The sequence below is a fragment of the Lagenorhynchus albirostris genome, chromosome 3 (assembly GCF_949774975.1).
Source record: "Lagenorhynchus albirostris chromosome 3, mLagAlb1.1, whole genome shotgun sequence".
Lineage (NCBI taxonomy): Eukaryota > Metazoa > Chordata > Mammalia > Artiodactyla > Delphinidae > Lagenorhynchus > Lagenorhynchus albirostris.
In genome coordinates this window covers 126547588-126619676 of record NC_083097.1, presented here as the reverse complement: position 1 = coordinate 126619676, position 72089 = coordinate 126547588, and the positions used below count along the sequence as shown (strand labels likewise).

General features: G+C 40.6%; 1 protein-coding gene and 1 long non-coding RNA gene across 4 annotated transcripts; one reads left to right on the top strand and one right to left on the bottom strand.

The window, feature by feature from the left end:
• Positions 1-42991: 42991 nt before the first annotated feature.
• Positions 42992-50325, top strand: LOC132517227 (uncharacterized). 3 transcript variants are annotated; one of them, XR_009539644.1, is made up of 4 exons: positions 42992-43691; positions 47242-47420; positions 48259-48447; positions 48882-50325. It is a non-coding gene; the product is annotated as an uncharacterized LOC132517227 (long non-coding RNA). The 3 variants fall into 3 exon arrangements; XR_009539642.1 differs by lacking the exon at positions 47242-47420 and having other exon boundaries at positions 43019-43691; XR_009539643.1 differs by lacking the exon at positions 42992-43691 and having other exon boundaries at positions 45867-47420.
• On the bottom strand, positions 50084-71776 carry SMIM3 (small integral membrane protein 3). The gene is made up of 2 exons (XM_060144041.1): positions 71479-71776; positions 50084-51398 (listed from the first exon to the last, which is right to left on the bottom strand). The coding sequence occupies exon 2, from the start codon at positions 51385-51387 to the stop codon at positions 51205-51207; it is 183 nt and encodes a 60-aa protein (XP_060000024.1). The 5' UTR covers positions 51388-51398; positions 71479-71776; the 3' UTR covers positions 50084-51204.
• Between the last annotated feature and the right edge of the window lie 313 nt (positions 71777-72089).

Here is a 72089-nt window from a genome sequence, read left to right as displayed (position 1 = left end):
GCTGTGTCATATGGTAGCTCTATTTTTAGTTTTTTAAGGAACCTTCATACTGTTTTCCACAATGGCTGCACCAATGTACATTCCTACCAACAGTGCACAACAGTTTTCTTTTCTCCACATAGTCGCCAACATTTATTATTTGTGGTCTTTTTAACAATAGCCATTCTGATAGGTGTGAGGCGATTTTTTTTGTGGTTTTGATCTGCATTTCTCTGATGATAAGTGATGTTGGGCATCTTTTCATATGCCTGTTGGCCATCTGAAAGTCTTGTTTGGAAAAATGTCTATCAGCTCCTCTGCCCATTTTTTAATAGGATTGTTTGTTCTCTGTTGTTGAGTTGTATGAGTTCTCTATATATTTTGGATATTAACCTTTTATTAGATGTATGATTTGCAAATATTTTCTCCCATTTGGTATGTTGTCTTTTCATTTTGTCGATGGCTTTCTTTGCTGTGCAAAAACTCTTAAGTTTAATTAGATCCCATTTGTTTATTTTTGCTTTCATTTCCTTTGCCTTAGGAGACAGATTTTAAAAAATATTGGTACAATTTATGTCAAAGTGTGTTCTGCCTATGCTTCTTCCTGGAGTCTTATGGTTTCCAGTCTTACAGTTAGGTCTTTAATCCATTTTGAGTTTGTTTTTGTATATGGTCGCAGAAAATGTTCTAATTTCATTCTTTTACATGTAACTGTCCAACTTTCCAACCACCACTTATTGGACAGTCTGTCTTTTCCCGCATTGTCTATTCTTGCCTCCTTTGTCATAGATTAATTGACCATAAGTGTGTGGGTTTATTTCTGGCTTTCTATTCTGTTTCATTGATCTTTCTGTCTGTTTTTGTGCCAGTACCATATTCTTTTGATTACTGTAGCTTTGTAGTATAGTCTGAAGTCAGGACGTATGATTCCCCCAGCTCTATTCTTCTTTCTCAAGATTGTTTTGGTTACGCAGGGTCTTTTGTGCTCCTATAAAAATTTTAAAATTATTTGCTCTAGTTCTGTGAAAAATGCCATTGGTATTTTGATAGGGATTGTGTTGAATCTGTAGATTGCCTTGGGTGAAAGTTTAGTATCTTTAAATAACAAACATTTATTATCTCACAGTTTCCGTGGGACAGGAATTTGGGCATGGCTTTGCTGAGTCCTCTGGCTCACAGTTTCTCACAGGACTTCAGTCAAGGTTTCAGGTGCTGAGGACTCGTGTGAAGATTTGATTAGGGAAGGATCTGCTCCCAAGTTCACTTAAGTGATTATTTCATTCAGTTACTCAAGAGCTGTTGGACTGTAGACCTCAGTCCATGGATGAGTAGCAGGCAGGTGATTTGAGACAGTGGACCAAGGAACTAGGAAGTATCCTCTGAGGGTTGAAAGGACTGAGCTGATGCTGAGGAAAAATTTATTCCAAACCTGGAAAAAGGCAAAATGCTCATTGCTTGATTCCTTCATATCATGCTAAAGCTTCATCAGAGAAATCAATTAGGCTTTCATCTGACTCTGGAATATAACTAACAATTAACAGTTGGCAAGGGTACAGACAGCTCTGTAAAGTTAGCGGTTAGTTTATTGAAAATTATAGGGTTTGATATTTTGCTGCATTGTGGAGAAGATAACCCTAAAGTTTATAGGCTTGTTCTCTTGAAGAATATTTATAGATTTTCATCTGACTGAGCAATTTTTGATTCTTTTCCCTTTGCATAGTACAGAACTATGTTCTTCAAATGCTTTTGCCACCAACCCCATTGTCTTCTAATTGGTTTTTTCATTAATAAGTTAAAATTTGGCACGTGATTATTACCTGTTGTTTTTAACAGTGAGTGCCGATTAGACTGTGGAAAACAGACTTGACCAAAGATACTGCTCTGAGTATTGCAAGCCATAGAAATGATAAAAACAGATGACATTCTGCCATCTGCAGAGGGAGAGACGTGGGGATGTTTTGTCTCTGTACAATCTTAGAGCAAAACTAAAACAGCTGAAGTGAGGCTTGTACCTACAAGTTCTGATTATGTTATCTTATATGATGAAATTCTAGTTGTTGCAGGAAAGGATCAGAGAAATAAGCAATACGTTTTTCCTAAGCAAGCCAATGAGTCCTAGGGAATTTTATAAAAAGAAGCTGAAACTGGCTAGACAATGTGACTGTCTTTGGAAACTGGTTTTGTTTTTCAAGGAGAGGGAGTAAGAGAACAGTGTTTACCTCATGATCTCAGTTACTGAGTCAGTGGATAAAAGTCCAGTAAGTTCATACACAGCAAACACAGCAGAGAGTACAGTAACTGCTTCAAAGTATTTTCAGAGAAACACCAGAAGGCAGAATGATTCAAAAAAAGAAATAAGTGACCGGAAGCATATGGACTAGCTAATTTAGGGAATCAGATGTAAAATATATAACTCTGCCACTCTGAAAAGTTTTGGTAAATGCTGTTCATGCCAGGGAGCTTCCTAGCCTACAGAACAAAATAGATTGAACAGGAAGAACCAAGGTAGCATGAAGAATTTCAGGAGTATTTTAAGTAATCCTACTATCTAGAGATCAGGGAACCTAATTTCTATGACTTGTAGAGCTTTCTCCTTAATTCATGATGACATTAATAAACTGAGCTCAGGGAATGGGATAGTTTTAGATATAGAGAAGGAGTCTGAGGCTTTCATGAGATGGTTTTGATCATTAGTTTTAGATAATGAAGGTAATTCTATTTTAAACTGGAGAATTTTCAAGAAAAAATATTTGCAGTAGTATAATTATGTTGTACTCAAATGATATAAATGTTTTTTGAAAATTACATGTTCCTTCTGCTCTCTTAATAGATATAAGAATCTTTCAAACAATAGTTTGATATAAGAATCTTTCAAACAATAGTTAAAATTTAGGCACAGTTAGAAGTTAATTTACTCCAGTGGAAATTTGCTCAAATTTGTGTCTTATATATACTCACCTCTGTGACCACAGAATTCTAATTTGTCAATGTGTATAAACACAGGGTTTGGCAACATAATCAAAAATATCATATTTCTTACAATTTTCTCTCTTCCTCAAGGCCCTTATGTCTTGCAAACTTCTCTCCATACATTGGCTGGTTCTGATGGTGCTGACCACAGCACGAGGCCTCTGGGAGCTGAGGGAATTCCCCCGTTGTGCTGGGTTCTGGCTCGCCTGCATTCCTTGCCGTCCGCTGGTGCTGCCCTGGCTCAGGTAAGTGCAATATTGTGCAGTGTGGTCCTCTCCCACTGATGAATCATCAGTGTTCCTAACAAGCCTGGCAGGTGACTTGTTGCTTCCTGTACTCAGACCCATCTACACAACTGAGGAAAACGGCTCAGGTTAAGTTCCAGGATCTAATGTCAATTAGAATTTAAATAATGAGTCAGTAAGGAAGATAGAGGTGAATACATCTAACGTCCTAACCTCCACTGTCTTCTGCAGTGACTTTCATCCAATAATTTGTATTTGTATTATTATAGGAGAATTCATTCTTCTTTGAAAATTTTAAGACTTATGTAGAGTTCCCAATAATCCATGTGGCTATTTTTTCCTTGAATTTTATTTCTTTATTCTACATGGAATTATTTTACTTAGTACAAATACTTTTACTTCTAAATGTAAATATCTTCAGATTTTAGATCGCAAAAGTGAGATAGAACATTCTCTAGGATAGCTCACATACTAGGATGCAAAACAAGCCTCAACAGATTTAAAGAGTAAGAATTATTTGAAGCATCTTTTCTGACCACAATGGCATGAAACTAGAAATCAACCACAGGAGGAGAAACAAAGAAAAAGGCAATTACATGGAGACTAAGAAACATGCTACTAAAAAAACCAATGGGTTAATGATGAAATCAAAGAGGAAATAAAAAAACAAATACCTCGAGACAAACAACAATGAAAACAAAACACAACCATACAAAATCTATGCATGCAGCAAAAATAGTCCTAAGAGGGAAGTTTGTAGTGATGCAGGTCTTCCTCAAAAAACAAAAATAATCCTAAATAGGGACTTCCCTGGGACACAGTGATTAAGAATCTGCCTGCCAATGCAGGGGACACAGGTTCGATCCCTGGTCTGGGAAGATTCCACATGCCACGGAGCAACTAAGCCTGTGTGCCGCAACTACTGAGCCTGCATGCCACAACCACTGAAGCCCACGTCTAGAGTCTGTGCTCTGCAACAAGAGAAGCCACTGCAATGAGAAACCAGAGCACCACAATGAAGAGTAGTCCCCACTCACCACAACTAGAGAAAGCCCGTGCGCAACAATGAAGACTCAACATAGCCAAAAATAAATAAATTTTTAAAAAAGAATTTTTACTTATTAAAAAAAGACATAAAAGAGGAGAAATAGCAACTGATACCGCAGAAATACAAAAAATCATAAGAAAATGTTAAGAACAGTTGTATGCCAAAATGGATGACCTAGAAGAAATGGACAAGTGTCTAGAAACATACAGCCTGCCAAAACTGAATCAAAAAGAAACAGATAATTTGAACAGACTGATTACTAGAAGTGAAATAGAATCTGTAATTTTAAAAACTCCCTGAAAAAAAAGTCCAGGATAGGATGACTTCACTGGGGAATTCTACCAAACACACAAAGAATAACTTATACCAAAAAGACTCTTCCAAAAGACTGAAGAGGAGGGAACACTCCCAAAGTCATTCTATGAAGCCACCATCACCATGATACCAAATCCAGATAAAGACCCTACCAAAAAAGAAAATTACAGGCCAATAATCTTTGATAAATATAGGTGCAAAATTCCTCAACAAAATAGTAGCAGACTGAATCCCACAACACATAAAAAGGATCATATATTGTGATCAAGTTGGATTCATCCCAGAGTCACAAGGATGGTTCAGCATATGCAAATCAATCAATGTGATACACCACATCAACAAAAGAAAAGACAAAAACCACATGATCATCTCAGTAGATGCAGAAAAATCATTTGATGAAATTCAGCATTCATTCATGATAAAAACTCTTGCAAAAGTGGATATAGAGGGAACATATCTCAAAATAATAAAAACCATTTATGACAAAACCACAGCCAACATAACATTCAATGGTGAAAAGCTGAAAGCCTTCCTGCTAAAATCTGGAACAAGCCAAGGATGCCAACTCTCACCAATTCTATTCGACATAGTATTGGATGTCCTAGTGATAGCAATCAGACAAGAAAAATAAATAAAAGGTATCAAATGGGAAGGGAAGAGGTAAAATTATCACTATGTGCAAATGACAAGATACTCTATATAGAAAACCCTAAAGACTCCACACAAAAACGGTTAGAACTGATAAATGAATTCAGAAATGTAGCAGGGTACAAGATTATTATACAGAAATCTTTTGGCATTTCTTTACACTAACAATGAAATATCAGAAAGAGAAAGTTAAAAACAATCCCATTTAAAACCACATCAAAAATATAAAATAAAATGCCTAGGAATAAACCTAACCAAGGACATTAAAGACTTATACACTGAGAACTATAAAACATTGATAAAGGAAACTGAAGATGATTCAAGGAAACAGAAAGACATCCCATGCTCTTGGATTGGAAGAATTAATATTGATAAAAGGGCCATACTACGGAAAGCAATCTACAAATTTAATGCAATCCCTATCAAATTACCCATGACATTTTCCACAGAACTAAAGCAAGTAATCCTAAAATTTATATGAAATCATAAAAGACCCAGAATTGCCAAAGCAATCCTGAAAATAAAACAAAAGAACAACAACAATGAAAAAACAAGAACAAAGTTGGAGGCATAAGCCTCCCAGACTTCAGACAATAGTACAAAGCTACGGTAATCAAAACAGTATGATACTGGCACAGAAACATACACATAGATCAATGGAATAGAATAGAGAGCCTAGAAATAAACCCATACACCTACGGTCAATTAATCTTTGACAAAGGAGGCAAGAATTTACAAGTGGTGCTTGGAAAGCTGGACAGCTGCATGTAAATCAATGAAGTTAGAACACTGCTTCACACCATATACAAAAATATACTCAAAATGACTTAAAGACTTAAATGTAAGATGACTCCAGCCTCCTGATTGCAACAGTGCCCTAGGCCATAGGTAAGCAGGCAGCAGCAGCAGCAGCAGGACCTAGGACCCTGTCCCTGCAGCTGCAGAGACACCCATGACTCTGACCCTATGTTCCCTCCCTTACAGTGGTGGCACCAGCAAACCGAACAACCCCAGAGGCACAATCAGTGATAAGGCTGGCATGGGGCGACACCTCTGTCTGAGGCAGTGGAGGGTGAAAGTGCGGACTCCCAAATAGAATCAGAGGCAGCTCAGGTAAGAGAAACCAAAAAGGTGTGCTATAGCGCCACTTACTGGAAATGAAAAGAAAGTCCTCTAATTTCTAAACAACTGAATCATTAAAATCAAGTAGCAAGTTGGCTACTTCAACGCACTGGCAGAGGAACAACTCATCAAGCAGTACAGTAACAACAGTAATAATAACACTATACCACAAAAAGGTAATGACACTTCTACAGAAACCAAACTTAAGGTCATGAAATATTATGATCGAACAGAGGATTCAAAATAGGTGTCATAAAGAAACTCAACAAGCTACAAGAAAACTCAGAAAGGCAGTTCAGTAAGCTCAGGAATAAAGTTAATGAGCATAAGAAATACTTTACCAAAGAGATTGAAATTCTAAAAAGAACCAAATAGAAATCCTGGAGCTGAAGAACTCAATAAATGAGACAAAGAGTGCATTAGAAAGCATTGGAAATAGAGCAGACCATATGGAAGAGAGAATTAGAGAGCTTGAAGATAGAAATATAGAAATGATATAAGTGGAAGAGAAAAGAGAATATTTTGTAAAGTGAGGAAAGTCTACAAGAGCTATCCACCTTTTTTAGGAATAGCAACGTTAGGGTAATAGGTATCCCAGAAGGAAAAGAGAGGAGAAGGGAGCACATAGTTTATTTAAAGAAATAATAGCTGAGGTGGCCAATATGGGGGAGTAGGAAGACCCTGAGCTCACCCCCTATGCGCATACCAAAATTACAACTACTTACAGAACAACTGTCGATGAAAATGACCTGAAGACTATCAGAAAAGATTTTCTGCAGCTAAAGATATAAAGAAGGAATCACAGTGAAGTGATAGGTAAGAGGGGCAAAGATACAGTATAGTCGAAACCCACACTCTCAAGTTGGGGGACCCACAAACAGGGGGAGAATCACAATTGCTGAGGTTCTCCTCAAGGAGCAAAGGGTCTGAGCCCTACATCATGTTCCTTGGTCCAGGGGTCTTGCATGGGAAGGAAGGCCCCCAGAATATCTGGCTTTGAAAACCAGTGGGGCTTGTGTATGGGAGAGCCAGAGGACTGTAGGAAACAGAGACTCCAATCTTATGGGGTTCACACAAAATCTTACATGCTCCAAGACTCAATGCAGGGCCAGTAATTTGAAAGGACCTCAGGTCAGACCCACTTGCTGATCTTGGAGTGCCTCCCTTACTTCAGCATGGTCGTACACATTTTCAGTTGGATCCTAAAAATGTTTGAGCTTGAAAGAACTAATTTGAAAGTGAATCTAAGTGTTTTGCAACATTTTTTGCTAGGTATAGAATTTTAGGTAGAAATTTTTCCATTTTAACCCTTTAAAACTGTCTCTCTATTGACCTTCATTGTGACCGTAAGTTTGCAGTGATTCTTATCTTACTTCTCTATGTAATTTCTCTTTTTCCTTTGGATGCTTTAGAATTTCTTTTTATCTCTTGTATAGAATTTTATTATGGTTTTCAACTTGTTTTAAATATTTTCAACAATTATTTTTTCTTTTTTGTCCTCTCCTGAGACTCCAGTTACATGTATGTTAGACTGCTTGATATATCCCACAGGTCCTGAGACTGATCATTCTGTAAATTTGTTTTAAAATCTTTTATTTTGCCAAATGTCTGTTATTACATTTCATTATGTTATTACATTACATAAAATTTCACTGATTTTTTTTCCTCCTTAGAGTTAGATCTGCTTTTAGTTCCATTCAGTGACATAATTTCCGATATTGTGATTTTCACTTCTAGAAGTTCCATTTCATTCTTCTTTATACTGTCCATTTATCTCATTATGTTTATTTTTTAAATGCTTGAACATATGTGTGAAGTCCTTTTCTACTCATTCCGTCATTGCTTTTTCTTCTTTGTTTGTCTCTCCTGGTTACCAGTCACATTTTCCTACTCCTTCCCATGTCTACTTAATTTAATTGGATGCTGGATGTGTGATTTTTACATTATTGGGTGACAGGTTTTGTTTTATTCCCTTAAAGAGTTTTGGACTCAATTCAGTAAGAATGGCAGGGTATCTATTGATTCCCACTTTTTGTGCGGGTGCCTGGAAATCGCCAGGTATCAGTATAAGAAAATTGGCCCAATCTGTTCAGTAAGTCAGAAACAGAAGAAAGGGACTATGCTAGATTAAGAGTATGATTAAAGTATGATCCTGGAATAGGAAGGGACATAAGTGTAAAGACATTTCAAGATCACGAGAGAAATTTTTCAAATTACTGAAACACAGAGGCGATATTATCGACCAGGATACAATTTACAAAACAGCAGAGACACTATGTTCTCACTTTGGTTAAAAACCAACACTTACAGGTATACGTACATGTGTAGAAGAAGATCCACCAAGACATATAATAAGGTGTCAACCTTTGTGGTGATCCCTGAGTGTAAGATTATGGTGTTTTCATTTGCATAAAAATAATGGATGGCGAGGAGATAGAAAGCTGGGGTGATTTTAGGGCTCAGCTTATGTTTCCCTTCCTCAAAGATCCCAGTCCTCTATTACCTGTTGTCCATTGTCTGAAAGTAGCTGTCTCATAAATTTTATTCAGTTTACTCATTTATGATGAGAGAACTTTCTGTGTAGCTGTTACCTTTTCATGGATGGAAGTAAAAGTACATTAAATGACCTTCCTTTTCAAAATGTGGTGACTTTGGATCCCTACTTTGTTATACTTAGTTATAGGAAACTGGTTTTCTCCGGTTTCAAAAAGCATCATCCTTCAGAGAACAGGAAACACTTTGAAACTCTGATATGTACATTGGGTGAAGAGATGTTTACTGATGGTGGTCACTACTGGGAGGTGAGGGTCCCAAGAAAGTCTGTTGAATTTTTGTTTGGACTCAGGTCACTGGGAAGGAAGGGATGTAGATACTCAGTTGACCATGGTTTCCTATTCACTGAGCCTCAAGGACAATCCGTTTGAAGTTCTTTCTCAGCATTCCCTCCTTTCCTTCAGACAGTCCTATCACTATGGAGAGGATCTAGTCTATAATGTGACAGAGTGGACCCATATTTATAGTTTTAATTACACCTTCCTCCAATCTCTTATATTTCTCCCTTAAGATCCTAGACAATGGAATGGATCTTCTTTCACTGACCACCCTGCAACTGCAACTGATTTCGGCCTTGGACAACCAGAAAGTTACACTGATGTATATCATAACCCAGGCTAACTGGAGCTTCCTTGGCTGACTACGGGATCGTGCGGTCTCTTAGTGTTGCTTATAGTTTGATAAAAATTCACTCAAGCAAAACAAAACTGAATTTCCTACCATTCACACTGAGAGGGGAATGACAACAGTGCAAATTTTTCATAGTTATTTGAAAAGCCTGTGGTATTTGGCGTAGAAAAGATATTCAGAAAGTAAAATTGTGTTTTGGAACACTTTATATAGACACAGATACAAATCCCTATTGTTGCTGGTAAGCCATATCTCACCTAGTCATGACTTTAATCATCTATTTTGAAAATATTTAAAATAGTGTAAGTACGGATACCACCACAGCTTTATTAAAATCAGCATCCCTCTTCTGTTATTTGTATCACAAAACTTCTTGGAGACACCAATTTTTCAATGTTGAAACAATTATTTTCTCTTATCCATGCTGTCCTGCCATCTCCATCTCCCTATCTATCTCTCATTTGTCTAACCCTCAGGCTGCCTGCATGGATCATTCCCAGCATGTCACACCCAGCAACAACTTTGCAGCTGCCTGGTGGTTCAGTTTGGCTCTGGGGGGGTCTTCCCAAGAGTATTCCCTTGTCTAGCTTTTGTTCTTTATCTTCTCAGAGAATCTGGTTGTGGGCAGGGGAGTTAGTACCAAATGAGCAATGTGTATTTAGGTAGATAACCTCTATGAATAATTTGTAAAGTAGTTTGTAAATTAGGAAACTTTAATTTTGATTTCCAGTGGATGATGTTTCAAGCTACTAAAATGAAATCATTTCCTATAGAAATCCAAGTACTTTCTCCACTGAAGCACAGTCAATTATAAAACATTTTAGTGAGGTTTCACTCTATAAGACAAAAATTTAGACCAGGTTCCAGCTAATGAAGTGTCTTGTCCTTTCATTACAAACTCTGTAAAGTATTATTATTACTTTATTACCTCACTTGCTTCAAAAAAAGGCACTATTTAAGCAATACTGAAACTTGAGGAAACAGGGAGGGACAGCTGCTCTTGGACACATTTTTTTTTGTTTTCGTTTGTTTTTATAATTTCTCAATTCCTTACAGTCTACTTGTAATGGATTTTCTGTTACATTATTGCATTATTGCATTACTGACTTGGTGAATTAATTAGATAACCAAAGTGGAAATGTGAACATATGGTTTCATTAAACGTAAAAAATGAAGTCACTGACAAGTTTGTGCAAATAATTCTTCTTCAAAAATTATTTCCCTAAGGACTTCATGGTAAATTGAAAACTTTTGTTATTGACACTCAGTGTTCTCTGTGAACTGACACATCTAATTACCTTTGTGATGCAAGTGTCCTACAACACTCCCCAGTTGTTTTGTGCCCTGACCTCAAAACATCTACACGTATCCACTTCTGGGCATTTGCTTGTATCATGTTCCTCTGGCTGCAATACTTCATCTCTCTCACTTTGTTTCTAAATTCCCTTTATTTATTATTTTGCTTTCTTTATTCTTGTTTTTATTTCCCTTTTTTCTACAATGAATGTTTATTATTTGTATTTAAATACATTTTTCACATTACATTTGAATCATTGGTTGGACCTCGATATCCATTTGAAGGCCTGATTTTAGTACTGGGTAGAAGGTGAAATGTTGGCTAAAATGTGCCTTTAAAGTATGGAAAAGCATCTGATGGGCTGAGAGGAACCAAACAGTCCCTCCCCATATTGTTTACACTTACACCCTTTGCTGGTGTCTCTCAGCTTAGAGACAAAAAGCAAACAGCAACAGAGTTGCTCCATTCCATCTCCAAAACTCTGAACATTTTTGGAATATTATTTAAGCACTATTTATCTATATCCAAGAAAATCCAAGCTCAACAGAAGAGAAATATATTGAGTTTGTTCAACTTCTTTCTTCTATCTATGCAAAATAAGTGTTTACCGTGTGTGTGTGTGTGTGTGTGTGTGTGTGTGTGTGTGTGTGTGTGTTAGATGGAAGTTCTACTACTTAGGATGAAAATGACACAATATTCTGAAGTGGCATCCAGGAGGAGGCAGGGTAAGTGAGTGATAGTGAGTGACATGGTTGGCTCCACCCAACTCATGATGGAAGCCACATTGTCTCTACTCAATAACCCCAGAATCAGTTATTTTCATTTAATGGTGATGAAATATTAGAATTCTAGGTGCTTTTGTTTGTTGGTTTGGCTTGGTTGGTTAGTTTGGTTTGGTTGTTTTTCCTATACAGTTATTGATTTAGTTAAATCTGTATGCTGAGAGCTAGGGTCAGAATTCTTGTTCTTCCACTCTTTGCCAAGAAGACACTAAGCAAATCTGTTAGCCTCCCTCTGTCTCAGTTTTGTCAACTATAAATGAGGATGATAGTACTCACCTTTCTCATAGCATTAGCCAGAAAAAATGTCTGGCAAATAAAAGGGACTAAGATAAAAGTTTCAAACTGGCAGTATGTTCGCTATCCTGGGGCTACCACTGGGGGCGCACACCACAAATATAGGGATCTCTTGTTATCTGGACTTTCATTATAAAAATATTTGCTATAATGACTTTCAGATACTGAAGATTGTGAAGGAGTGAGCCCTGCATGGAGAAAAGTGGTACAGACAGAGGGAACTTAATTTTAAAAGTCCTTGAGTTGGCATCAAGTCTCAGTTTCGAAAGGGAAAATCTGTTATAGTGAGTCCACAGACTTCTAGTGAAAACACTTAAATTGTACAGGAGTCCAGGCAAGAGGACTGAGAGTGTGCTGGAGTCACAGTTCAGCTGTACTTGAAGGAATATTAACAGTGACTTGCATTATTTGAAGGGAAAGAAACAGGAATATAGACATGATTAACCACATTTGCTCCCAGTGCTCCAGCCACACTGGCCTCCTTACTGTTCGTGGCAATGCACGCTCTGTCCCTAAGGCTTGGAACATGATTGCCACATAGTAGAGGTCTTAGTCTGTTTGGGCTGCTGTAACAAAAATACCACAGACTGACTGACTTAAAAACAAATTTATCCTCACTGTTCTAGAGGTTGGGAAGTCCAGGATCAACACACTGGCAGATTCAATTTCTGGTGAGAGCCCTCTTCTTAAGAGTTTCACAGGTGGTGGTCTTCTCACTGTGTCCTCACAAGGCAGAAAATGTGAAGGAGCTCTCTGGGGTATCTTTTATAAGGGCACTAATTCCATTCATGAGGACACCACCCTTATGACTAGTCACCTCCCAACAGCCCCACCTCTAAATACCATCATATTAGGGGCTAGTTTTCAATATAAGAATTTTGAGGGGACACAAACTTTAGTCTATAGCTGTACGTCCAATAAATAATAATTTGCCAAATAATTTGAATAAATAATGTCTCTTGCATCTGAGCATGAGAACATGGAGATTTTGGTAGCTGAGGCTCTTCAGGTTATTAAGTGTGATTTAACATATATTTTGTCAGAGCAGAGAACTTGACCTGGGATTCCATATAGCTAAGGAGGCAGCACTTGGGAGAAAGGGTGATCTGAGAGCTCAGAGACAGTGATCTAAGAGTCTGTGAGCATCTGTTGATATTGGGAGGACAGAGATGGATTCTATAATAAACCAGCAGCAACTGTGAAGGGACTGAATCACCCACTAATTATGGCAGGTTAATTCACCTGTATAATTACTTATTTATGTTCATGGTATCTGCCCTCTTTGTTGACTAGAAAGCTCCATGAATCAGACCTGCTATTGTTGGCCTGAGAGGGTGGCTCTTGAGACATTGATGCCCATACTGTCAGAGAGGGGATTATAAGAGAATTAGTTTGGCATCTGATTCAAATTGCAAAGTCTGTAGAGAAAGTCCAGATAAATCCTTAAGCTGCAAGTGTCTCCAGAGTAAGATAAGTTCTTTGGGATTCTGAAAGTAGAATTCCAGAATATGTGGGTTTTTCTTAAGCTAAGTATCATGACTCCATCAATAAAATATCTTATTCATAGATAAGAGCTAAATGAATCATAATACAGAGTAATTTCTGTTTTTAAATTATTGTCAAATTTTGATTATCATCTAGAAATATGGTTCTGAAACTTTAGTGTTTCTTGTAGTTATAACTAGGGTTCACTCCAGCCTGACTGAATGTTTGGAGTTATGTAGGTGTGGATTCAAAATCCACAAAGGTTTTCTAAGCTCTAGCTAATACAAAAGGAGCTTGAAAAATGGTTAACATGGGGCAGTTTTCTGGAAATAGCAAGTGATATCCTTGCCAATTATAATGAGTCCAAAAAGTTCTGAGAGTTCTGACTCCTCCTTTCTTTGGCTCAGTTAGGATTCACTTAGACAGTTTTTGTTTGTTTGTGTTTTTTTGCAAAGCTCCTTTTTCCCAGGGAAGTTCTCAGTGCTGGAGCCAACGAGCCAATCATTGCCCTGATGGGGCACAAGGCTGTGCTCCCCTGTCACCTCAGACCCTCCCCCCAAGTGGATGCCCAATACATGGAGTGAGTGGACTCAAGATCACCCCTTAGCTAAGACAGTTTTTTTAAATGTCTGATCATCAGGGAACACCATGGGGAGTGTTGCTCTGAGGCTGCAAGATACACCCTTCTGATGAAGAGCAGTACAGATGCAACTTTGAGCATTTATCCTGTCACAGTAATGGTACTTTAAGTGTATGTGGCAGATGAGTCTCTGGGATAGGAGTCTGTGTGGCTGAGTTCTAGGATAAGACCTGTCATTTCTCACATGACCACTCTGCTCACATACAAGGAGAACTGGCAAGAGAAAATGGAATTCCACCTCCTCCTGGTGATTTTGTGCAGTATATCTCCATTCTATGCAATTTTCTTGTAGCACATCCCTCCTCCCCTTGAATCATGGTAAGAACCCCATAAACTCATTGTATGAGACCAGTGAAATGTTATATTCATCTCTCTGTCTCAAGTTTACTATTCTCAGATGTCTATAATTTAATCTCTCCACAAATATTTTCATAAATTCAGTATCAAATATTTATATCAAAGTGACTTACTGGTACATTTCTTAAATTTTATTAACTGACGATTGCAATCAATAAATGTTATCCCAACAACACTGCAGAAGGCCTGAGAGAATGTAGGAGGAAGTAACACATCATCTCTTTCCTGTCAGCACAGAGGATTTTAGTAGGGTTGAACAACTGGACACTGGCCTAAAATGTATAATTCCAGGGATGAAATCCTCTAAGATTATGTTATTTATCATTTCAAGGTGAGATTTTATACCTTACTGATGGAGCACAAATAAACTCACAGGAAGTCACCTCTGAGAAGATAATATTCATTCCTTATTTTGTAACAAAGAATAAAAAAGAAATTGGGAAGAAGTTCATGCTCTACTATATTTTAGAAATACACTTTTATGCAAGTTACTTGACCTTTAACATTTTTCCATTATTTAAACAAATGTGAGAAAAATACAGCTGACCCTTGAATAACGTGAGGGTTGAGGCACCAACCCCTCACTCCCCAACACTGCCATTGAAAATTGGGTACTGCTGTCTCTCAAAGGAATTGATAAATGACTCACCCAAGGGCAGAAAGCTGAACCAGTGTGAACAGAATCAGAACTCAAACCCTGGTTCTCTTGATTTCACATATTATGATCTCTAATCGAATATACTTTTCCCCACACTTAGTATGAAGATCTGTAAAATGAAAATACAAAAATCATTGGAAAAAATCTGCATGTAGGTGGACCCACAGAGTTCAAACCTGTGTTGTTCAAGGGTCAACTCTGCTACCTACTTCATTGAGATATTATGTAATTTAAATAAGAATGCATGCAAAGAAATTAGTACATTTCATAGTACATAGGAAGTGCACAATAAATGCTGCTGCTGCTGATCTACCCTTGGTATATCAGCAGCAATCATCTTGACATTGACAATAAACAATGCCCTGAACCTCTAGTCCAAAAAATCATATCAAAGTCTAACAGCCGCCTCCAAATATTTCCATGTTTACAGTCTAAAGCTCAAATTTGCTACTAGCATCTGGATTCTAATAGTAGCTAAGTATAGTGGTCAATTTGTTTTCCCTCAGTTGCTTTTATTAGTTTCCAAAATATCACTCCAGACACAGAATACAGCATTGTTCCCTGATTTCGCCAAATATATCAACCATGAATGGTGCTTCTGTGTGTTGTGTGCTTTAAAAATTGTGTTGAGATCCAGAAATGTCTATTACCTTGTAGTCTCCCAAACCACCGGGCACTGTCTAGTGGGCAGCCCTACTACATTTCCAGGAGCATCCCAAGGACCAGTTTAGTGTCTCCAGTGTATTCATTCCTTTTTCACACTCTCTTCTGTTGCCTGTAGCCTTGCTTTTTTCTTAGTATTATATGTTTAGCATTATAGGCCTCAGTGTGAGTCAGAGATGGAGACCTGGAAGATGTATAAAAAGAAGTGCTATCTTGAATAATTCTGAGCCCAGGAGAAAGGTAAGAGAGTAGAGGGCCAGAGGCACTTTCATTGGAGCTCAAGGCCCATCTCATGGATGCTCAGAAATCTGTCAATGTCTTCCATCAGGAGTCCTGAGAGGGCCCAGGGTCCACAATGTACAATAGGGTGTCTAGGGAGTAGAGAATCGTCCTCCATATGCAGATTCAATCTCCTGCCACTCCCAGGACTGCAACTCATGCACATCCCGAAAAAGGAAGGCTACAGCATTGATTCACCCACTCATAACTGGGAAAGGAGGAGTTAACAGCCTCTCTGGATACTTGATCTTTCTACATTGCTTATTGTACATAAAACTGGAATTTATAGTTTATAGGGCACAACTAGAGAGCGAAAGTCAGTCATGTAGGTTCCCTACCTGTGTGATTGATGGAATGTAAAAGCTAAGAATCTAAAGTGGCTTCCTCAGGCTCTAACTTTTAAATCACATGTGTTACACATATTGTTAGCACTCATCTCTTAACGTAAAACCAAAATACATCCCAGGGTGGAAAAATGACTTTTTTGAGAAGTACGTCAGATGGTTTTAGACCATTTCAGAGGTGGATGTCGCTGTCTCTGTTCTTGCTTTTTGTGTCTATCACTAATCATAGTAAAGTTTGGTGCTAGGTACAGCATGTGATTGCTGTGAATCTGTTTTGACGGTTGAACATTTGTGGTAGTGTAATGACTTAATCAGAACTGTGTCCTTTAACAAGCCTCTGAGATTACCATAAATCCTAACACTCGACTTCTCATTATTACCTTCTTTTCTTGACTATTTGTTAATATCTCATTCCTTCAAGATTTCTTGTTCTTCCCTTTTTCTGCTACCTTTGATCTCGTAGGATAATCATTCATTCTGAGGAAATTGTTCACAGAATATTCTTACTACCTAAGTTACACAAGAGATGAGCAATCATTCTGTTTGGTTAAATGTACTAAAACCTAGGATCAAAACAATTTTTGGTTGTTGCTCTCTTAATTGAGCTCCTTGTCCCCTTCACAGTTCACAGGATTAGGAAGTTCCCCACACCCTCTCATCAAGAACAGTGATGCCAGAGTGGTCCATCTGGTGTGTCAGGCTGCAGGCTGGTACCCAGAGCCTGAGGCAAGCTGGGGAGATCCCTAAGGACAGAATTTAAAGCCGCACTCTGAAAACAACAGAGCAGGTGGAAACAGCCTGTTCTCCACTGAGTCTTCAGTCCTGGTAGCCATGACCTCTTTGGTCCTCAACCCCAGGCTCAACGAGAAGAAGGAAATAACTATTTCTGTTGTCAGGTTAGTTTCTATATTATTACATCTCATTGCCTTGAGTAGTGTTTTAAAAGCTGTGTTTCTTGTGTATTGTTGAATTTCTAATAGCAAGGAAAATGATTTTGAGTCCCTGAACTGTACTTTTTTAGGCAACCTTCCAATACCAAATTGAACTATTCTATTCAAAGTCTCCTACTTGGACTAGAGTTGCTAGCATATCTTTGCTAAGTGAGGTGTGATATGAAATTCAAAATTCACAATATTCTTTCTTGAGCTTGGGTTTCTTACCAGAGTCTCATTTTTTTTAACATCTTTATTGGAGTTTAATTGCTTTACAATGGTGTGTTAGTTTCTGCTTTATAACAAAGTGAATCAGTTATACATATACATATGTTCCCATATCTCTTCCCTCTTGCGTCTCCCTCCCTCCCACCCTCCCTATCCCACCCCTCTAGGTGGTCACAGAGCACTGAGCTGATCTCCCTGTGCCATGCGGCTGCTTCCCACTAGCTATCTGTTTTACGTTTGGTAGTGTATATATGTCCATGCCACTCTCTCACTTTGTCACAGCTTACCCTTCCCCCTCCCCATAAATTGACAGGAAGCACAGTGAAGTTGAAGCTTTCCTTTATCCTTACATAAGCACTTCTTTTATTCATAATATTTATGCAATGGCACAGTAAATAGTTGAATTATATTAAAATCATTGAAATGATTGTTTTGTCTGTAAGACACCAGGGAAGTTATTTGTATTATTTTACTGGTCGATTTGAAAATGGTGGAGGCAAAAAAAATTGTGGAGGCATGTGTGTGTGGAGTGATCAGATTAGGACTGACCCATCCCGTCTAGTGTAGACAGGGGCTACAGTAGAGAAGAATTTAAATGTTATAAAAAAAAAAAAGACAGAAAATGTAAGATGCTTTAAGGTCAGCATGAACTAGATAGCTGGCTCTTTTGAGAAATTAAGTATGTACTGACACACATTGCCACTTGTCGTAATTGATGTCTATATTTTCCTTCATGACAGAAATAATATATGGATAACTTTGAGTATTATTTTAGCTGTGGTCTGCATTTCCGTGGTTGTTTTCTTCATTGCAGTGCAAAGAAGATCTAAAAGTAAGTGGGCTGGGGAAATGTGATGACTGTCATTTGAGTTTGTCCATTGTTGGGACTGGGTGGAGTAAGATGGTGACTTGGAAGAGTAAAACGGTTATCTAAAAGAGTTAAATGATAGGTAGGTGACAGAGACTGAAGGCTTGGAAAGCAGGAATATGAAGGGTCATTTTTTGGTAGCACTTCTTCAGTTGGGAATCTTGGTTTTATCTTGGTACTGAATGACATGTTATTCTCAGTCTTGCTATTGTGGAAAAAATGCTATTTGCCCAACAGAGTAGATTACCACATGGACCCTAGTCCTTCAGCCTCCCTTAGTTTGGTTTCAGTTAGGATTTATATAGGGGCCCTGAGTAACCTGGTTCCCATAATGGAGCAGATGAGATGTCCAGCAGTGAAGTGTGGGACACCACTGTGTACACAGCAGCAAAAGAAAAACAAACTATCAACATAAGTTAATTAAAAAGAAGCCAAAAGTATAGATATAACCCATATTTGAATAAGGGGATAACTTAGAGATAATTTAAACTTTCTCAAACATTCTCCTGGAGAACACTTTCCCCAGATGTTAATTAGGGGAGATTTGGGGAAATATCTGATTAAATAAAGTTGAAATTTCTTACTTTAAAAATGATCAGAGGGCTTCCCTGGTGGCGCAGTGGTAGAGAATCTGCCTGCTAATGCAGGGGACATGGGTTCGAGCCCTGGTCAGGGAAGATCCCACATGCCGTGGAGCAACTAGGCTTGTGAGCCACAACTACTGAGCCTGCGCGTCTGGAGCCTGTGCTCCGCAACAAGAGAGGCCACGACAGTGAGAGGCCCACGCAACGCGATGAAGAGTGGCCCCCGCTTGCCACAACTAGAGAAAGCCCTCGCACAGAAACGAAGACCCAACACAGCAAAAATAAAAATAAATAAATTAAAAGAAGGCTCAACGTTAAAAAAAAAAGTGTATGGCAGAATTAATGAATCAATAAAAAAAAAATAAATAAAGGTGATAGAAGTCCTTAAAAAAAAAAAGATCAGAGATATTAAATGATAATATGAATTATGAATCTCTAAAAGCATTGAATTTCATGAAAGAATACTTAAGAAAATATTAAGTTTAAAATGTATAAATGTCCATATTTTATAAAGTTAATATATAATTTGAAAAAATACATAAGATGGAATGAATCAGAGTTTTCTTTTTATATCCATGGGTGATATTTATTTCACTCTCCATATATTTCTGATCCTCCCTATTATCCATAATAAGAATGTATAATACTCTGAAAAAAAATTGTAGAAAAAATACAGTCAATCATTTTTTTCTAGTTATACTTTCCATGCATATCAGTTAATCAGACATAAGGTGAGGATTCCTCTTTAAGGAGAATGGTGGATCAGCTGCAAACCAAACATCATTTAATAGATGTTCTGCTGAGCCACAGTTCTCCACAGACTCTGACCTCCTTGCTGGGTCCCTGCCTTCTCCTTTGCTTGAGCAGACCCACCAGGAAGGATCACCTGAGAATGCTGAGAGGGTAAGGGGTAGATGAGGAAGGGCAAAAAACCCCTTATCTCAAGAGGGGCCTGCTTCCTCTCTCATGATTTGGTCCAGTTGTTTCACATGACATCGCCTTTTCCCATCCTGGACCACTTCCTCTACATTTGGCATCCCTAGCATGGAAACCAAAGAATGTTAGCATGGATGCGGAACTCGATTTGTGGTTTCTCCAACCAGACACTAAATAAAGGTGTAAACAACAGTCCGTTTTCTTGTTACAGAATCATAAAATTGTCACAGGAGCCCCAAATGGTAAGAATCCTAACAATTTATACTTCCAGTAAAATTCCTGAAACATAGGAAGCACTTGATTAATGTTGTGTTGAATTACATGTTGAACCCAATCCCTCATTTTCCCTGTGAGGAAACTGAGGTCTAAAGACATTCAGGGACCAATTTAGTCCTAGTAACAGAACTGAGATGGGGATTCTGAACACACAACTTGCAGTCTTGCAGTCCCTTCTCTGCTGTGGTGTCTGTCTCAGGCAAGGGCAATTTTGAGTTGAAATACAATGTTGGTAATATTTGTGTTCAACAGCAGCTGCCAGTTGGGACTTCCTTCTTTCCATGATCTAAGTAAATCTGTGCTCAAAATGCTGCTGCGTTGTCCTAATCCCACATCCTCCTCAATCTAATACACATGCTATGGGCCCTTACACTTCACAGTGCTGACTTGGTTATGCAGAGTGACAGAAAATAGGTGAAGTCATCCTCAGCAGTCATCCAGGAGAACATGGCTTAGCATTGGCACTTATCATCCATTGAGGAAGACTTCGTATGTTTAATTTGTCCAGTTTGGCCAAATAATTCATATTAAGCAAAACACATATTTTAGAATAGTGATGGGGTAAATAGCCATGTGGTTTCCCTATCACACTTATTTCGATAGGGAGAGAAAAAGTTCTGCAATATAATGAAAGACTCAAAACGCTTTAAAAGTTGTAATAGTTGTTCTGGGACTGATCCTTTTACCCAAAGCATAGTTTCTGTTGCATCTTTCCGAAGTTTGATTTCTGGGTAGTTTGGGGCAAACCTCTCTCTGGCTTTGCCCTAGTTCTTTTTCTTCAGTTTTGGAGGACATGAACATCTTCCATGGAGTGGACTTGCCTGGCTGGATGGGCTTAGAGAGCTCCAGTTGAATTAGAGCACTTATTACCCCCTCCCCAAGCCTCTCCTTTTATCCAATACATCTCCAAAATTGTCCAACCTTTTTTGCTACTTCAGAATTGACACTTGGAAAGTTTCTTCACTCCCAGTTTTTTCTCTACATTTTTCTATATGGCCTTTGTATTTTAGATTATTCAAAAGCTTTGTTTTCATAGTCTATCTCATATAAACCATGTTGAACAATTTTTTAAACATTTTCCCCCTCCCTCGCTTCCTTCCTTCCTCTCACTTCCTCTCATCCACAGCCGGGTCAGTGTGAAAGAGCCAGTTTTACCTTTAACCTCATATTCAGTTGAATACACATAACATGTAATTTATGATCTAATCATCTGTTTGCCATGAGCAATGTTACCATTTTGATGCCTAGATTCACAGTCTCATAACTTTCAAAAGATAGTCAAAATAAATTTCTCTGTGGAGCTTACTGAGACCACTTCCAGGAATTCACAGTATGCTTCACTTTGCTAATCGTAGTAGCAGAGAGCTAGTAATTACTCATACTTGTGTGCCAAGTTATTTTTTCTGTCTCTCCATTCTCTATGTCTTCTGAACTTCCATGGTCTACTAGAAATGTCTTCATCACAGAAAATCAATAACTCCATCTTTTTACTCTTCATCAGTCTCTGTAATATGCATATTTTTTTATACATCTTTATTGGAGTATAATTGCTTTACAGTGTTCTGTTAGTTTCTGCTGTACAACAAAGTGAATCAGCTATACGTATACATATATCCCCATATCCCCTCCCTCTTGAGCCTCCCACCCACCCTCCCTATCCCACCCCTCTATGTCATCACAAAGCACCCAGCTGATCTCCCTGTGCTATGCAGCAGCTTCCCACTAGCCATCAATTTGTAATATGCTTATTTTTAGCTAAAGTAAAACTACAGACATTTCAGTACATTGAGTTTCTACCAGGTTTTGGCTATCTGAAACAGTAAATTTTGGCAGACTATTTTTGTTATAGTCTTTGCCCTTCTCTTTTTTCACATTGCATAGTCTGGTTACCCATAACAGTATGTATGTCTGGGATCGGTGGAAATACGGCTCAAACTTCTGGATACTTTCTGATCTGTCCATTCGAATCCTGTCTCTCACTTGTTGAAAAATACGGATTCTTTTCATTTCTTTTAAAATTATTTACTTTTACCTTTTTTTTTTTTTTTTTGCAAGAAGTATGTGAAGGCTACATGTCTACTGGGGAATAGAATTGATATTGTCCGTTTTCCATCATTGCAGTAATAAATTCCACTGAAAGGGCCATCATGTAGTTGATTTTCAGAATCACAGTGGAAACCCCTACATTGATTCCAATTTTTAATACAGGTGCTTCTCTCTCTCTTTCCCCTACTGGGTTCTTTTACTGAGCTCCTCCTTTGCCTGTGAGGCTCTGACTCATGCCGTCCATATCCAAGTGCTCTCCTTAGCTGAATCAGCTCTCTTTTGGGGAGGTGGGTGAAAACGTGCTTTGGCAGCTTTGGTGCTCTCCAGTCAGGCTTCAAGAAGGTTGGCCCTAGGGTAATAAATCATCCCAGTTTGTCTGGGATGAGCCTGGTTTTAGTAATGAAATTCATGTGTCCCAGGAAACCCCTTTTCATGATGCAGAAATCTCCAGTTTTCTATAATGGGTACAGAAGGTTGGAGGAAAACTGTAAAACCAGTGCAGCAGCCCAAAAACTAGGTCTGAAAGCAACACTCTTTTTTTTTTTTTAATTTTGTTTATTACTTGCTTCTTATTAGCTTTTATTTATTTATTTATTTATGGCTGCGTTGGGTCTTTGTTGCTACGCGAGGGCTTTCCCTAGTTGCCGTGAGCGGGGGCTACTCTTCTTTGCGGTGTGCGGTGTGCGGGCTTCTCATTGCGGTGGCTTCTCATTGCGGAGCACGGGCTCTAGGCACACAGGCTTCAATAGTTGTGGCACACAGGCACGCAGCATGTGGGATCTTCCTGGACCAGGGCTCAAACCCGTGTCCCCTGCATTGGCAGGCAGATTCTTAACCACTGTGCCACCAGGGAAGTCCCTGAAAGCAACACTCTTTTTAATATCAAATGAATACAGCATAGATTATCTGCCTTCTTTAGTCACTGTCACTGTTTTTTCCCCTGATAACTGATGTTGGCAATTATGATTTGCAGTTCACAGTAATGAATCACCTGTTGTTGCATCAGTCTGAGTGACATGACTTGTGTGCAAAGTAAATGCATTGTAATCATGAGCATTATCCATCCATCTTTGACTTTGCTTGTAGATTAACTGTTGTGCTTTGCATTGAGATAGCTAAAATTTTTTTGAAAGAATACTGGCTGAAAATTTCCCAAATCTGATAAATAGTGAACACTCATAGATCTAAGAAGCTCAGTGAACCCAAAGCATAAGAATCACGAAGAAAACTGCACAAAGTCACACAATAATCAAATTACTGAAATCTAGTGACAAAGGAAAAATCTAAAAACCAGAAAGAGAAAAACGATACATTATTCTTATTCTGTAATAAGAATAAGAATTACAGCAGACTTGTTAGTGGAAAAAATGCAAGTCAGAAGAGAGTAAGGGTAACTTCTTTAAAGTATTAAAAAAAATTTTTAAACTGTCAATCTACAATTTACCCACCAGAAATAAATTTCAAAAGCAAAGGTAAAATACTTATTCATCCCTAAAAAAGGCGAAAGAATTAATTACCAACAGAGCTTCACTACAAATGTTAAAGGAAGGCCTGTAATCCCAAGGAGATTAGAGCACATGGAAATCCAGATTTGTACAAGGAATGAAATTTATGGAAAATAAATACAGAGACAAATATAAGACTTTTTTCCCTTTAATATTTAAATCTCTTCAGAAGATGATTGACTGCTTAGAGCAAAAATAATGACATATTTGTGGGCTTTATGACATACACAGAAGTAAAATGTGTGACAAGAATAGTACTTAGGCAAGGAAAGGATAAATGGAAGTGTATTATTGTATGGTTCTCGTTTTTTTTTTTTTGGCCTCGCTGCAGGGCATGTGGTATCTTAGTTCTCTGACCAGGAATCAAACCTGCACCCACTGCATTGGAAGCGTGGAGTCTTAACCTCTGGACCTCCAGGGAAGTCCTATTTTATGGTTCTTAAAGTGCCATGAAGTTTAATATTACTTGAAGGTGGTCTGTGGTTAAAGATGTATACTATAAATATTTATCTAAGAATCCATCATTATGTAAAACAAAATTATAAAACATAATTAAAAATAAAGTATAAGGGGCTTCCCTGGTGGCACAGTGGTTGAGAGTCCGCCTGCCGATGCAGGGGACACGGGTTCGTGCCCCGGTCTGGGAAGATCCCACATTCCGCGGAGCGGCTAGGCCCGTGAGCCATGGACGCTGAGCCTGCACGTCCGGAGCCTGTGCTCTGCAACGGGAGAGGCCGCAACAGTGAGAGGCCCGTGTAACAAAAAAAATAAAAATAAAAAAATAAAGTATAAGTAGAGGAAAGAGAATGCAAACAACAGATGGGCGAGTAGAAAACAAATAGAAAAGTGTTACACACAAACATATCAATAGTAACATTAAGCATAAATGTTCCAAAAGACCCAACTAAATCAAATTGGATAAAAAAAAAGACACAACATTATGTTGTCTATAAGAAAGCCAATAAAAATATAAATAAACATCGCGAAAAGTAAAAAGATAGTAAAGAATATAGCATGCTAACACTAATCCAAGAAATTGGAAGTGGCTCTATTAATAGCATATTAATATCAATCAAATTAGATTTCAAAATATAGAATATTACCAGGGATAGAGGACCATGTAGAAATGATAAAGGGCCAATTTATCAAGAAGATAAGACAATCCTAATTGTTTGTGTGCCAATTAACAGAGTTTCAAAATACATGAAGCAAAAAACTGATAGGTCTGCAAGAAGAAACTGACATATCTACAATATACTCAGAAATGTCAATAACAATATCTCAGTAATTGATAGAACAAGTAGAAAGAAAAATCAGTGAGGACATAGTAGACTTAAAGATGGCTCTCAACCAACTTCACCTAATCGATGGTTATAGGACATCCCACAACACAACACAACAGCAGAGTACAAATACAACTTTTTCTCAAGTGCCTACAGACCATTTACAAAGTGTCATTTACATTCTGTGTCATAAAATTAAGAAAGATTTCAGCAAAATGCAGGGTATGTACATTATTTGTAGCCTCATTAGCATGAAACTACTGTGGAAAAGAAGTCATGAATGTGGGATCCTGGATGGAATCCTAGAGTAGAAAAGGGCATTGGTGGAAAAACTGATGAAATGCAAATGAAAGCTTTAGTTTAGTTAGTAATATGGTTACCAATGTTAATTTCCTGGTTCTGATCATTGTACTATGGTATTAAGATATTAACATTAGGGGAGGCCAGGTGAGGAATATATGGAAACTCTCTACTATTTTTGCAACGTTACTGTAGGTCAAAATAAGGCTTTTTAAAATGTAAGTCAGTTTTTGCCTATTAAATTAGCTTTTGTGGACTGCTGCCAAGAACATAGTTTAAGTAGTCAGAAAGACATAGGTTGCAATCCTAGCTTTATCACTTATTACCTGTGTGTCTGTGGGTAAGTTACTCAAGTCCTCTGGGCCTCCATTTTCTTAATCTGTAAAACTGAGATGATGATACCTTCATTATAAAATTGTTGTGAGAATTAGGTATGTAGGTTAAGTGCCAGGTACAATGCCTGGCACAGAGTAGGCAGCAGCAAGACTGTTTTCCTTCCCACTGCACGATTGAGTTGACCTATGTGCTATGTCCCTATCCTTTTGGAGCCCATAGTCCAGCGAGAAGACCATTCCAATCATTTCAGCTTTACATGATTTCCTTTCCTGTGGCACTCATCAATCTGCCTTGTACTATTTGTGATTCAGCATTAGTGATTCTCATGGGCAAGCAAAGAGAATAAGAGAAAAGATGGCAATACACTGTACTATACTGTGAGCTCCTTGAGAAGGGGACTACTGTTTCTCACTTCCCCTGATTCACCACCCAGACCTGAGGACAGGGCCTTTCACAATTGTATTGAAGTCAGTAGAAAGTAGGAAAGGAAGAGTAATCTGACCACCCACCCAGACTCCTTTTCGGTAAGGCTGAGGCTGATGGCTTTTTGTTTTTGTTTTGTTTTTCATGGGAGGAGGATCTGTGTCCTCTGCATCCTGGGCTGCTCCAGCCTTTTTTCTTTCTTTTCCACCCCTAGTGGTTCCATGCCAGGCAAAGGGCCAGCAGGAGGATGATATTAAGGTTGATTTGTCCTCTTCCAGTCATATGGTGACGGGAATGCCTTCTGTTGGGAGTTCTGTCATTTTCCTTTCTTTCCCTCTAGGCTTCAGCATGGTTTGGGAGACCTTCTGGCTTCCATCCTGTTAATCATGCAGCTTTCAGTCTGCAAGCTTGAGATGAGGGGTCCCACCACTGGAACTTTAGCTGTTCCATTAGAGGCTTGCTGGTGGTATCTGTTCCTGCCAGCACCACATGCATGCTGCCCTCTGGGGAGAGACTCGTACCTCCTGCTGACATGCTGAATTGCCCTCTGAGGACAAAAAGATGCTTACAGCCATTGCCACAAACATGTTAAGACCTCACCTCATAGGTGGGGACATGTCAGAAGCAACTGCCCTGGCCATGCTGGCTCTGCTTCCTCCTGGATCCATGAAGGCTGCTCCTGCCAGTGCTCAGTTGATCTGTCCTGAGTGTGGAGACTTGGTGGATGCCATGTCCATAGCACCTGCTGTGGCTCCTATTGTTAGTGCTGCCTCCCTGGCCCCTGCTGCTGCCCCTTAGTCAGGCAGCATAGGTTTCATGATTGCAAAAGAGTGTGTGCTTCCATAAACACAGTATGTCTGGGAGGACTACTGGATTCCTCCTTGCTCCCACCTAAGCATAACAAGAAGAGATGACCTTAAATATCTCAGGGACCTTGTGAAGTCACCTGATTCTGACCTGACCTTGATGCCCTTCTCCATAGATACTCATGACCTGTGCCAAGGGGGAAAAAACAAATAGAGAAAATGAGTGAGACCAGAAAGGCCTGCTCCCTCTCTTACCGTAGATGAATAAGTCAAGAGTTTGACTTGAAGTCAAGTCCAATCTCCTGTTTAATCCCCTCTCTAGTATCCATATGATGGTGATTCAAGTTTTACTTGAATAGTTCCAGTGTTAGAAAGAGAACTGCCACAATAGACCTTTATTTTATATACCTTTGTTCATATATCTTCAGAATATATTCCTAGAAGTGAGACTGCTGGCCATTTTGATAGCGACTAACAAATTGTACACATGCACACAGCTTGTACCACCTCTGACGTAGACAAAAATCGATACGTGACAGTCACAGGGAGATGGATTAGGACTCAAATAAAGGGAGGACTTTCTATTAGTTAAAAATGTCCCGCAACAGATCAGACTGCCTGTATTGGAACTGTAAGTGTTCAAGAATAGATTGGATGGTCAGTATGATTTAGAAGGCATTACAACAGTGGGTATTCGAATGGAGGAGCTGGTATCTAAGAAGTCTCACTTTGGAAGCACTAGGAACCTTGTGGCAAGGCCTCTGAATGGTGGCTCATTTGGTCTCGAACCCTTCCAAATGCAATTCATTTTTCAGGTGAGCCCCAGAGCACCACCCGCTTTGCAGGAACCAAAACACCCTGGCCCCATTTTCTAGAGTATCTGCTAAGTCTTACTTCTAGACTCTTCCTGTCCTCTGCCTCAAAGGGAGCTAAATCCATTGTGTCCCAGCTGGGATGGCCTGAGCACTGCTAGAACTCTCCCCTGGTGGTCTCAGGAGGTTTTCCCAATAAACAAAAAGATCTCAGGGCAACACACCAGGAGGTAAAAAGAGCAGCTATTGGCAACCTTCAGATGGAGATGTTGTTTTTCCATGACTACAGATTGATATCTTTATTAAGTTGAAGGGCTACAGCCTACAGGGAGCCAAAGAGTGGGAGATTAGGTGGAAAAAAATTGGAAGGAAAACAAATAGGCCCAGCCACATTCCACTCCTTCTGTTAAAAGAGTTACCAAGTCCTGTACATTCTACTTCACCTCTCACATCCATCTCTTTTTCTTGAGAGGTTGAGCCCTAATTCAGATTAATAAAGTACATCACTGATCTCATCATGCCTCAGCTCAAAAACCTTTAATGGCTCCCTGCCACCTACTGAAAAAAGGTACGTGCGAATCACTCCCTCCCTCCCTCACTCTGGCATGCAAGGCCCACTGTACATCCCCAACCTCCTTGTTTGGTGTTACTTTCCACAGTCCCCCTTACACACTCAGCCAAAGGTCTCTTCCTCCATGAAGGCTTGGTGAACCTCTGGGGCTGTGTCAGATCTCTCTTTCCTTTGAATCCATGCCATATTTGGGAGTCCTCCCATGGGGAGGCCCCTAACAGCTTGGGTTCCATGTCGGAGTGTATTATTTGCAATACTGTCTTTGTTCTGCTGTATCATTCTTAAAGGGAGGGACTGAAATGCCTAGACTCACCTGGGCAGCTCTAAGGTCTTTGCAGGCTTGAGCCATTTGAACCATGTAATGCAGTAACACAGATTTATTGCTTAAGGCTATATTTTGTCAAGACAGCTGAAAAGACACATTATCTCTTGTCCCAGTTTCCTTAACAGCCTCATAAGGGTCTGTTTCCCTAGCATCTACAAGCACAGCACCTACTAAATGCAGTTAACCCGTACATAGTGCCCTTTTAGACAAAGGGGCCCTCTGGGCAGACACAGCCCCTCAGACACACAGTTTGGCTAGTAGACAGGTGCCCTTTCCTCCAGGCTATGGCAAGCCAGCACCAGGATGACTATACAGCTTGGTGAAAGTAATGCAGCCTGGATTGTATACTCTCACCCTCACCTCTGAACCAGGTGCCCTTGTGCAGTGAGCAACCTACACAATATTATGGGACGGTCTCACCGGCCCTAGAGTGACTCACAGGCCTCAGACTTGAATTCTGTGCCCCCCCCGCCCCCCGCCCCGCCTTTTCCACCCCAGGCCTATTGCAGTTCACTTGTTCAACCCCCTGAGCAGCTTCGCCTTCCCTGTAGACCAGATGGGTTGTAGAGAGCTGTGTAGTTTCCATTAGTTTGTCAGCAGTATCTTTGTCAAGCTTTTTTTTTTTAAATCACATTTGGTTAACAAAACACAGTCATTGTGCCCTGTCTTCAACATTTAACATCATCCAACTCATCCATAGTTATGTCCCTCACTGTGAGGTTAAGCCATAGGGACACATTGAGTCAAGCCACAGGGACACATTCCAATCTTCCAATACTTCTCAAAGCCTGCTTTTAAAATATGTATATATATATTTTTTATTTGGTTGCACTGGGTCTTAGTTGTGGCAGGTGGGCTCCTTAGTTGTGGCTTGCCAGCTCCTTAGTTGCGGCACACGGGCTCCTTAGTTGTGGCATGCAAACTCTTAGTTGTGGCATGCATGTGGGATCTAGTTCCCTGACTAGGGATCGAACCTGGGCCCCCTGCATTGGGAGCACAGAATCTTAACCACTGTGCCACCAGTGAAGTCCCTCAAAGCCTGTTTTAATTTCGTGTCTTAAATCAGGATAAGCCAGTGCTCTGGAGAAAACACATAGGCTGCTAAGTCCTCTTCTTTTCCCAAGTTGGTCATCCTGACACCTCGCAAGTACATTGTCTCCAGCTGTTAGGGTGATGAATTCTCCCACACTGGGACCCATATGAGTCCATTCCCGCTACAGGAATTTCCAGACAGGACAGGGAGAATGAATTAGCTGCCTCAACAACTGACTTGGTGAAGATTACAATCAGAGACTCAAACACCATGGGAACTCAGAATCACAGAGCCACCGAACTTAAGCTGCAGAACAGAGTTCACCTGATAGAATGCATTGCCTTTACTTCAAGACATAAAGACATCTTTTCCTGATCGGGGGTATATTTTATCTCATTTACAATTTTGATTTAGTGAAATTGAGTATATTGTCACTCAACAGAGAAACATGCCATTATTCAATGACTGCTGATATTTAGGCTGAAATAATTATTATATGTTCCTAGTGAATTGAACTTTTTACAATTGTAAAGTGTCTCTTCATAAGTCTAGTTATACTTAATGCTATAAAGTCTACTTTGACTAATTTTAGCAAGCCACCCAAGCTCTCCTTTTGTTAGACCTTATATGGGGCTTTTCCCCCCAAACCTTTTAACCTAAATTTTTAGTTTGCTTTATATTTAAGTTATGTATGTCTCACATAAGGAACATGTAGTTCAGTATCTTATTGTCTAACAATCTTTACATCTACGTGGTGTAGTCTGTTTACACTCAATAGAATCAATGTTTATTTTGGTTTAGCTCCATCATCTCAATATTTGTTTCCTATTTCACTTATCTATTGTTTAGTTATGCTTAACTTTTTAACATCAAACCGTAATACAGCACTGTAGGTAAAAACATTGGCTCTGGAGTCAGACAGCTTGGGAACATTTCCTAGTTCCACTACTTGCTAGGTGTGACCCTAACCATGTTTCTGAACCTCTCTAAGCTTCATTTTCTTAACAGGAAAATGGGATGATAATAGCAATTATCATAACTATCTGACAGGACAGAGTTAGTTTTTAAAAATCTCAGGTAAAAAACATTTGATATGTTTTGTCGTAATGTTTATATAATATACTTTCCATTAATCTTACCTATTATTTTATTAAACAGTAAACATAATTTCTAAAGCTAATACATTTCCATAGCTCCCCTGACATAGAAAGTAGGAGCTGCATCTGCCACCCTCTGTCACCTTCCATATCAGTGTTTTCTGATCATTTAGATTGACATTTGTATTTCTTTTCCACAAAGAAAAATTAGCTCTTAAAATTTTTATCAGATTTTTGTGCTTGACTTCTTGTCTCTTACATTATCCTCTTGGATTCTGTAGCATATGCTGTTGGTGCCCTGTCCCATATTCCCTTGGCCCACGTGGGTTCAGCAGTAACCACAAGAGATATTTGCCCTGGCAGCTTTCCACATCAGGAGCCTTGATCTCTCTTCTCTGCCTGAGAGCTTTCTCAAGCACCAGGGGAGCTTTCTCAGCGGCTAGAAGGAGCAGCCAGAAGTGCAGGGAATGGCAATCAGTGGATAAATGTCGCAGCATCCCTGTCCTCTGTTAGTGTGATTCTGAGCCATTTTTCTCACACGTGTTCAGAGAGTTCCAATTTTCCACAATATTAACCTGCTCATTAATGTATTTTCCTTAGCTTTTTTCCCACCCTTGTCTCACTTTCCCAGTTTCCTCATTTGTGTTTCCTAGGATCATCTTCCAAATAAATACTTACATCCAAGTCCTTCTCAAATTGAGATTGTCATGTTTTTTCTCCTTTGTCTCTAACATTGTGGTGGTTTTCAACAATTTATTTTCAAATATTAATAAACATGGCATTCCGAAAATAAACTTAATATGGTTGTAACACAGAGAGATCAGTAGATAAGTTGATTTATTTTGTTAACATAGTACCCTATAATTTTCATTTCTTGTAATGTCTTATCAAGTTTGGGCATCAAAGTTACATTGCCCTTACAAAATGTGGTGAATAGTATCCATATTTTTCTATTCTCTAGAAGAGTTTGTGGGAGATTTTTGTTTCTTCCATTTTAAATGCTTAGAAGAATTCCTCATGAAAGTCATCTGGACCTGTAGCTTTCTTTATGGGATGATTTTTATTTTTTTTTATTTATTTGTTTGTTTGTTTGTTTGTTTGTTTATTGTTTTTGCGGTACACGGGCCTCTCACTGTTGTGACCTCTCCCATTGCGGAGCACAGGCTCCGGACGTGCAGGCTCAGCGGCCATGGCTCACAGGCCTAGCCGCTCCGCGGCATGTGGCATCTTCCCGGACCGGGGCACAAACCCGTGTCCCCTGCATCGGCAGGCGGACTCTCAACCACTGCGCACCAGGGAAGCCCTATTTTAATTTTTTTTCAATGAGAAATTGATGGATTGATTGATTGATTGATTGATGGTCATGCTCCCACAGCTTGCAGGATCTTACTTTCTCAACCAGGGATGAAAAACCCATGCTCTGCAGTGAGAGCACAGAGTCCTAACCACTGGGCCGCCAGGGAATTCCCTGGGATGATTTTTAATGTTTCATTTAGTTGCTTTAATGGATAGACTTGTTCAGATTTTCATTTTTGCATGAATTGGTTTTAGCAAGTCACGTTTTCTAGGAATTAATACATTTCATCTAAGGTGTCAAATTTATTGTCAAACTAGTTCACAGTATCTTCATATGAATTTTGTAATCCCTGTGGCATATTTTCTCTCTAAGGATTTATTAATTTAAAAAATTTTTTTGTCATAACAGTGGTGTTTTGAACATGAGAGGAGGCAAACTTAGCTTACTGTTCCCTATTTAACAATAATTCCAATTATTTTTAATGACTCATTTACTCAAGTCAGGGCAGAAAAAAATGGAAAATTTTCTCAAAGAGATTACCTCTCACAAAGGATGTAAATCAACTTTAATGGCTTCTGAAGTGAAAATTTCTGAAGCTCCCATTCTGTGCTTTCCCCCACTTCCCCCCAGCATTTTGCCCTAGAGAGAGAGTCACACACAAGCTCTTTATTGGAGCCAGAATTTAAATCATAGCTTAAATATCTTTCTGTTTTCCTCATTAAACCTCCTCCAGGTTGAACTCCCTACTTCCAGGAAAAACCACCCTATTTCACCTGAACTGTCCAACTTGACCAATCTTACTCCAGCCTTTTATTATTTAAATGCGGACAAAAATCACATCTCAGAATTGTGGTAAGGATTAGAGATAATGCATCAAAAGTAACAAGCATAGTACTTGATTCTTAGTTGTACCATAAGCAGGAGTTATTATTATTGCTTTCTGTGCTTGATTCCCCCCCTTCCACACACTAGACTGTAAGCCCATAATGAGATGGGCAGTGTTTTATTTACCTATGTAAATCTCTTCTTTGTGGTCAGTAACTGGCACAAAATAGACATATAATTTTTGTTTGAGAGTCTGAATTGAAGTCCTGATATTCCAATAAAAATTTTGTCCCTTAGACTCCTGGAACCACTACAAAGTTTCACAATTTAGTAAAGGTACTCCGAATATTTCCTGTATTATATAAGAGGGCATGGTTGAGTGATAAGGCATGGACCTATCACCAGCACTGTGATAGGCCTAGCGCATATTAGATAGTTAATTTTTTTTAATTGATTGCATGGTGATGGGGTAGAGAAGAAAATAAAACTCCCCTAGAGAATTTGAGCTATTTTCAAATATGTACTTTAGCAGCAGTATGCCTGGCCTGTAAGGATAGTCAATGTTTTAAAATACAGTATTACTCTTTTATTTTATAAAGAGCTCTTTCAAATCAGTAAGTAAAGAAGAACAGGTGAAAAGACCAGCAGAAAAGAAAACCAAGAAAATTTACAAAATGTGTATCTGAATATTAAACATAAGTAGTATTCAGAAACTACAGACTTACAGTAGAGGAAATTCTATCTATATATAATTAAATAAACTCAAATAGGCAAAGAAACAGCTTGAAGATCTTATGTAGAACTGGTGAGGGTGCAGGGAAGAACGTTCCCTTATAAAATGATGGCATGTTGGCACAATATTTCTGAGAAGAACAATTGGAAAATGCATGTCAAAAGTTTAAAAATTAAACAATACTCTTTGACAGCATCTCCTTTCTTAGGAAATTATTGCAAAGAAATGATCAGACAACTGTATAGGGATATAGATGCAAAATTTTATTACTTATGGAAATAAAAAGTAAAAACAAAATAGACCTTTTTAGCAGGGAATGTTACAGAGACAATGCACTGAAGGAAAAATGTCAACAATTAAGGAAACTTTTATATCTTAATTACTGATGGGTATTAATGGATTTTCTTCCAAACACTCAAAAACAAAAGAATAAAAATAACAATTATTATGATCACCAGATGGCAGCGTGGCTCTTTTTTCAAATGGAGCACTTTGCCATTGGTTCCAGGTTGTCACTCCAGAAGTTCAAAGGTTTTTGTTTGTTTGTTTGTTTGTTTTTTTGCGGTAAGCGGGCCTCTGACTGCTGTGGGCTCTCCCGTTGCGGAGCACAGGCTCCGGACGCGCAGGCTCAGCGGCCATGGCTCACGGGCCCAGCCGCTCCGCGGCATGTGGGATCCTCCCAGACCGGGCACGAATCCGTGTCCCCTGCATCGGCAGGCGGACTCTCAACCACTGCGCCACCATGGAAGCCCGAAGTTCACAACTTTTTTAGCCAACCAAGGTTTGTAGTGTTAGTATTGAAATCAAAACTGAGAGTTATAAGGGAACAAGAACTTACCTAGTTCTGACTCCTCATATCCTTTCCATGCCTGACTTGCAGGAATCCCCTTTACTGTATCACTCACTATGGTTAACTCCAGCACATTAGAACACCTCCTACTGAAGCTGCCCACTGAGATGTTAGGGACCTTTGTACTTTAAAGTTCTTCTTTAAATGAAACTATACCCCCAGTGAGCCAAGTCAGCTCTGGTTCCTGGCACCACAGAGAACTCTCCCCTTCAGAATTTGGAAATATTTGAAGATAGCTAGCACTGTTTTCCCACATTTAATCTTACTATTTTTTCCAGGTGGAAAAGTTCCCAGTTTTCTGCTTTTCTCCTGTTTCTGTGTTGCTTTAGTTTCTCTTTGTATTCTACTGTCATTCCCACATTTTCCAGGCAACCATGTAGCTAGCGCTTAGAGCATGGGTCTTTGGAATCCTGACACCAATGCTTCCTACTTGTATGTGCTTGGGCACATTACTTAAACACTCTGTCTTTAAGATTTTTCAACTGTGAATTAGGAAAATAATAGAACCTGTGACCTCATAGGTTGGTGGTGAGGATAAATAGGACAATTTGTGAAAAGTAGACAGCACGATACCTGGCACACAAGAAGTGCTCAACTTGTGTTAGCTAGAACTAAACTTCTGTTTTCTGTAAAATAATACTCAGCTCATAAGTTATCATAGGAATCTAATGAGAATGTCAGTAAACTGCCTAACACAGCACCTGGTGCTCAGTAAGCGTGACACAGGAGAGCCGGTGTACAGGGGTGTCTAAGGCCTCCCTGACTCAAGACTAATGAAAACATAAATGATGGCAAGAGTGGTGGTTTGGTTTTCTGTTTCTTTGTTTTGTGAGACTTTACTTTTTTAAGGTAGTTTCATATATGAAGCAGAATGAAAAGGAAGGCAGAGAAATTTCTCATAGACTCCCCTGTCCGCACACATGCACAGCCTCCCCCATTATCAACATTTCCCATCAGAGGGGTACACTTGTTGCAACTGATGAACGGACATTGAACATCATAATCACTCCAAATCCATAGTTTACATTACAGTTCACTCTTGGTGTTGCAGTTTCTGTCTACTATAATATTCCTCCTCCCTAAACAATGTCCTTAACATTTTTGTAGCAAATTCTGCTGGTAGTGAATTCTCTCAACTTTTATTTGTGTCATGGAGTCTTTGTTTTACCTTTCAAGTAGTCCTGTTTCTGACTAAAAACCTATGTGTGATTTTTTTTCAGATCTGGCCATAGGCAATTACAAAGTCTTTCTGGACCTGAAACATAGACTGCCAGATACTTCTCCAGCAAAGATGGGTGTATTCAGGATCAGCAGAGAATTGCAATTTGGGATCTGCAACCATGGCAAGCCACATGCAAGTCCCCACACAGCAAAAGAAGAAAAGGGGAAAAGGAAGTTGAGAGGGCTGCAGTTAACAAAGAGTCAGTGGTTTTCTTTGGCTGAGTCCTTGCCAGGAAAGGAGAGGAGACTTCTTCCTCTTGGGCTCTGCAATGGCGCTGGGTGTGAGAGCTCCCCTTTCTGGTCTCCCAACTCTATTTAATGGAGGTTTCTGTTTATTAATTTTTTATAGCTTTATCTGGCTGCCCTCCCCACACCAGACTTGGAGCACAGCCTGTGCATTGCAGTCTCTGGAAGGAATTGCAGTCAGTGACGCAGGCCCACCCCACCCCCACCCTCGTCCCCACCCCCCACCCCCACCCTCGTCCCCACCCCCCACCCCCCCCATCCCCTGTCCACCTATGCTCTTATGTATATCTGCATTCCTAGTTCAAGTGCCTCTGGAGGCCTCTTCACTGGGGCTCTTGGCAGAAGCCTTTGTCAGACACTTCTGCCGAAACCCCTTTGTTGGGAAGAGGGAAGGGAATCTTGAAGCCTTGTTCTCCGCACTGACTCAGCACTCAGTACTTTTCCAAGTCTAGCCTACTCTCCCTGCCCCTGGCTTCCAGGTCCATGAAATTGCGGGAGCTTTCTGATCAGGGCTCCCTCAGCAGTGACACAAGGCCCACATCTGTGCTAATCCACTTAACCCTTAACTGAGGCACCATTCCTTGAGGGAAAATGGAATGGAGGAGTCAGTGCTTTCTCCTGTTTAGCCTCTTGCTTGTACTGTGACAGTAAGTGATTAAAAACTTGTGTTATTTTCATTTTGCCTTGTCTAAATTGGCTACTCCAACACCTGGCAGCTCAGCTGTCTCTAGCTCAGCTGAGCTCCTGACACCTTGACTTTGAAAATATTTTTATCGTGACTAGAATTCTGGGCTGACAGTTTTGAGATTCAGAACTTTAAAGATGTCATACCATTGTCTTCCAGTTATGACATATACTTCTTATCTTTATTCCTCTGATTTAATGTCTTTATTTTCTCGATGTCTCAAGATTTTCTCTTTATCATTGATTGTCAGCAGTTCAAAAATGACGAGTTTAGATTTGTGGGTGGAGTTGTTTATTTGGTTGGTTATTTGAGGTTTTTGTTGTCTATATTGCTCATTATTTATTCTACCTGAGGTTTTCCAGACATGGACCTTTGGCTTGATATTTTTCATTGTTTTTGGAAAATTCTTAGTCAAATATTACTTCTACTTTGTTCTCTACTTTCTTCTGCCTGTAGGACTCCAGTTGCATTTATGTTTGTCTGTTTGTCAAAATGAAAAATCATCTAATGACTGCTTTATTTATTGTGCCAATAATTTGTTTTAATTCTTATATATACACTCATGGGTAAAAAGACACTCTAGTGTGCCTTTCTTATCCTGTCTTCATCTGGTTTTGTTATCAAGTTAAACTAGCTTCACAGAATAAATTAAGATGTAGTTCCCCCCTTTTTCATATTCAGAGATTTTGTAAAGGATTGGAATTAACTCTTTTTGAAATTGTTGGAGAACTGCCTATATAACTGCTGTACTTGTGCTTCCTATAAGAGAAGATAATAACTATTTTGCAGTTTCATTTATTGTTATAGGACTATTTAGGTTTTTTATTCTTGATATATTTTAGTAAGTTATATTTTATCAGGAACAGTCATTTCATCTAAGCTGTTGAATTATCAATATAAATTATTTGATGGTACTCTCTTACTATATTTTAATCTATACTGGATTGGTTGTTATGTATTTTTTTTCAATTTTTAAAATTTATTTATTTATTTATTTATTTATTTATTTATTTATTTATTTATTTATGGCTCTGTTGGGTCTTTGTTTCTGTGCGAGGGCTTTCTCTAGTTGCAGCAAGCGGGGGCCACTCTTCATCGCGGTCATCGCAGTGTGTGGGCCTCTCACTATCGCAGCCTCTCTGGTTGTGGAGCACAGGCTCCAGACGCGCAGGCTCAGTAATTGTGGCTCACGGGCCTAGTTGCTCTGCGGCATGTGGGATCTTCCCAGACCAGGGCTCCAACCCGTGTCCCCTGCATTGGCAGGCAGATTCTCAACCACTGCGCCACCAGGGAAGCCCTGGTAGTTATGTATATTTAAAATTCTCTTTTGGCTTTCTTGATTCTCTCCATTTTACCTTTGTTTTCTAAATCAATCATTTTTATTAGTTTCCTTTGTTTTCTTAATCTACTCTTAGTGCCTTCCACTGCTTTATCGGGAATAATTTTGTTGTATGTTTCTTACCTTCTTTTTTTTGTTTTTAATTAATTAATTTTTTAAACATCTTTATTGGGGTATAATTGCTTTACAATGGTGTGTTAGTTTCTGCTTTATAACAAAGTGAATCAGTTATACATATACATATGTTCCCATATCTCTTCCCTCTTGCGTCTCCCTCCCCCCCACCCTCCCTATCCCACCCCTCCAGCCGGTCACAAAGCACCAAGCTGATCTCCCTGTGCTATGCGGCTGCTTCCCACTAGCTATCTACCTTACGTTTGGTACTGTATATATGTCCATGACTCTCTCTCGCTTTGTCACAGCTCACCCTTCCCCCTCCCCATATCCTCAAGTCCGTTCTCTAGTAGGTCTGTGTCTTTATTCCTGTCTTACCCCTAGGTTCTTCATGACATTTTTTTTTCTTAAATTCCATATATATGTGTTAGCATACGGTATTTGTCTTTTTCTTTCTGACTTACTTTACTCTGTATGACAGACTCTAGGTCTATCCACCTCATTACAAATAGCTCAATTTCGTTTCTTTTTATGGCTGAGTAATATTCCATTGTATATATGTGCCACATCTTCTTTATGCATTCATCCGATGATGGGCACTTAGGTTGTTTCCATCTCCGGGCTGTTTTAAATAGAGCTGCAATGAACATTTTGGTACATGACTCTTTTGAATTATGGTTTTCTCAGGGTATATGCCAAGTAGTGGGACTGCTGGGTCATATGGTAGTTCTATTTGTAGTTTTTTAAGGAACCTCTATACTGTTCTCCATAGTGGCTGTACCAATTCACATTCCCACCAGCAGTGCAAGAGTGTTCCCTTTTCTCCACACCCTCTCCAGCATTTATTGTTTCTAGATTTTTTGATGATGCCCATTCTGACTGGTGTGAGATGATATCTCATGGTAGTTTTGATTTGCATTTCTCTAATGATTAGTGATGTTGAGCATTCTTTCATGTGTTTGTTGGCAGTCTGTATATCTTCTTTGGAGAAATGTCTATTTAGGTCTTCAGACCATTTTTGGATTGGGTTGTTTGTTTTTTTGTTATTGAGCTGCATGAGCTGCTTGTAAATTTTGGAAATTAATCCTTTGTCAGTTGCTTCATTTGCAACTATTTTCTCCCATTCTGAGGGTTGTCTTTTTGTCTTGTTTATGGTTTCCTTTGCTGTGCAAAAGCTTTGAAGTTTCATTAGGTCCCATTTGTTTATTTTTATTTCCATTTCTCTAGGAGGTGGGTCAAAAAGGATCTTGCTGTGATTTATGTCATAGAGTGTTCTGCCTATGTTTTCCTCTAAGAGTTTGATAGTTTCTGGCCTTACATTTAGGACTTTAATCCATTTTGAGCTTATTTTTGTGTATGGTGTTAGGGAGTGATCTAATCTCATGCTTTTACATGTAGCTGTCCAGTTTTCCCAGCACCACTTATTGAAGAGGCTGTCCTTTCTCCACTGTACATTCCTCCCTCCTTTATCAAAGATAAGGTGACCATACGTGTGTGGGTTTATCTCTGGACTTTCTATCCTGTTCCATTGATCTATCTTTCTGTTTTTGTGCCAGTACCGTATTGTCTTGATTACTGTAGCTTTGTAGTATAGTCTGAAGTCAGGGAGCCTGATTCCTCCAGCTCCGTTTTTCGTTCTCAAGATTGCTTTGGCTATTTGGGGTCTTTTGTGTTTCCATACAAATTGTGAAATTTTTTGTTCTAGTTCTGTGAAAACTGCCATTGGTAGTTTGATAGGGATTGCATTGAATCTGTAGATTGCTTTGGGTAGTAGAGTCATTTTCACAATGTTGATTCTTCCAATCCAAGAACATGGTATATCTCTCCATCTATTTGTATCATCTTTAATTTCTTTCATCAGTGTCTTATAATTTTCTGCATACAGGTCTTTTGTCTCCTTAGGTAGGTTTATTCCTAGATATTTTATTCTTTTTGTTGCAATGGTAAATGGAAGTGTTTCCTTAATTTCTCTTTCAGATTTTTCATCATTAATGTATAGGAATGCCAGAGATTTCTGTGCATTAATTTTGTATCCTGCTACTTTACCAAATTCATTGATTAGCTCTAGTAGTTTTCTGGTAGCATCTTTAGGATTCTCTATGTATAGTATCATGTCATCTGCAAACAGTGACAGCTTTACTTCTTCTTTTCCAATTTGGATTCCTTTTATTTCTTTTTCTTCTCTGATTGCTGTGGCTAAAACTTCCAAAACTATGTTGAATAATAGTGGTGAGAGTGGACAATCTTGTCTTGTTCCTGATCTTAGAGGAAATGGTTTCAGTTTTTCACCATTGAGAACGATGTTGGCTGTGGGTTTGTCATATGTCGTCTTTATTAGGTTGAGGTAAGTTCCCTCTATGTCTACTTTCTGGAGGATTTTTATCATAAATTGGTGTTGAATTTTATCAAAAGCTTTTTCTGCATCTATTGAGATGATCATATGGTTTTTATTCTTCAGTTTGTTAATATTGTTTATCACATTGATTGACTTGTGTATAATGAAGAATCCTTGCTTTCCTGGGATAAACCCCACTTGATCATAGTGTATGATCCCTTTAATGTGTTGTCAGATTCTGTTTGCTAGTGTTTTGTTGAGGATTTTTGCATCTATGTTCATCAGTGATATTGGCCTGTAGTTTTCCTTCTTTGTGACATCATTGTCTGGTTTTGGTATCAAGGTGATGGTGGCCTTGTAGAATGAGTTAGGGAGTATTCCTCCCTCTGCTGTAGTTTGAAAGAGTTTGAGAAGGATAGGTGTTAGCTCTTCTCTAAATGTTTGATAGAATTTGCCTGTGAAACCATATGGTCCTGGGCTTTTGTTTGTTGGAAGATTTTAAATCACAGTTTCAATTTTGGTGCTTGTGATTGGTCTGTTTATATTTTCTATTTCTTCCTGGTTCAGTCTCAGAACGTTGTGCTTTTTTAAGAATTTGTCCATTTCTTTCAGGTTGTCCATTTTATTAGCATAGAGTTGCTTGTAGTAATCTCCCATGATCCTTTGTATCTCTGCAGTGTCAGTTGTTACTTCTTCTTTTTCATTTCTAATTCTGTTGATTTGAGTCTTCTCCCTTTTTTTCTTGATGAGTCTATCTAATGGTTTATCAATTTGTTTATCTTCTCAGAGAACCGGCTTTTAGTTTTATTGATCTTTGCTTTTGTTTCCTTCATTTCTTTTTCATTTATTTCTGATCTGATCTTTATGATTTCTTTCCTTCTGCTAACTTGGGGGGTTTTTTGTTCTTCTTTCTCTAATTGCTTTAGGTGTAAGGTTAGGTTGTTTATTTGAGATGTTTCTTGTTTCTTGAGGTAGGATTGTATTGCTATAAACTTCCCTCTTAGAACTGCTTTTGCTGCATCCCATAGGTTTTGGGTCATTTGTTTTCATTGTCATTTGTTTCTAGGTATTTTCATTGTGTTTTCATTGTCATTTGTTTTCATTGTCATTTGTTTCTAGGTATTTTTTGATTTCCTCTTTGATTTCTTCAGTGATCTCTTGGTTATTTAGTAGTGTATTGTTTAGCCCCCATATGTTTTTATTTTTTACAGATTTTTTCCTGTAATTGATATCTAGTCTCATAACATTGTGATTGGAAAAGACACTTGATACAATTTCAGTTTTCTTAAATTAACCAAGGCTTGATTTGTGACCCAAGATATGATCTATCCTGGAGAATGTTCCATGAGCACTTGAGAAGAAAGTGTATTCTGTTGTTTTTGGATAGAATGTCCTATAAATATCAATTAAGTCCAACTTCTTTAATGTATCATTTAAAGCTCGTGTTTCCTTATTTATTTTCATTTTGGATGATCAGTCCATTGGCAAAAGTGGGGTGTTAAAGTCCCCTACTATGATTGTGTTACTGCCCATTTCCCCTTTTATGGCTATTAGCTTTTGCCTTATATATTGAGGTGCTCCTATGTTGGATGCATAAATATTTACAATTGTTATATCTTTTTCTTGGATTGATCCCTTGGTCATTATGTAATGTCCTTCTTTGTCTCTTCTAATAGTGTTTATTTTAAAGTCTATTTTGTCTGATATGAGAATAGCTACTCCAGCTTTCTTTTGATTTCCATTTGCATGGAATATCTTATTCCATCCCCTCACTTTCAGTCTGTATGTGTCCCTTGGTCTGAGGTGGATCTCTTGTAGAGAGCATACGTATGGACCTTGTTTTTGTATCCATTCAGCCAGTCTATGTCTTTTGGTTGCAGCATTTAATCCATTTACGTTTAAGGTAGTTATAGATATGTTTGCTCCTATTACCATTTTCTTAATTGTTTTGGGTTTGTTATTGTAGGTCTTTTCCTTCTCTTGTGTTTCCTGCCTAAAGAAGTTCCTTTAGCATTTGTTGTAAAGCTGGTATGGTGGTGCTGAATTATCTTAGCTTTTGCTTGTCTGTAAAGGTTTTAATTTCTCCATCGAATCTGAATGAGATCCTTGCTGGGTCAAGTAATCTTGGTTGTAGGTTTTTCCCTTTCATCACTTTAAATATGTCCTGCCACTCCCTTCTGGCTTGCAAAGTTTCTGCTGAAAGATCAGCTGTTAACCTTCTGGGAATTCCCTTGTATGTTATTTTTTGGTTTTCCCTTGCTGCTTTTAATATTTTTTCTTTGTTTTTAATTTTTGATAGTTTGATTAATATGTGTCTTGGTGTGTTTCTCCTTGGATTTATCCTGTATGGGACTCTCTGCACTTCCTGGATATGATTGACTATTTCCTTTCCCATATTAGGGAAGTTTTCAACTATAATCTCTTCAAATATTTTCTCAGTCCTTTTCTTTTTCTCTTCTTCTTCTGGGACCCCTATAATTCGAATGTTGGTGCATTTAATGTTGTCCCAGAGGTCTCTGAGACTTTCCTCAAATCTTTTCATTCTTTTTTCTTTATTCTGCTCTGCAGTAGTTATTTCCACTATTTTATCTTCCAGGTCACTTATCCGTTCTTCTGCCTCAGTTATTCTGCTATTGATTCCTTCTAGAGAATTTTTAATTTCATGTATCGTGTTGTTCATCATTGTTTGCTTGCTCTTTAGTTCTCCTAGGTCCTTGTTAAACATTTCTAGTATTTTCTCCATTCTATTTCCAAGATTTTGGATCATCTTTACTATCATTACTCTGAATTCTTTTTTGGGTAGACTGCTGATGTCCTCTTCATTTGTTTGGTCTAGTGGGATTTTACCGCTGTGTGTTTCTCTGTCTTCTTATTTTGCTTATCTTACTGTATTTGGGGTCTGCTTTTCGCAGGCTGCAGGTTTGTAGTTCCTGCTGTTTTTGGTGTCTGACCCCAGTGGCTAAGATTGGTTCAGTGGGTTGTCTAGGCTTCCTGGTGGAGGGGACTAGTGCCTGTGTTCTGGTGGATGAGGCTGGATCTTTTCTTTCTGGTGGGCAGGACCACATCTGGTGGTGTGTTTTGGGGTGTCTGTGACCTTATTATGATTTTAGGCAGCCTCTCTGCTAATGGGTGGTGTTGTGTTCCTGTCTTGCTAGTTGTTTGGCATAGGGTGTCCAGCATTGTATCTTGCTGGTTGTTGAGTGGAGCTGGGTCTTAGCATTGAGATGGAGATATCTGGGAGAGCTTTCACCATTTGATATTATGTGCAGCTGGGAGGTGTCTGGTGGACCAATATCCTGAACTCGGCTTTCCCACCTCAGAGGCACAGGCCTGACACCCAGCTGGAGCACCAATACCCTGTCAGCCACACGGCCAGGTACGTGGGGAGTTTCTTACCTTTTGGGAAGTCTGTCTTCTGCCAGCATTCAGTAGGTGTTCTGTAGGAGTTGTTCCACATGTAGATGTATTTTTGATGTATTTGTGGGGAGGAAGGTGATCACCACGTCTTACTCCTCTGCCATCTGAGGGTCTCCCAAAAAGCCCAATTTTAAAAAATAGGCAAAAGACTTGAACAGTTACTTCAGAAAAGAACAGTAGTTTGCTAATAAACTCCTGGAAAAGTGCTCAATATCTTCAGTCAATGGAGAAATGCAAATTAAAACCACCAATGATATATCATTTCACAGAAATGTCAAAATTAATGAGTAAAATAAAAAAGAGTATACCAAATGTTGACAAGGATGTAACCCAACTGGAACATTCATGCATTGCTGGTGGGAGTATAAAATGTACAGCCCCTTTGAAGATCTGTCCAGCAGTTCGTTATATAATTAAATTTGCATCTTACCCTATGACGAAACAATTCCACTCAGGCACTTATCCAAGAGAAATTAAAGCATGTTCACAAAAAGATTCAAAGAAGAGTGTTAGCAGCTCGGTTCATGATAGTCCCAAATGGGAACCAACCTCAATGTCCATAAACAGTAAAACGACTAAACAAATTATAGCATATTCCTACAAAAGAAGCAGCTTTTATACTTTTTAGACAAACAATAAATTTGTGAGGAATCAACAGGACAAACTTGGGCTTTGGGTGCTTAATTAGTGAAGAATCTAAACAGATTTGGGGCTTGGGTAGTGAATTAAAGAAGTAACAAGGTTTGTTTATACAGGATTCTCAGGCTCAATTCCCTATCTCTGGCGATAAGTGTGTCCTTTTACCTCCAGACGTGGGGAGGGCACCTTTCACATGGGAGATTTATTTCCTGCCTTCCGGGAGACAGGAGGGTTGACATGTCCCTCTTGTGTTAGCCACTTCTTAAATAACTGTATTTCAAAATAATGTGCCACTGTGGAATATTTGGGAGCAGCCTGCCCTGGACCCCAACAGTTGATACTTTTGCTGGAAGCCTGACAAATCTTAGCTCACATTATGATTACCACCCTTCTTTCTCTCTCTTCCCCAAACCCCTTCCTTCTCCTTCTCCTTTCCCTTTCTAGTGTGTATAATGTTATCTCTCCTTATCCAGTATTGTTTACTTTTTAGAATTTTTAGTCCATTCATTCAGTTGTTGAAAAACTTTGTTGTCCCACATCAGTTTACCAAGTGTATTAGTTTCCTAGGGCTGCCTTAACAAATTTCCACAAACTTAGTGGCTTAGAACAAGAGAAAATTATTCTCTCACAGTTTTGGATGCCAGAGGTCTGAAATTAAGGTGTCAGCAGGGCCACACTCCCTCCAGAGGCTCTGGGGGACAATGCATTGCTTGGCTCTTCTGTCCTTTGCTGGTTCTGAGCATTCCTTGGCTTGTGGCCACATCACTCCCGTCTCTTCCCCCATGGTCAGATTGCCTCTTCCTCTTCTCTCTGTGTGTCTCTCCTCTATGTGACTTTCATAAGGATGCTTGTCTTTGGATTTAGAACCCACTCAAATAATCCAGGGTGGTCTCTTTATCTCAAAATCCTTAACTTAATGACATCAACAAAGACCTTTTTCCCAAATGAGTTCACATTCATAGGTTCAGAGAATTAGGAAGTGGACAAAGCTTTGGGGGGGTCACCGTTCAATCCATTACACCAAGAAAGAGTATTAGTCCCTTTTGAAAGTGTCAGCCTTCTTGCAACAAAATGAAAAGTTGTGGTTTATTAGCCTAACTTCCCATAAGTTCAAAATAATTTAGTACTAAGTATGGAAAAATTGAAAATAAGAGCAATCTACTGCCCTGATGTTCAGGGATTCCATAAATCATTCTTTGGCCAACTGCGGTTCGATTCCTAGATCACAAAATATCTTCATTTTTAGTTATGCATTCTTTGTTATACATGTCCCAGATAATTGCCGTGAACAAGTGACACAGCAGCAGTCATACTGGATTTTTTCTAACAACAGCAACGACAATAACAACAAAACTTTAAGTATGTTTTCTGAGGTACAAATCTTGATTAAAAGTAATGAAGTATAAAAAACCCCAGTAGTGGAAATTCTAAAGCCACTAATAACAATTTAAAGATTCATTCATATATATTTCTTATACTGTTGTGATAAAGTGAGTTCATTTATTGGGCCACAAAATGGAGGGTGAGCCCACAGCCCAGCCTACATCACAGATCAAAACCTCAGTCGTTTACTGGAAACACCCACAAGGAACCCTGACATTCACCAATCACAACCCTCCAACTCAGCCTTAGCTAGCTTACCTTACCCTAATTTCTCCTCAGACTGTTTAGCTGTTGTGATATTGTAATTTATAAGAAATATATATACTTGGTCGTTCAGATGACCAAAATATGTTCCTCATTTTACTTGGTCTTCATCCACAGTTGTCGCTTTCAGCTCCCCAAACCTTTGGAATTTCCTTAGCAATAAGAGCAATACTCTTTTGTTATAATATTTGGTCTCGTTCTCAGTTCCTGAAAACCCTTCAGAGCCATAAAGGTGAAATAAGTCTTGTTATTATTCATAACAAGCCCCTTTTCACCACTTCTGGGTTATGTTCGTGAGGTGATTTTTGGAAAGCACTTAAGAATGGGGGCTGGCTGCCAGGAATAGAGGGGTGGAACTTTCAGTCCCACCTCCTGATTTCTGGGTACGGGAGAGAGGCTAGAGGTTGTATGAATCACCGATGGTCAATGAGTTAATCAATCACGCCTATTAATGAAACCTCCATAAAAACCCAAAAGGAGGAGGTTTGGAGAGCTTCCAGGTTAGGGAACCAGAACATTTTTCATGTTCTACCTTACCCAGCCCCAAACTCCATGAGGACAGAAGCCCCTTTGTTTGGGACCTTGCCCTATATGTCTCCTCATTTGGCTGTTGATTCAAATCCTTTAATATCCGTTGTAATAAATGGGTAATGTAGGGAGTAAATTTCCTGAGGTCTATGAGCCGTTCTAGCAAATTAATCAAACCCAAGGAGGAGGTCATGGAAACCCCCTGATTTATAGCCAGTGGGCCAGAAGGACAGGTAACAACCTAGGCTTGCCATTGGCATCTAAAATAGAAGGTGGTCTTATGGGACTGAGTTCTTTACCTGTAGAATCTAGTGCTATTCCCGGGTTCCAGAATTGAGTTGAACTCTTGGGCACCTACTGGTGTCTGAGAATTGCTTGTTGGTGCAGGGAACGCCCGCACCTCCACAACTCACATGCACTTTGGAACTGGGTCCAGGAGCACAGAAAAGCTGTCTCTTACCGTCTCCCACCCCACTTCCACCCCAGCCTGCTCACCCTTTCCACTCTCCTGCTCATGCCCTGGGAATGAGTGCTCCCTGAGGTATTTGGGTGAAACCAATCTAGGGAGACCAATCCAGCAGAACTGCCCCACTTGTATCTATATTCTCTACGACAGAGCTAACAATCCTGCTTTGTTTTTAGGTAACATAAGCATTGAGAATTTACACAGGCCCGGCTCTCTGTAAATATTTTAGGTACAGAGCCTGACTTAATTCTTCCAGTGGCCCTGCAGAGATCAACAAACCTTCCCTTTAACTCATGAGGGCAGTAAGACTCCGAGACAGCTACTTCAAGAACACACTGACGGAGCCAGATGGGAATTCAGTCTGCTTGACTCAGAAGTTTGTGCATGTAAACAATTCAGTGTATAATGGTAGCTGTCCAAATTTAAATACATAAAATAATTTTTATGATTTTCATAAAAAATGTTAGAGACCTGCTAACACAGAAACTTTTTTTCTAGCATGTAAATCTTTATGGGAATTGAAGAGCTTTCAATACACCTCAATTAAATTATTTGTGTGATTTGGACAATTTAAAAGTTGCTACTTCAACTTTTGGGATGAAGGGTTTCAAAGGCAATTTTATTCTTATCATTTCATCTCACAATACTTTTCCATTCTTTCTCTTTAGCAAGAATTATGTAGAGACCTGATTAAAGTTTTATCTTAAAGATTGTAAATGTTTTTTTGCACTCTTAAAAGTTTAGAAGGCAATTTCTGTGAAGAATTAAAACTGGAAAACTTTGTATTTTATTGTGAGTTAGTTATGAAATAATTTCTGAAGGGAGAAGTACAATTTTTATATTAGTTCTAAGGACGTTTGTGAATGTAGTGCCAATCCTACAGGGTGCCAGTGGGGAAGTTTTCTGCTAAACTCACTGCTTTAACTAGTGATTTTTAAAATCCCACCCATTAGGATCATAGGCCTTTAGTGTTTTTATATTATTGGCTGCCTTATAGTTACCATTATTGAGAGACTCCTATGAGTCAGACACTGGCCAAATCCTTTACTTACATTATCTCATTTAATCCTCCCCACACTCAGAAGTAACTGTCACGACCATCAGACAGGCTCGAGAAACTGAGACTCATTCATATAGATCACATTGATTATTTGCTGTATTTTACCTTTTCACCTTGCATTTGTGGCCTCATTTAATACTCGTAACAATTCTGTGATGTAAGTATAATTTTACATCTGTCTTACAGGTGAGGAAATTGAGGCTCAAAGAGTCTATGTTACTTGCCCACAATCATAAAGCTAGTGAATCGCGAAGCCAAGATTCTTCAGGCCCTTGCTCTTAATCTCTGGCTATACTGTCTCCCAGAAAGGGAGGGAGGGAGGATGACAGCCAATGCCTGATGCAAAGTGTGACTCTTTCACTTAGAGAAGATGAGGTAAGTCATGATAGCTATCTTCAAATTGTTCAGACATTGTCACAGGAAAAGGAAGTTGATCTCTTCAGGGTGGCCCCAAGAGGGCCGAGCTGGTGCCCCTGGGTCCCCACCTCTCTCTCACTGAAGGAAGAATTCTAACAGAACAGCTATCAAGGGGTCATTTCAGCAAGAAGAGGACTCCTTTTCCCTGGCACTTGGTTCTCCAATTTTGACCTGTTCACTGATCACCCATAGAGCTTGTTTTTACAAAGCAGACACTCAAGAACCCTCTGCCAGGGACTCTCAGTAAGTGTGAAGCAGAGCCCTGGAAGCTGCGCGTATAAGCAAATGCTCCTGGGTGAACCTGAGGCAGGTGGTCTAGGGCCACACAGGGAAATACCAAATAGGCAACAACTGGCAACCCCAGGGTTAATAAGGGGATTCCTTCATTACAGGGGAGGTTGGACTGGATGGTCCCTCTGTTACCTCCAGAGTGTCTGAAAGCAGAACTGTAAAATAAACTCTTGAGCTGCTAGGAATGTGATGGGATTGACTCTGGAAACGTCTGTGAGCTGACTGTTCCATGTGAAAGAAGAGCTGTATCACCATCTGGTGCACTGCCTGAAAGTCTTCACGTTCAGTCACCTAGAACCTTGGAAGGATTTTCTCATTGAATTCTGATACCCTCTGCCTTACAGACCAGGAATCCGACTCAGAAGGACTGGGCAGCACACATGGCCTTGGCCGCACACCCAGCAGTTCCCAGTCTACTGATTCTTATCGGATTCACATCAGCACCATGAATGCCTCACACCTGGCAGTATCTCTCCCAACCCAACTAGATTCCAAACTCAGCTTCCAATGCATGCATCCAATTAGCAAAATCTAAATCACACGTGAATCTCTGGCTAAAGTTTAGTTAGGAAAATGGGAGTTTTTCACATTCAGTATAGTTTTTCACTTTCTAGCCTCTGCCACCCAGGAAGGCATATTAGAAAACAACAAAAAAAAATTGGAATAGATGCTGAGCAAACCAATCAGAATCTTGTCACATATATCTATCCCCCTTTGACCATTTTCTCCGAAACCTTCCTCTCTTACCTCTATACTACATTCTATTCCTGGAAAGAGTTGTCTGTTCCCGCTGTCTCCAATTCCTAACCCCCCATCCTTCCTTTGCTCACAGAGTATGACTGTATCCCTCTCATAATCAGTTCACATCACATGACCTTTTCCGTCTCCTTGCTTTGTCATTCCCCCCCTTCCCCTTCCACTCCTCTTTAGCATTCTACCAGTTCTGCATTAGTACCTCACTCCTCCCAGTCTAATTATGCAGATAATCCCCCCAAACATAATCCCAGCTATAAAATCTTTCCCAGGTTTCCAACTGCATCCTGAAAGTACCCACCTGAATAGCACAAGCACCTCAAACTCAACATGTTAAACCCGATACTCAAGTCATCTCACTTCCAAAATCTGTTCTCCCTCCTGCATTCTATGTCTGTGTAAACTGCACAAATTCACCCACTTACTGAAGTTGATTTGATTGTCCTCTTTCCCTTTCTATTCCTATATTCAATCTGTCCCTAAGACCATAAATTCAGTGGAATCCTCTTACTGAGTTTAATAGGTGCTCTTTAAAGAAAGACTTCAGACATGCTCATTCTAGCACTTTATTGGAAATTAGTTAGGTACATCAATGAAATCAGATCAACCTAAAAGCATCATTTTCACACAATAATATCCCGATAATCTGTGCTATCTTCTTACATAATTTAACAAATCCCCAGATGCTCCTTATTTCGGTCAAAGAGCTTGAGTGGTCCAGAAATCTCTCTATACATATAAATATAAATTGTAGCATTTAAAATAAACATCATTGTTTGAGTTAGTTCCAAAGGTGCTGGGAACATTTCGTACCTTGGAATGGTTGCAGTGCTGGTGGGAGGGGATGAAGGGAGTACACATTATGCGGTGGACCTAATTACAGCAGGGGCTGGGGCGGAGGGGCACACAGGGGACGGGGCGGGCGCTGGGTATCCTGAAAGCTGGCCAGGGAACTCAGCCACCCTGCATCTGCCAACACTGCTTGAGCGTCAAAGCTATAGGACGCTAATGCAGAATGGAGCCCATCACCCCAGCTCCCTTGGCGTTGCCAAGAAATGTCAGAGCCCCTCCAAACTGCAGATTCCGGTGTCCTGGGAAGATCCACCCATCTCCCTCCCCCTGCCATGCTCAATTCCCTCCCAAATTAGACAACTCAAGGGAGTGGCACCTCAAAGGAAAGAACGCTGAGCCACATGCTGTTGGTCCCTTGGAATGATGACGGGGTGCCTTTGCTTGCCTTCATCTTAGGGGCACTGGGGAAGACTGCTCTGCCCCAGTGTCTCCCTCACCACCTTGAAGACCCTCATCAGCAGCTAGGGTCTTTGGTTCTTCAAAGCTTCTCAGCATTCAGCAGTAACACCTGTGTATCTACTCACCAACAGCTTTAACCTCCACTAGGTCATTGGTTCTCACAGCCCCATGAGGTAGGACGGGCAGGAATCATGATCCCCATTTGGAAAATAAGGAGCCTGGAACTCATAGAATTAGGTCCCTTGACCAAACTCACACCACTGGCCAGTGGCAGAATCAAAACCAGAACTCAGGTCTCCTCACATATCGAGCTCCAGTGTCCATGCTCCAAAGTCCCTCCTGCGGCTCTTCTGAGAAAGGGAAAGAAGCTGGGGGCAGGGACACTGTCCTCATCCGTCACCTGCCCCTCTTGGGAGGTTCTCAGACGGCCCCATTGAGGACAGGATGAGTCCGCATGCGATAGATGATGACCGCAGTGGCCGGGCACAGCAACAAGGAGGTCATGATGACAATGGTGGCCAGGATGATGAGGACAATGACCCAGATGTCCAGGATGTGCTTGGGGAGCACGACTTCCATGGGGACCTGGCTGATGGCATCCATGCTGCTTCACTCTGCAACAGGCAGGAAAGAGGAATTCACCATTCTGTACCCCAGGAGTCAGAAGGTAGGTCACTTACCAGCTGCGGTGTACTCGTTAATGTTGCCTGATCAATAATAGTAACGGCCTCATTTACTGTGGGCTTCCTATGTGCCAGGCCCTATCCTAAGCACTTTACGTGTATTAACTCACTTAGTCCTCACTTCAACCACCAACCCTTTGCGGTAGGGACTATTATTGTCATGCTTTTTTATTTCTTGGCCTTTATCTTCAGTTATTTCCATTTTGGAGATGAAGACTCTAAAGCCTTAAAAGATGTAGCTGTAGTTAATTTCCCCAAGGAAGCAAAGCCAGGTGGGTGGGACTCCAGAGTCTTCATGTTTAACTATTAAACTATCATACCACCAGTCTGTTCCCTCATCTGTAAAATGGGAAATTTATTGTTTTTGGTCCCGCACCCCTTCTCCCTTTCTCCTGGTAACAGGTCCTCCTCTTTTCTGAAGAACCTACCCTTTCTGTGTGGTTTAGTTAGGGCACACACCTGAGCACAGGGAAGCACATGTGACCTAGGCTTGGCCATTACAACTCTCCATGGCCTCAATTCAGGAATAGGCAAGTGATCCAGGCTAGGTCAACCAAAGTCCTCCCAGGGATTTTATTCACAAAGTATTGGGAAAGATGATTCTTTCTGCTGGGATTGCTAAACTGAAAGGATATGAGTCTGGAAAGGATGGGCGTGGGGCTGTCTTGCCCACATGTGACAGCATGTCCTAGAGATGGAAAGAGAAGTGGAGTCCTGACAACCTCATTTGAGTACCTGAACCCAGCCAGTCTGACATCATCTGCAACCTCGGACGGCCCAGATATATAAGCGAATAATCCTCTAGTTTTGCTAAAGCCAGTGTCAGTTTGGTTTCTCTCACTTGCAGTTAAAAGAGTTCTGATGGATCAAGATGTAAATCAGCTGTTCCCAAACTTTTTCGATTCACAGCACCTTCAGTAATTTTCTCACAGCACTCTAGGCCAAAAGATATACCTCGCAGTTCCATTTATTACGTAGTTAGGTTCAATTTAATAAACATTTATGTCCTAACAAATGAGTAGCTGTTTGAAAATATAATACACAGAAGTTGAAAGAAAAAATTTGTATTTCACTCTTAGCCAGTTACTTACGGCATGTGTGCGACTGTGAGGCATTGCACAACTTTTCAAACTTTGGAGTCAGATGGGACGATGCCGTGCTCACTTCCTATTCCACATTCATTTGTGTGCTGTGCTTGCAGTATCATGGCAACTGTTAAAAACTCAGCATCACAAAATATAGCATCACCAAAAGGAATGTAGGATGATTAATGTTAGACTGTAAATTATCTTGAACTAGTAGTTTGCACAACGTCTGAGAGTTGTCAAATATCAATATTCCTGTCAAAAATTTTAAAGATCCCACAGCTCCCAGACACACACTTTTCCAATGAGTTCACTGCGGCTCCCCAGGGCTCAGCGCACAACCCGGGAACCACAGGTGCAACGTGTTCCCTGCCCAGAAGTCACAAGGCCGGAATAAACAATCTCCTACAGTTCCTTCTAGATCAAAGATTTATAATTCTGTGATTCAAGGTCCCAGGCAAAATTCCCAATTCCAGTCCTATTTCCTGCTTTTACCTAAATCAATAGCTTTTCCTTTTTAATGCCTTTGGCTCCATGCCCACTGTGGCCTCATTAAGTAATTTTACTGATTACCATACCCAAGGTACAGTCTCCAAGATATGCATACATACTAGGGTGTTTGTTTCTGCTCTGTCTGCTATAGCAACTAACACAACAGGAGTACCCATAAATAGTAGAGTATATCCATATAATGGAACACCAGGCAGCAATTTTCATTCATTTATTTAACAAATATACAGTGCTTGCTACACACCATGCACGGTTCCAAGTGTGTTACAAATATTAACTTATTTAATAGTTATTATCAAAAAGAATGATGATCTGTAGTGAGCTCCAAAATAGTCCTAAGTGGGGAAAAAGATAAAGTGCAGGATAATGTGTATAGGATAACTCCTTTGGTTCAGATTTTGTAGAATTAAGTAGATAGATAGGTGAGGATATATTAAAGTAAAATCATTTATAAGCAGAATCCGAAGAAAATGTTAATAGTGATTACCTTTGGGAGTTGGACTAGGAGTGGGAAAAGTTCCTGCTTTTCATTCTTCATTTTTTTTATACTGTTGAGTTTTATAAACATGAGCATGTCTTACTTTTAATTTTTTTCAAGTCAACCGGTTGATGGAAAAATGGGCTTTTTTGTTTTTGTTTTTTCTTTATTAAAAAAGACTAAATACACACACATACAATTTTCAAGCCAAATAAAATTAAAGTATGAGACTAGATTAGTGGTCACCAAATGCCATATACCGTGCTAAGTGAGAACCACCTATGGACAGTTTAAAAAACGTTGCTTCGAGGTCCCATCACAGACTTACTGAATTAGACTCCAGAGGGGCCTCCCCCACTCCCATGTCCCAGGTGATTTGAATGTGCAGCCAGCTTTGGGAATCCCTGATCCCTAAGGCCTCAACCACTCTTCCTAGCTCCATGATTTGGGAACTGATTCCTCCGTGCTCTGTAGCCAGTCTAAGTCAGGTGCGGGCACATTCTAGGATGGAGGAGAAGCCTCTAGCGAGGCTCTCAGGGCCACAGGATTATAAGGCAGGGGGCCTGCCCCGGAGGAAGAGGCACAGGCTGGCCCTGCCTCAGCCTCAGAAATGTGGTCACTTTCTCCAAGGTCTAAGGCGCAGAAGCGTGAGTCACAGGAGACGCACACTGTTAAAGAGGGACAGGGGTGGGGGAAATCATTCGTTGTGGTCTCCTGATTACATCAATAGCTAGCTTGCCTTGGGCCAAAAGAACCACACAAAAGCCCTTTCCGGTAAACCCATTAACATCAAACAGTCTCTGTAATTCCAAATGCCAGGAACACATAATCTCCCTGGCTGATTTTCATAAGGAAAACCTGTCATTTACGGGAACTCAGGCTTCAGGGCTCATCCACAACCAAAAACCACTGAAGCTAGAACTAGCCTTGTTTCACAGGTGGCAACATTGAAGCCCAAAGGTCTTCCCCCACCTTCAAGCCCACCCGCTTCCAGAATGATCACTCAAAGACATAAATCTGATCAGATCACGGGCCCTAATTAAAACAAAACAGAACAAATCGATGAATAAATGAAACTTTGTCTGTAACCTGTATTCCAGACTGTACCACTATTACTTTTTCACACATGAAATTGTTTAAAACCCAGTCACAAAAACAGATAAAATTGGAGCTCCTCTAGACTGCTGGGGGGTGCTCAGCGAGAGGGGTTTGGGGTCCTATCCAGTAAGCAGAGCTGAATCCTTAGAGGCCCTAAGCACTAGAGATTAGGGTGCCCACACCCTTCACATATATAATTCAAACTCAAAGCAATACTAAACCATAACACCAAAATGTACATGTTATAATGAAATTAAAGTCATTTTTTTCTTCTAACTGAAAAGATCTGAGAACATAACTTTTCCCAGTTATTTTTCTGGTGTCCCCACTTAGCACAGCCTGCTCACGTGGTACAGCACAGCTGTTCAGCTGCACCTTGACCCCTTGGGCTCCTCAGAACACAGATTGAAAGTCACAAGCTGTGAAGTTCTCCAAGGGCCCTTCAGGGCTCTAAGGCCAGGGAGTACATACACGTGGCCAGGAGTCAGAGGGCACAGGGAGCTCCCTCTCCCTGTTTCAACCCTCTCAGTCCTCCAGCGTGTTCTCTGATGAGCTGCTCCCTCCCATGTAACAGAGGTTCCAGTAACTTCCACCTTTCCCCACTGTGAAAGAAAAGATATTTTCCCCCAAATGAGAACTACACAAACCATACATTCAGCACCATTAATGGCATGCTAGAAAAATTGGCTTGAGAAAAAGCAGGACTCGCTGACTTCTGTTTGACCTCATCTGGCATCTGGGTGACTGGCTCCTTGTGAGGGCATAAAACCGTTTCTTGGTACATCTAATGAATAACTATAGATCAATAAGCTTATTGTTTGCTTTGCAGATATATTACTTGTGATTTCTAATGAATACGTCAAGTTGGAATATGGTACAAGCCATTCATGTCACAAATGTAACCTTATCATTGATAAAAATATAATGTTTTTATGACCACGGAAGGTAAACCAGCAGTCAGGCCTAAATTCTTGTTACTTCAAACTGGTATACTTTATCTATTTACCTCGTTAATAAATAATAAACTTTAACATATGTTCGATGTGTTTGTCTAAGAATCTATGTTAAAGTCACCCTGAGCTGACAAACAAAGGAGCCACTGGCTCCATCAGCCACTGACACCATCTAGGCCCTACACCACCTGCCCTGTGACCTGGAGACATCATGGCTCCACTTTAGACCATGAGTTTAAGCAATGGAAAAGTTAAGAATCCCAAAATGACTATTTTGTATCCATTAATAAGACTAAGTGTAAGGGCAAAAAAAGAAAAAATGGTAGTTCCTCCAAAGGAGGAAAACACTGTACCTTCTCCAAAAGTGGGAAATTCATCCCATCTATCAAGTAGTCTGTTTGGTCCAGTCTAGGAAGGAAAGCAGAGGTTCCCTGCTGCCTGCTTCAGAAACATCAAATTTTACTTTTGGGACCATTTTTCTTAAGTAACTGAAAGTTCTTTTACAAAAAAAAAAAAGAATCCTTCCAGTCAGTTCTATCATATGGCAAATTTTCTAGTGCCAACAAAAAAATATACATTTCATAAATTAAAATTTCCTACAAGTCAGGAGTTTTAGAATAACCAAATTCAAAGTGACTAATCTGTGCTATCTATCTACCTTTCAATTACGAGACTCACTCCCCAACAAATAACTTTCACCTCTCTGACAGAGCACTAATAGTTTTTGGTTGAGCATTCTCAGGACTAGTAACTCTGTCTAGGGTGTTCATTCATTCATTCACTCATTAAGTACTTGCTATATACAAGATACTCTCTTAGGAGTTACTATTATTTACTCAAAAGACATGACTCTTTTAATTCCAAGGAGCACAAAGAAGTTAAGTATCCCTCCGCTTAAACACAGAATCACACAAGCCAGCATGTGTTTAACAAATACCAACTGCTAAGTACTGTGCTAGGCCTTGTCCCATACATTAATTTATTTAAACTTCACAGTAATCCTGTGCAGGATATATTATTTTACAGATGTGGAAACTAAATCTGACAGAGGTTAACTGGCTTGTGATCATAAAATTAGTAAACGGGATTCAAACTCAGGTCTCCTGACCCTGTATTCACCACTACGTACAGCTACCTCCAAAGCACCCACATAGACCCAGGAGTATGAACAGGGAGATGCCAGATCCATAGCTCTCTTTTAAGCCCAGGTCAGACTATTACTGTTTTTGGTCAAAGGGCATTCTAGATTTAGAGAATTAAGAAAAGGTATGCACAGAAATAGAGCAAACAATCCTAAAATGTGTATGGAACCAACAAAAGATCCTGAGTTGCAAAGCAATCTGGAGAGAGAACAAAGCTGGAAGCATCATGCTCCCTGATTTCAAACTATATTACAAAGCCACAGTAATCACAAAAACATGGTATTGGCATAAAAACAAACAGATCAGAGAGCCCAGAACAGAATAGAGAGCCAGAAATAAGACCACAAATATACGGTCAATTAATTTACTACAGAGGGGGCAAGAATACACAATGGGGAAAGGACAGTCTCTTTAACAAATGGCATTGAGAAAACTAGGCAGCCACATGCAAAAGAATGAAATTAGATTACTATCTTACAACATGCATAAAAATTAAACTGGATTAAACACCTGAAACCATAAAACTCCTAGAAGAAAACACAGACAGTAAACTCCTGTACATTTGTCTTGGGAAGGATCCTTCGGATCTGACTCCAAAGGCAAGGGCATCAGACGCAAAAATAAACAATAAAAAAAACTACATTAAACTAAAAAGCTTCTGCACAGCAAAGGAAACTATCAACAAAATAAAAAGGCAACCTATTGAATGGGAGAAAATATTTGCAAAGCATATATCCAGTAAGGGGTTAATATTCAAAATATATAAAGAACTCATACAATGCAACGACAACAACAAAAATCTGATTTAAAACATGGGCAGAGGATCTGAATAGACATTTTTCCAAAGAAGACAAACAGGTGGCTAACAGACACATGAAAATATGCTCAACATCACAACTCATCAGGGAAATGCAAATCAAAACCGCAATGAGATATCACCTCAACCTGTTAGAATGGCTATTACAAAAAAGACAAGAAATAAGTGTGGGCAAGGATGTAGAGAAAAGGGCACCTTTGTACACTGTTGGTGGGAATGTCAATTGGTGTGACCACGATGGAAAACAGTACGGAGCTTCCTCAAAAAATTAAAAATAGAACTACCATATGATCCAGCAATTCCACTTCTGGGTATTTAGCCAAAGAAAACAAAAACACCAATTTGAAAAGATATATGCAGCCCTATGTTCATTGCAGCATTATTTTTAATAGCCAAGATATGGAAACAAACTAACTGTCCATCAACGGATGAATGGATAAAGAAGGTGAGGTGTATATACACAATGGAATACTTACTCAGCCATAAAAAGAATGAAATCTTGCCGTTTGTGACAATGTGGATGGACCTTGAGGGTATTATGCTAAGTGAAATAAGCCAGTCAGAGAAAGACAAATACCATTTCATTTCATTTATATGTGAAATATGAACAAACAAATGAACAAACAAAACTAAACTAAACCAAACCAATAGATACAGAGAAGAGATTGGTGGTTGCCAGAGGGAAGAAGCGTCAGAGAGTGGGTAAAATGGGAGCAGGGGGTCAAGAGGTACAAACTTCCAGTTACAAAATAAATAAGTTGTGGGGATGTAATATACCGCACGGTAACTATAGTCAAGAGTATTGTATTGCATATTTGAAAAGTGATAAGAGGATAAATCTTAAAAAACTTCTCATCACAAGAAAAAAAAATTTGTAACTTTGGTGACTAGATGGTAACTAGAATTATTGTGATGATTATTTCACAGCATATACAAATTTTGAATCATGTACACCTGAAATTAATATAATGTCATATGCTAATTACACCTCAGTTTAAAAAAAGAGAGATGCAATCTACAAAGATCAGGACTTCCACATCTGTTAACGCCAAACTAGATAATTTCGACCAAACTTCTTACTGAGGACTGGAAAAATTAGGCCCCCCAAAAATCTGCTCAAAGACACTAAGAAGTAGCAAAATAATGAAGAATTACCAGGCTAAGATCTGGAAGAAGACAGAAATTCAGGGAGGTGAGCCTGGCATGTGAAGCAGCATTTCCGTTAGTGGAGGATAGAGGCTAAGCAGTGTTTCTGACAGACTCAAAAGTACAAGACTCCCAAGACAGAGAAAGCAAAACCCCTGCATTTTGAGTTTGGACTTCAAAGAGCACTCTTAGTGCTAAGAGTGAACAAGAAGTATACCAATCCCGGAGACTGCAACCCAGCTTTGAATCTTCACAGTCCCTGAAATTGAATTAAGTTTGTTCCAGATCACTAGTACCTTCAGGTCCTTGGCAGAAGCAAACTTACATCCTCTCTAGAGGAGATAACATCACAATTCAAACTTTCATTCAAATTTCAAATTTTTTATTCAAATGTCCAATCATGACCAAAAATAAGCAGCAGTGAAAAAAGGCAAGATACCTAGAATGGAACCATCAGAAACAACAGACAATAGAAAAAGATTTACAGGGCTTCCCTGGTGGCGCATTGGTTAAGAACCCACCTGGCAATGCAGGGGACACGGGTTCGAGCCCTGGTCCGGGAAGATCCCACATGCCGCAGAGCAACTAAGCCTGTGCGCCACAACTACTGAGCCCTCGTGCCACAACTACTGAAGCCCACATGCCTAGAGCCTGTGCCCTGCAACAAGAGAAGCCACCACAATGAGAAGCCCGTGAACTGCAACGAAGAGCAGCCCCCACTCACCACAACTAGAGAAAGCCCACGCTCAGCAACGAAGACCCAACGCAGCCAAAAAAAAAAAGATTTACAGGGGCTCCAGATATTGGAGTTGTCAGACAGACACACACTTTAAGTAACCTTGATTACTATGTTTGAGGACAAAATAAAACAAGATTGAAAATTTTCACAGAGAACTGGAAACTGTAAGAAAGAACACAACAGATTTTTGAAAAGAACCAAATAGAAATTCTGGAACTGAAGAATATAGTTAATTGAAAGAAAAAAACCTCAATGAATGGACTTAACAGCAAATGAAGCATAGCTGAAAAAAGAATTAGTGAAGTGGAGGATCAGAGAGAAAATATAATGATGCAGACAAATAAAAGGGTGAAAAATACAGAAAACTGGGTAAGGGGTATAGAGGAAACAGTGACACAATACAACATACACGTAACTGGAGTCCTAGAAAGAGAGAAGAGAGAATGGGGCAGAAACAACATTAGAGAAAGAAAGAACTAAGCTGATGAAAGACATCAATTCACAAAGTAAAGAAGCCCCATGAAGTCCTAGCGAGATAAATAAAATGAAATCCATAGTTAGGTGCATTATAGTAAATCTGCTGAAAGCCAGAGACAAAGAGAAAAAAAGATTATCTTCAAATGAAAACCAGTTAGACTGAGAGCTAACTTCTCAACAGAAACAATGTAATCTAGAAAGCAGAATGATTTCTTTAAAGTGAACAAAAATAACTGAAAAGTATTAAGATGAAATAAAATTTCGGATAAAAATACAGGATTTAAATATTCAATAACAGTAAATAAATAGCAGAAGAAACAGAATTAAAGTGTTCTGATTTTCTGGCATTGTCTGGGAAAGGGCAAGATAACCAAATAACATTGGACTTTGTTAAATTAAGGATGTATATTGTAATCTCTAGGGTAGCCATTTAAAAGTAGCAAAAGGGTACATGATTTTCAGAGAAAACAAGAAAAAGGGGGGAAAAACAGAACAGGTTGGACAAATAGAAAGCACATAAAAAGATAGTAAATTTAAACCCAAACTAACAGAAACTATCAGAGCATATAAAAATATAATTTTTTTTTTACAAGAGATACATGGGGATTCAGAAATTTTGAAAGTAAATGGAAACAAAAGAAATACCATCTATCACAAATTTTGGAAGCTAGTAGAGCTATCTTATCATCGGAAAAAGTAGACTTTTAGGCAAAAAGTATAACTAGAGATGTCAAAAGATAAAATGATTTTTAATTTTAATATACCTAATCTCAGAATTATAAGGAGAAATGGACAAATCTACAATTATAGTGGGAGAGTTCAACACATCTCTCTCAAATACTGACGGAACAAAAAGATTTTAGAAATCACCTAAGGACACAGAAAACTTCTTAAATTAGTAGTTTTCTACAATATATAATTTCAAGTAGAAAAACTAATTTAAAATAAAAAGTTAACATTTAGATTATTTCCTCTATGAATAACTATATATTCATTAATGGTATTGGAAGAGAATAACTTGGAGAGTAATTACATTAGAATAAAGGGAAGCATAACGTATTGCATTCAAAAAGCAAGTTCAAAGCAGAGTAGTTTTAGTGTAGGAACAAGTAAGTTTTAGAACTTATTTCATACATTAAGTCATTTGACCTGACTCAGAAAATAGAGAGCTGGCTCTAGTATGCTCCAGTTACAACTGTAAATAGGCTATTTCTGTAAAGCAATGACAGTAAGCAGAAGTCTAAGGTGGCTCCCATAATCTCCGTTCCCTGGTGTTACCCTGTGATTAGGTTAGGTCAGTAACAAGGGTGAAGGGATTTTGCGGATGTAATTAAGGTTCTAGAATTGCTTACTTTAAAGTAATGGAAAAGATTACCCTGGGTGGGTCTGACTTAATCAGGTAGAAGTCCTTTAAAAGAGGGCTGAAGCTTTCCCTAGGTCAAAGATACTCTTCTGCTGGCCTTGAGTTGCAAGAAACAAATCTACCCACAACCTGAAAGAGCTTGCAGGCAGATTCTGCCCTAATGGATCCCCCAGATGACAATGAGGTCTGGCTGACACCTTGACTGAAGCTCTGTAAGGACCCAGCTAAATTGTGCTTGCAATCCTGACCCAAGGAAACTGTGAGATTCTGAATGTATGTTTTAAGCCACAAAATTGTGGTAATTTGTTATGGTAGCAATAGAAAACTAATACAGCAATACTGTATCCTACTGGGTTTGTTCCGTGGAGGTGAAACTTCTACAAAGTAATGGTATTCTAGAAATCTACACAGAATTTAGACACTATCTAGTTTAAACCACATAATCTACCTTCCATTTTACAGATGAAGCACATGACTTGCCCAGGGTCACATAGCAAGTTAATGGCAGGACCCAGGGGAGAACTCAGGCCTCCTGATTCTCAGTGCTCTTTTCAATTCCATCACTATCCTGTTTCAGATGGGAGCTGGGAGAAGACGGTGGGGCATCGGGTTGGAGAGAGCAGTGATAGAGAATAAACTAATATAATGAATGAGACCCAGCCAGGCTTCTTTTTATTTTGTATTGAAGTATAGTTGATTACATTAACATTAACAATGTTAACAATGTTGTGTTAATTTCTGCTATAGAGCAAAGTGATTGTTATACATATATATATTCTTTCTTAAAATATTCTTTTCCATTATGGTTTATCATAGGATACTGAATATAGTTCTCTGTGCTATACAGTAGGGCCTTGTTGTTTATTCATTTCATGTATAATAGCTTACATCTGCTAACCCTAACCTCCCTCCCCCAATCCCCTCCCCCTTGGCAACCACAAGTCTGATTTCTATGTCCATGGTCTGTTTCATTTGTGTCATATTTTAGATTCCACATATAAGTGATATCATATAGTATTTGTCTTTCTCTTTCTGACTTACTTCACCTAGTATGATAATCTCTAGTTGCATCCATGTTGCTGCAAATGGCATTATTTCATTCTTTTTTATGGCTGAGTAGTATTCCATTGTATATATGTACCACATTTTCTTTATTCATTCATCCGTCAGTGGACATTTAGGTTGTTTCCCTGTCTTCGCTATTGTGAATAGTGCTGCTATGAACAGAGGGGTGCGTGTATCTTTTGGGATTAAAGTTTTATGCGGATATATGCCCAGGAGTGGGATTGCTGGATCATATGGTAATTCTATTTTTAGTTTTCTGAGGAACCTCCATACTGCTTTCCATAGTGGCTGGTACAGGCTTCTCGACTGTACCTTTTTTACTACATAAAAACCTAAGGGGACCTTTAGGCCCAGAGCCCTAAACAATTTCCCCAAAGGTGAGGCAGGGAGATAGTTTTCCAGGACCACACACACACAAACACACACACACCAAAAGCAAAGCAAAGCAGTGTCCTGTCAGAAGCACTCATGGATATAGTTCCAGCGTTTGTATTTCATCCCTTTGACTTAAGGTCCAAATGCAGATCAACCCAGTGAGGAACGTAATGACTAAGCCTTGTAACTTATTTATTCCTCACCTTGGGTAAGAACATCAGAGAAGACAGGGAGAGACAATGGAATCCTACCTGTAGTGGGAGATTCCACCAAAATGGAAAAAAAAAAAAAAAACCCAACATGCATAGAGGACGAAAGACTAGGAGAGGAATGGACTTTGCCTGGGTTCCAGCTCTGCCCCAGCACTGATTTTACCCAACACAGCTCCGTTCTCCTCACAGAATGCCTTCCCTCTCTACTCAGTGGTATAGGTACTGAATAAACATTTCTTAAGTCAGCAAAGCCCCAAGCTCCTGTAATCTGGTAAGGTGATGGAAGCTCTTAGAGTAGAGAGAATACTTGGAAACAGCAGGGAATTAGCTCCTAAACACTCAGACTGCAGAGTAGTGTTAGAAGCCCAGTCTTAGAGGCCAGTCGGCTTGGATTTAAATGTGGCTGTACCACTTTCTAGCTCACCTACCTTGTATAAGTTACTTTAACTTCCTAATGCTTCCATTTACTCAGCTGAAAACAAAAACAAAAATGGGAAAGTAATAGTATCTGCCTTGTAGGGTTAGGAGAACTCCATGAGATAATCACATATAGTACTTAGCAGTGTTCTGACAAACAGTAAGCACTCTACAAATGTTCGTCCTATGATTAATAATTCCTGACCATAGGGACTCTCTGCAAATATCCACCCCTTTGGCTAGAGTTTGTTAGCATCCCTAACTTGGACTGTGTCTTCGCTTTATCAACAAAGAAGATAGATGCTTAATCCATATTAACAATTTTTTTTAAGGGAACGCTATTTATTATTTTATTTTATTTATTTTTTGGCTGTGTTGCGTGTTCGTTTCTGTGCGAGGGCTATCTCTAGTTGCGGCGAGCGGGGGCCACTTTTCATCGCGGTGCGCGGGCCTCTCACTGTTGCGGCCTCTCGTTGCAGAGCACAAGCTCCAGACGCACAGGCTCAGTAGTTGTGGCTCACGGACCTAGTTGCTCCGCGGTATGTGGAATCTTCCCAGACCAGGGCTCGAACCCGTGTCCCCTGCATTGGCAGGCAGATTCTCAACCACTGCGCCACCAAGGAAGCCCAGCAATTTTTTTTAATCAACCAGCAGCAGCACTGGTTAAGCTGACCTATTTCTCCAGTCCAAGTAGAGTAGCAATTCATTCTAATTCAGTAAACATTTATGGCACTGTGATTAACACCGGGGAGTGGGTGTGGAGATAGAGAGAAAAACAGTGTTTTCCCTTAGGAGGCAGAGAGAAATACAGTGTTTTCCCTTAGGAGGCTCAGGCTCTTCTGGAGGAAAAGACATGAATTACAATACAAGGCAGAAAAGTGGACTAAAGGTACAAACTACATGCTATCTCCAAGGAGGAAAGAAGTAGAGTACTTGATTTGAATCCTGCTTTCCACCCTTAGAAGTATGACTTTGGACAAGTTATTTAAAAACGCTAAACCTGTCTTCTCATCTTTAAAATAGGGACACTAAAAGCACTGCACTGCAATATCCTATTGCGAGGATAAAGTGAGATAATATGTATGGAGTCCTGGAAAATAACAGATGCTCAAAAAAATATTAATCCTCATGCCTTCATTTTTGTCTAAGTAAAATTGAAGGCAAAAAAGGGGGCTTTTGATATGGACTTTGAAGATAAGTAGGAGTTCAAAAGAAAGAAATATGGGGAAAGGCAAGATCAGTAGGATAAACATCATCAACAAAGCCCAGAGCTGATGAGATACTTGGTGTGTTGGGAGCACATATAGTCCTGGTGGCTTGGGCAAGAAACTTAACCTTTTAAAGCTCCAGTTTCATTTGTAAAATGGGAATAATAATAACTATTAATAGTAACTTCTTCATAGGGATGCCATGGAAGTTGAATGAGATAATACACATAAAGCACTTGGACAATGCCTGGTACACAGTAAGGGCTTCATAAATGTTAAACTGAGCTAGTGAACACAGCTGCCAAACTCACACAAAGTTCAGAGCCTCCACCATTAGTTTGGGCACCATGACTGCTCTGCGACTGATCTAGGAAACTGTAGTGATAGTTTCATAAACAAACAGCCGTTGATGTCTGTCCCAGCTTTGACCTTCCACCAGAAATGCACACTCTCCACATCTGAACTGCAGCTAACAGTTAACTTTTGAGAGACTGCCAGTGGTTATCCAACCAGTCTTACCACCAAGGAGTTCTCCAAGGAAGAATGCAATAAAAGAAATGACTTCCTGATGGCAGGCAAACTTAATTATGCCAGAGTGGGAGAAAAGGCAGATAGAGGCAGGTGGCTTCCTGCAGGTGTGGCCTTAATCCGGCACTGCCAGAGCTCTGAGCAGACAGTGCTGATGATTCCTTTCCACTAGACACGGAGGCCAGGGAGGAGGCAGCTAGAACCAGCTCTGAGTCACTTGGGCTGGAGGCATCTCTTGAAGCAGCTTGCAGAATGTGAACAATGAGGTAATGGTTCACAGGGGAGTAGACTAGGGGGTTTACCAGCAAGGCCCAGTTTATAGCACCTCTTCGTAAGGCTCTACCCTCTGAAAGAGCGGGTGAGATTGTCAGAAGAGAATGGAGCATTTAGGCCAGACAGAGAGGGCAACTCATGTACCAAGAAGGGACCCCACTGGCCACCTAGTAGCCTGGGGTACCTAGTGACCTGTGTCCCAAGCGCTGTTCCATTTCAAGACCTTTGCGCTTGCTGTTCCCTCTTCTTAAAATGCTCTTGCCGCCGGATCTCTTCAATATCCAGTGTCTCAGTGGCCATGATCTCAACTTAAATGCCACCTTTTTGGAAAAGCCTTTCCAGACCCACCCTATTAAATTACCATCTTATCCACCAGCCATCCTCTGTCTCATACCTTGTTTTATTTTCTTCATAGACTTTTCACAGCCTGAAACTAGCCTGTTTGTTTGCTTGTTTGTTTTTATTGGCCATCTTTGCCCACTCAAAGTATAGTGCAAGTCCTAGGAGAGTAGATGCATCATCTCTTGTTCTCTGCTGTTCACTTAGTACCCATCACAGGCTCTGCTCTGGGACACAGTAGTGCCCAATGAATGTGAGATTGACAAAGAAATGAATATGGACAGACGGGGAACTTTAGATTTGAGCTTAACTCCTAGAACTTAGTTAGTGGGGGAGGTCCAGAAAGGATCCTCATCCCTGTAGAAGTGCAATGACCTTGAAGTCAGAACCTTATCTCTTTTTTTTTTTTTTTTTTTTGCGGTACGCGGGCCTCTCACTGTTGTGGCCTCTCCCGTTGCAGAGCACAGGCTCCGGACGCGCAGGCTCAGCGGCCATGGCTCACGGGCCCAGCCGCTCCGCGGCATGTGGGATCCTCCCGGACCGGGGCACGAACCCACGCCCCCTGCATCGGCAGGGGGACTCTCAACCACTGCGCCACCAGGGAAGCCCCCAGAACCTTATCTCTTGAATAGAATAACACCTTCTGACTTGATCTCTGTACACTGAGGAAGGATTATGGGGCCTCTTTATTTCCCAGTCCACCTTGTACGTGCAAGGCAGAGGAGCACTGGCCTTTCAGAATAATGTCCTCTAGGCTTCCCACCTACTGACTTGCTTGGGCTGGTGAGTCAAATTCAGGTTTTGATTCCGTGTGTTCAGGGGCTGGGCATTGAGGTGGATGTGTAGGGGTTGGGGGGTTACTGCCCGGAGTATGGCCTTTTCTCTCTCTGTTCTCCAAAGAGGACAGAGAGGCTGATAAAAGGGAAGGGGATTTCTCACGACAAGTCCAATGTGAGAAGGCCATCCCAGCTTCACATTTACTCTTGGAAACAGTGTTATGTAATAGTTAGCCTCAATTATTTACCAACTCAGCAAGGAGTCCATTTCACCAGGGACCTTTGTTCCAAAGAAAGGGGCCAGTGGAAGGACACACAACTATCAAAAATGTGAAATAAAGCAAATCAGAGGACTTTCTCCAATGACCCGAGGTCCCTGAGGAGCACTCTGTTCTCATTTAACCCCAGTTGGCTTCTATCTCCTCCAAAATTCTTAACAGTCTAAAGACTTGTTCCCTGACTGAGTTTCTATCTGCTCTCTGTGGCTGGAAAAATGGAAAAACACCAGGATATTTCAAAGAGATCAGAAAGCAGCCAGAGCTGTTCAAGACTGCACGTACCATCTGACCCGGCCAATAACAGAGTCTTAGAAACCAACAGGGAGCCAGCAGAGGAGAAACCCGGGCCAAATCCACAGCATCCTGTTTAAGCCTCTACCATCCATCATTGTTATTTGCCAGTGACTAAGTGCCTGCTGCTGCTGGGCTGACAAAGGAGACCTCCATGAGATCGGCTCTCGGGGGGCTGGGGGGTGGAGGGGTGTCAGTGATAGAGCTGCAAGGGCACCACAGTGGTGCGAACCCCCTGCCGAGATGTGTGATCCAGAACAAGTCCCTCTGCTGAAGTGGACCTTGCTGTGTATGGTAGGTAGAATAATGACCCCTCAAAGATGTGCATATCCCGGTCCTCAAACCTTAAATATGAACAAGGAAGCATGGCTCAGAGGGAGGAGTCAGGGGAAGAGGCAAAGGGACTCTGCAGCTGTGATTAAAGTTAAGGACTTTGAGATGGGGAGAGTATCCTGGATTACCCAGGTGAACCCAGTCTAATCACATGCGTCCTTAAAAGTGAAGCGGAAGGCAGCAGAGTCAGAGAAAGGACCTGACTGGCTGTTACTTACTCTGAAGATGGAGGAAGGGGGCTATGCGCCAAGGAATGCAGTGGCCTGAGAAGCAGGGAATGGCCGGCCCTCAGCTTGCAGCCAGCAAGAAAACAGTGACCTTAGTCCTACAACCACAGGAACTGAGTTCTGCCAGCAACTCAGATAAGCAGGGAACCAAGTCTCCCCTAAAGACTCCAGAAAGAAACGCAGGCTGAGGAGGCCTCGACTTATTCTAGGTAGATCCATGCCAGATGTATGATTGCTAGAACTGTAATACAATATATTTGAAGCCATTAAATTTGCGGTAATTTGTTACAGCATTAGAAAACGAATGCAGGGTGTGATCCTCAGTAAGTCCCTCTTTCAAAGTGAGCATCAGTTTCCTGTAGGTCAATAGGAGAGGATGGACAAGGTGACCCCCCTAAGGGGCCAGCTCTAAAAGACTGACTCTGCTCCCCGGAGAGCTCCGCCCCAGGTCAAGATGGTGTGTTGGGGTGAAAACCATTAAAGAAAACATAGAGAAGAGTGAGGGAAAAAGAAGATTAATCTTTAAAAAGCCCCAGGGTGTTTCCTAAGATGCCACCCGGGGCACTCAAAAAGAAAGGTCTCCTGTTTTGCCCCTCGTTACTTCCTTGACCATACATATCCCAGAGGAACGAAGTGGGAAGTCTGAGAGGGCTAGACAGACGCTTCACAATCAGTCCGTAGAGGCTGTCCAGAGCACCGTGTTAAGAAGGATTCTCCTGCCCCGTGGAGGTTTGTTGAAAAGTCCTGGGTATCAGTGTCAGCCTGGGGCAGGGAATTAGGAGGAGTGATGTGTGTGACAGATATGTGTCGTCATTAATTGAAACTGATTTGGGGAACCCAGTTGTCTTCTCTGTCTTTCCTTCTCCCTCCTCCATTTCTTTTCCCCTGGTCCTATGTAGTGGGTTACGAGCAATTCACATGCCCAATCAGCCAACCAGGGTCCAAATCAACAAAATAAGGAAGCTGTATCTACACACAACTAAGTAGTTTAAAGTCACACAATTTAGTCCCTGAATCTGTTCTGCTGTTGTTTAATGTGCCAGGCAATTATAATTCTGACCTGTTGCCCTTCCTTAGTTAAGGCTAAGAGTTGCCCTAACTCTTAGCCTTTACTCCCAGATGTACACCACTCTCACTTGAGGTTCACTGTCTGTTTCCCTAGTGAGTTGGAAGGGTACTAGGGTCCGCAGTGATTCACTAGTCCAGTGGCTGTCAAATTCTCACTTAACTCCCCCAGGTCACCCTGTGGGTAAATGGCAGAGGCAAGATCTGAATCCAGATCCCCCCAACTGCAATGAGGTTCAGAGCACGGGCCCTGGAGCCAAACTGCCTGGGTTCAAATTGCAGCTCTGCCACTTACTTCCTGTGTGATCATGCGTGAGTTACTCTCTCTGGATCTCACTTTCCTCATCTATAAAGTGGATGCAGTGATGGTCCCTACCTCATAGGATTATGGTAAATATCATAGCATTATGTAAAATGCTTAAAATAATGCCTGGCTAATAGCAAGCACTCAATAAATGTCAAGTATGATTATTATTACATTATTCAGCTTACCTGGCCAATCAGGGAGGGGGTCAGCAATGTGTGGTAATACCAACATTTACTCTTATAAACTGTGAGTGCGAGTACACGTGTGTCTTTGATACCACTGCCAATAGTGGTAGTGTAAGACAATCAAGATAAAGATCCTCTTTCCTTGGAAATATTTCCTGTGTTTTTATGCTTTAATCCATGGAGAAGAAACAGAAGCACTTTTCTTTTTCTTTTTTTTTTTTTTGCACTTCATGTATTTATTTGAAACTTTGTACATGTCTCACTAAAGCATTCTAATATTTCGTTAGAGTGTGATAGGCAGTATAGCAGGCACCTCTGTGTAGGGGAACAGAACATCTATTACAAATACACCGTGTTTCACTGAGCTTTCCCCTGGAAGAGCAGACTCTACACTTTCTGGCGGCATTTTTTTCTTTTTAAGTCCTGTAGGTATTATTTCCTCTAGAATATGTTCTTTTATTTTACCTGATAGTCGACAAGGTGGATCTTTGCGGGGGCCTCTTTTAGAAACGCCACAAGAAGGACCAGGTGCACCACTACATTCACCAGAATGGTCAGTTACCCACTCTCTAGCTACTGCTAACAAAAATTGCTTGTGAGTCATTTTATTCTGAGAAGCACTTTTCTTTAAAAAAAAAAAAAAAGGATCAGAATATGGCTGGGAAAGCATCTGAGGCTGTAACTACCTCTTTACCCCCTTGGTCTGGCACCCCTGGGCCCAATATGTGACCCAACCACACTTGGTCCCCAGAGTCTCTGATTTATTTTATGTCTCAAACACCTCACCATGGCTCAGTGATCCTCAGGCTGGGCCAGAGAAAGGGAATCCCCAGACGTTTTATGGGACGGTGGAGCCCACAGCACTGACGCTCTGAGAGGTCAGTGTTTGGAAGATCTGATGGGGCATGAGTTATAACCCCTGTGGCAAGATTCATAACCCCGAGACAGCTGGAAACAGGAGGTCTCGGTTGGAGCAGAGAAACGCTTCTCCATGGCTGTTTTTGGTTGTTGTTATGACAGAAGTACATGATGTCCTGAGGCTCAGCTGGGCTGTCTCATATGTGCTCAGAGGATTGCTGAGTGCCCTGAATAACCCCCAAAGCACATCCCCCTTAACCACAGACACCCAACTTTTCCACCTCCACTTCCTCATTTTATAGGTGGGGGAAGCAAGGTCCAGATAGGGAAACCCCTCAAGGTAACTCAGTGTCTCCTGACTCCCAGGGAAAGGTTCACCCAACCCCCGGCCCCACCCTATTCAAGCATTCACAATCCTTCCGGACTATGGACTATTTACCCACCACACTGGGACCACAGATCATAGCAGATGATCAGGGAATCTTTCATCCTTGAATAAGTGAGCAGCTCTCAACACTACAGCCTAGAGCTTTGAGGGAATCTATAGACAAATGTGAGACTCAAGCTCCCAGGTGCCAACAAGACTAAAACGAGTCAAGAAGAAACAAGTGGAGCTGCATGCATAAGAGCCCAGCCTGGCCACTGAATCCAAAAAACAACCTTGACAGTTGTATGGTTTTTAACGGTTTACATCTCTCTCTCACTCAGCAGGCAGTATCGGGCGCCGGTTCACCAGGCCCTGTGCCAAGCGCTGAGGATGCGAGACAGTCCCTACACTCAAGGAGTGTAGACAGTCCCTACACTCAAGGGGGTTCAGGGGTGCAAGAGAACTGGCAATTGGAACAACCAAGTCCTAAGCGGCAGGAGGAGGGAGCTTGGGAGGAAGGCTTCTCTCCGAGTTACTTTGCACGTTCCCTTTTCATTTGATCTGTATGCAAAGGGTATTTTCTCCATTTCACAGAGAAACTGCTCGTGACAGACCAGGGCTGGAACCCACCACCCCTGACTCCAAACCCCTGGTGCCCTCCACGCTGGACTTTGGGAAAACTAAGACAGATAGCCTGCTGCTCTGGGTGGTGCAAAGACCCAAACTGCCGGCACAGCGCCCACAGCGGTGCTCAGGCTGGGGAGCTGAGCCCTGACGCCGCGCCTGGAGAGCAGAGGTAGCAGAGCCTGCTGGAGGAGGGGTCGCGCTCCCCAACCCCGGGCAGGAGCAGGGAAACGCTAGAGAGGCCCGTTTCCGGTGGGGTTGGGAGCCCACCCATCCAAGCTCCGGCCTCCGGGGAAGCCCAAGATCGAGCGCCAAAGGTCTTTGGAACTTAGGGGCGGACAGAAGGAGAAAAGAGAAAAGCAAAAGTGATGAAGGGGGAGAAATGTGGAAGAAAAGAGGGCAGTTGGGAGGGCACTGGGGTAGAGGCAGCACGAGAGCCAGAGTCCCAGGCACTACACTTAATAACCCCACTCACCCTGGATCCGCACAGCTCCTTTGAAAACCCACGGCCCCAGCCGCTGCTGGATCGTGCCAGGTCTGCGAAAAGTTCCTGGCAGTAGAGGCAGCCGGAACGCTTCTCCAGGTCTCCTCGGACGGTACGGGTCCTAGCAGTGGGATGCGAGCCCTAGCCCCGGGATCTCGGCCCCGAATGTGCCCCGTAGCTCCAAGCCCCGGGCAGGCGGGAGCGCGCAGCAGTGGCCGGGACGCGCGGCTGGGCACGGGGCACGCTCTGCTCGGGTGGCTCTGGAGGCTCTGGAATGCGCGGCCGCCAGGGACCGCCCCCGGAACGCGGGGGCCTCGGCAGCTGCAGCCCGGCTCAACTCCTCCCCCTGCCTCCCCAGCGGGCTGCACAGTAAAGAAGAAACCGAGTCTTGGGGTTCCGACAGTGCCACTTGTCACGCACTCGCCTTGTGACCTTAGCAATCACTTCTGTCGAGGGTCTCCACTCTCTTGTATTGTAAACAGAGAGAATTGACCTAAAATGTGTCCTCTGTGATCCTTTCCAGCTGTAGTCTTACACATGGGAAAGTCTAGCCCTTTGGTTGGAGTTTGCTTTGGAAGGAGGTTTGAATGGAGGATCAGAAC

Bases quoted from the DNA above. Each gene is read 5' to 3' on its own strand.
- SMIM3 (XM_060144041.1), bottom strand. From the start codon at position 51,387: ATGGATGCCATCAGCCAGGTCCCCATGGAAGTCGTGCTCCCCAAGCAC.